Source organism: Lepidochelys kempii, chromosome 11 (assembly GCF_965140285.1).
Source record: "Lepidochelys kempii isolate rLepKem1 chromosome 11, rLepKem1.hap1, whole genome shotgun sequence".
NCBI lineage: Eukaryota > Metazoa > Chordata > Testudines > Cheloniidae > Lepidochelys > Lepidochelys kempii.
In genome coordinates, this window is record NC_136390.1 from 81,190,969 (window position 1) to 81,259,874 (window position 68,906).

The following is a 68,906-nucleotide window of genomic DNA, read 5'->3' on the forward strand; positions in this document are numbered from 1 at the left end:
TCACGGATTCTCAGCCTCCCTGACTGACACCAGCTGAGCCTCAGGGCCCTAGTGTTTAAGCACTTTGGGCCACACTTTCAATGGTATTTAGGTGTCTGGTGGGAACCTCCAAAGCACCTAACTCCTATGGACTTGCCTAACCTGCTTCAGCCCTTTTGAAAATCCCATTCTCCAGGCTGTTTCCCTGCCATAGGTCTGGTGCTCTTGAACAGTCCCTGGGAGGAGCTCTTTAGTGTGGCAACCCCTTAAGGTCACACTTTTTCCAGTTTTCAGAGTAACAGCCGTGTTAGTCTGTATTCGTAAAAAGAAAAGGGGTACTTGTGGCACCTTAGAGACTAACCAATTTATTTGAGGATGAGCTTTCGTGAGCTACAGCTCACTTCATCAGATGCATACCGTGGAAACTGCAGCAGACTTTATATACACACAGAGAATATGAAACAATACCTCCTCCCACCCCACTGTCCTGCTGGTAATAGCTTATCTAAAGTGATCATCAAGTTGGGCCATTTCCAGCACAAATCCAGGTTCTCTCACCCCCTCCCCCCCCTCCCAAAAACCACACACACAAACTCACTCTCCTGCTGGTAATAGCTCATCCAAACTGACCACTCTCCAAGTTTAAATCCAAGTTAAACCAGAACATCTGGGGGGGAGGGGGATAGGAAAAAACTAGGGGAAATAGGCTACCTTGCATAATGACTTAGCCACTCCCAGTCTCTATTTAAGCCTAAATTAATAGTATCCAATTTGCAAATGAATTCCAATTCAGCAGTTTCTCGCTGGAGTCTGGATTTGAAGTTTTTTTGTTTTAAGATAGCGACCTTCATGTCTGTGATTGCGTGACCAGAGAGATTGAAGTGTTCTCCGACTGGTTTATGAATGTTATAATTCTTGACATCTGATTTGTGTCCATATATTCTTTTATGTAGAGGCTGTCCAGTTTGACCAATGTACATGGCAGAGGGGCCTTGCTGGCACATGATGGCATAGATCACATTGGTGGATGTGCAGGTGAACGAGCCTCTGATAGTGTGGCTGATGTGATTAGGCCGTGGGATGGTGTCCCCTGAATAGATATGTGGGCACAGTTGGCAACGGGCTTTGTTGCAAGGATAGGTTCCTGGGTTAGTGGTTCTGTTGTGTGGTATGTGGTTGTTGGTGAGTATTTGCTTCAGGTTGGGGGGCTGTCTGTAGGCAAGGACTGGCCTGTCTCCCAAGATTTGTGAGAGTGTTGGGTCATCCTTTAGGATAGGTTGTAGATCCTTAATAATGCGTTGGAGGGGTTTTAGTTGGGGGCTGAAGGTGACGGCTGGTGGCGTTCTGTTATTTTCTTTGTTCGGCCTGTCCTGTAATAGGTGACTTTTGGGTGCTCTTCTGGCTCTGTCAATCTGTTTCTTCACTTCCGCAGGTGGGTATTGTAGTTGTAAGAAGGCTTGATAGAGATCTTGTTGGTGTTTGTCTCTGTCTGAGGGGTTGGAGCAAATGCGGTTGTATCGCAGAGCTTGGCTGTGGACGATGGATCGTGTGGTGTGGTCAGGGTGAAAGCTGGAGGCATGCAGGTAGGAATAGCGGTCAGTAGGTTTCCAGTATAGGGTGGTGTTTATGTGACCATCGTTTATTAGCACAGTAGTGTCCAGGAAGTGGATCTTAATCGCGTCTCTGCTAAGGCTGCGTCTACACTCCCCCTTGTGTCGGTAGAACTTATGTGGCTCAGGGGTGTGAATAAGCCACCCCCCGAGTGACACAAGTTACACAGACCTAAGCGCCAGTGTGGACAGTGCTATGGTGCTGGGAGAGCTTCTCCTGCCAACATGGCTACGGCTGCTCGTTGAGGGTGGAGAGCTCCTTCCCGTCGGCTTCCAGCCGCTCCAGTAGAGACTGCCACTGGGGGCCACGTCACTCACAGCTGTGAGGGCCGAGCGGTTAAGGCGTTGGACTCGAAATCCATTCAGGTTTCCCTGTGCAGGTTCAAATCCTGCTCACAGCGAGGCCTGTGTTTTAGCCACACTTGCTCACCAGGGCAATACATCTCCACCGGCCCTGAGACGCTCTCCATACACTCCCCACCCCAGGTAAACCCTGTTCTGCTCCTTTCATGGGGATGCCTGGGATGGTGCCTCACGCTGTGTCCCTGCGGTCTCAGCTCCCGAGGCCTCTGCCCCTCACCCAGCGCCCCCCGGCTCAGCCCCACCCCTGGGTGCTGCTCCTCTCCAGAGCGTGGAAGGAGCTGAGCATGGGCAGCCCGTATCAGAGGCCAGGGGAGCCTGAGCCTCCCCCAAAAGGCCGTCCATGCGGGGCGGAAACACTGGGGATGTGGGGCGGGTCTCCCATCCGGAGGCCCGTGGGCCCATGGTCATCTTTCGAGTGCTGGAAGCGAAGCTCCAGAGAAGTGGGGGCCCCGCCTGCACCCCGCTCCCCTCTGCCTCTTAGCCCGATGCCCTGCTCTTGCTCTGCCTCTTCCCATCCCCCCTCCGCCTCCTCCCCCAAAACCTGCACCCCAACCCCCCTCGGCCTTTTCCCCCGCGGCCCCGTCTTCTCGTGCCTCTTCCTGTCCTGCTCCACCTCCTTCCCCAAGGACCCCCCTGCCCCCCGCTCACCAGAGACAGAGAAAAGGGACGGGTGCCTGGCCCCATGGCCCCCCGGTAGCCCCCCTTCGGGGAAAGGGGCAGAGAGGAGCAAGCAGGGGGTGAGTGGAGTCCTGGGGGAAGAGGCGGAGAGGAGCGAGGGGAAGGTAGGGGGACCTCGGGGGCCAGAGGAGTGAACAGTGGGGGGGCGGGGCCTCGGGGGAAGAGGATGACCGGGGGCGGGGCCGCTGTGGCAGGGCCATGCTCTAGGCCCCGGTGGCCCCCCAACTTCTCGGGGTCATCTGAAACCCAGGATGAAGGTGACACAGGGCCTGGTTCCTGTTTGGGCTAAGATTCCATAACACCTCTCCCTTCCTGGCAGTGTGAAGGGGCTGGACAGGGGCATAAAGCCCTCCAGACACGGCCGGAGACAGGGAAAGGGCCGTCAATGCGGAAGAGAATCAGGCCCAGAGTTAGACAAGGGGTGCAGAGAATATTCTGGATTCTGGTTATTGCACTTTGCCCTTGCTCGAAATGCTTCCTGTATTTTCTCCATTTCACTCCCTGACTCTCGATCTCTGCCCCTTTCCCCGTTTCGTCCCCAGAATTAGCACGTTCAGCCAGTTAATCGCAGCAATCCCGCCATAAGACAGCAGCCTGAAATCTCAGCTCTCCCCCGCCCCTCGCACGAGACCTGCTGCCAGCTGAACTGGAGAAAGAATGGGGAACGTCTCTGGCAGAGGGTGTGAAACAGACACCCGGAAAAGGTGAGCTTTCACAGGGACTGCTGGGCACGCATGGACTGTGGCTGGGGAGGGGGCTGCCAGACCTCCCTCAGCTGACCAGACAGCAAGTGTGAAAAATCGGGACGGGGGGTGGGAGGTAATCGGAGCCTATATAAGAAAAAGACCCAAAAATCGGGACTGTCCCTCTAAAATCGGGACACCTGGCCACCCTAGACCTCCCCCACAGACTGCCACTGAGTGAGTGGGGGGCAGTTGCACAGACCTGCAGGGACCACACGGATTGTGAGGTTTGCTCCCCTCCTGTCTCCAGTGGGGCTGAGGTTTCTTCCTGAGCCTGCTGAGCCCTGTGGCCCTTCCCAGCCACGCCCGTGGGAGCAGAAAACACCGAGAGACCAGGCCGGGGAGGTCATATGGTTTATTGGACCCGGTTCTGTTGGGGAGAGTGTAGCCAGACAGCCAGCCCCCCCCTGCTCAGACCAGCATTGCTGGAAACACAGGAGGAAGCCGGAACAGGGCACTTAACATATATTCCAGCACAGCCTTTGAAGCTGTGAAAGCACAGGTGTGCTGCTACAATGTGCCTCTGGGAACAGATACAAGGATTAAGCTCACAGTAGGCAGAGGCCCTGTGACAGACATGGCTCTTAGCCCCTACTAAATAGCGTGATGCACTCACACCAACATCCTAGGTGGGAAAATATTTACCCTGATAAAAGAAATGTCCAGTAGTCGACACTTATTGTTTCTCTCCCTTGCAAGTGTAAACTACTCTTGCGAAAGCTGGCGTCACCCCGACAGACCAGCCTCAATTTGGCATAAGAAAGGAGAAAGAGAATAAAGGAGTACAGAGGTATAAGTAGGGGACCTACAGCACCCTGATTTTTGAGTGCTTTTCACTATCTATCTGCTGGTCAGATAAGTGACAGCCTCCCAAGGCTTCTGCAGCTAAGAGGGTCCCTACGCCTTGTCCCTTATTCATCTTTCCACGGAATTGAGTGACCGATCCTGGCTTGGCACCGCTGGAATCGAGAGATGCAAGGAGGGTAAGAAGCACCCACACCTGATCTCCTATCTTTAGTGTACACATATTTTGAAATAGAGCTCTATACTTTGTTTTCTTTCTTTGGGATTGTGGCTTCAGTTTTGTAACTTGTTTGTGTGTGTAACATCTCTACATTTAAATAAGTAGGCACTAGCAATTTTGTAACCACATGATTAGAATGTAGCTTAATAAAATTGGTAACCATTTATGCATAAGCCTGACTTGTTTTCTCTGGTTTACTGTAAAGCAGCCAACACAATTAAAGAACCTCAGCCGTTTTGGCTCTAAAGCCTGGCCATTAGGTGAGAGTACTAAGAGCCTAGCGTTGAGTTGTGCCGCCTCCACGGGGCAAACTCTTGGGGCACCTGTCAGTCAATCCTGGCTGCCCGCTGCGAAGGAGCTCTGAGCTCTAGCAGTTAAAGTCACGGGTGGTTAGGACCTTGGGGCATCCGTCAGCCTAGCCCGGGCTGCCCGCCGCGAAGGGACAGTGCGTCCTAGCAGTTAAAGTCACGGATGGTATAAACGGGCATAGCTGGCACCTCACCAAACATCCTTGGCCGTCGGCTAACAGAGAGAGACAGGGCCTGAGGACGAGATCTGCGGAGCTCGAAGGCTTGTCTCTCCCCAGCAGAAGTTGGAGAATGAAAGAGATCCCCTCCCTGCCTTGTCTCTCTAATCTCCTGGCACCGACCTTGCAAACAGAGAACTCTGAGGCAGTTCAGTGCTTCCCACCGAGCCCCAGGAGCCCGTATATAACACGGACGTTGCACTCATTCAAACAGTGCCTAGCGCAGCTGGGGGACAGGCTTCTAGCTGCTGCCAGCCACAGCCCCTTCTGTGTCCCAAACCGGGGGCGACTGCGCCTACCGGCCAGACCCCTCTGTTCCAGAACGGAGGTGCCCTTTGGTCTCTCAGCCCGGCGCTCTCACACAACCACAGCAGCTCCAGTCACCAGGTCCCCTCTTGGCGCAGTGGGAGGGGGCAGCAGGACAGAGCAGGCAGGCCTCCGAGGGGGAACTGTACTCCGGGAAGCCGTGACTCTGTCAAGGATTTAGGTGTCATACCGGGCAAGCCACTCAACATCCGCTCCCGGTGCGATGCTGTGGGGAACAGGGCCAAAGCCATTGGTGATGACGGGGGGATTTTCTTGGTTTTTCAGTGGTTTGCATGCTGTGTGTGGGACTCAGTTTCCCTGGGTGCTGTTTGTTTAACGAGGTGGCACTGGTGGGAGAGGTAGTTTGTTGTTACAGAGGACCAGCGGTGATCTCTCCTGTCAGTTGGGCCCTCAGGCAAAGGCCTGGAGAACGGATACCCCAGCGACTGGTGAGCGGGAGGCCCAGCTTGGAAGTCACAGCCAGGTCGGGCCAGTAGTAGGACAATGGGCGGAGGAGAGAAGACCCGGTGACTGCTTCCAGCCAGGGGGAAAGAAAAGAGGGAGGAGAGGAGAGGCTGAGATAGAGGAGACCCAGGCAGCCTGTTCACCTGGGACAGAAGACAAAGGACACAGGCTTGTGGGAAGGCGATATCGGACGCTTAGCTGGAAGGAGGGGGCTTCTGGACTGGGGAGAGAAAACAGCCAGAGCCCACACGGGTGCAGGAGAGACCTAGATGGACTGTGCAGAGGGAGATTAGGCCTGAGGCCCTGAGAGTTTCCTGTGCTGTGTTCAGATGCTCAGTAAACCCCTCTCTTTTACGCTGTCTGAGAGTCACGGCAGTCTCGGGATCGGGGTTGCTTTCTTCCCTCTGGGAGTAGAGGCCCCAGGGGTCCAGAGTGAGGGGACTCCCTGAGGGGGCCCACGGCAGACAGGCATGCTCAAGCCTGAGAGAAGAGGTGTTCCAGGAGGCGGAAGGGCCTACGGCTTAACCCTTGAGAGAGTGGATCTCCGAGAAGGGCTGTCACACTGAAGGGGGTTCCTCCCAAGGACTGTACGAGGCTGAGAGAGAGCACAAGTCCTGTGAGTCCGTGACGCCATCCATGGATAGATAAAGAGAGGATGGAAAGGGAGGTGATTCAGCAGTGGGGAGACTGACACTGGAATACTGCATCCCATTCTGGTGTCCACATTTCAAAAATAACGTTAAAAAAACTGGAGAGGGTGCAGAAAAGAGCCATATTTGAGGGATGGAGAAGACTTATAAGAAGGCATTGAAAAACTCAGTCTGTTTAGTTTTTAAAAAGATGGAGAGGTGAGCTGATGGCAGCCTGCAAGTGCCTTCGCTGAGAGAAAACACCAAGTATTCAAAGGGCTCTTTAGTCTTGCAAAGAAAGGCAGAACAAGAACCAATGGCTGGAAGCAGAAATCAGAAAAATTCTCCTTAGAACAAGGCAGAGATTTGTAAGAGGGAGGGCAACTCATCACTGGAACAAACTGGCAAGAGAAGTGATGGATTCTCCATCTCTTGATGTCTTCCAGTGAAGACTAGATGCCTTTCGGGAAAGTGCTTTCATCAAAAAGCAGCTCTTGTGACACACGGGAGGGCTGGGAGATGCAGGGCATCATATTAGATGCTCCAATGGTCCCTTCTGGCCTTAAGTCGACTAATTTATGAAAAACTGGTGGTTTATTGTATAGCCGGCTCCATCCCCCGACTCACCAGTCATTGAGTGCGGAGATCCGGGGGCAACAACTCCAAGCTCCAAGAGGCTGGGCAGGGGCAGGACATCAGCTGGGAGGGGAGGGGTGGGGGGGCAGTGACATCACAAAGGCCTTTTGCAGGACCTCAGCCCATTGGGCAAAGGTGGTGGGGAGGGGGTGACCTCACAGAGAGACCCCGACATCAGCGGGGCAGGGCCGAGGGGCAGGGCCAGGGCAGTCGCTGAGACCCCCCCGGCTTTGCTGCCGCACGTCTCCTTCTCCCGGTCTCCCCTCGAGGACGGGGAGAGAATTAGGATTCACGTCGTAGCATGAGGAGGAGCCTCTGTGGAGTTTTCTCCTTTCCGACCCCTGGTTGTGCCAGAAAACGAACGTCCCTTGGACAAGGTCGGAGGCTGCGAGAGGTTTGGAACCTGTTGGGTCTGATGCACCTGCTGCAGGCAGGATTCTCGGCACAGAAAACACTGGCTGAAGGGGGCAGAATGTGATTTCCTACCGAGCGCTTTGACGCTTGGAATCACTGGGGACCTTGGGGCTTATCCTTTTTGGTTTCCCTTTTCCTCTTTCCTCCCTCCTTTCTCCTCTTCTCTTGCTTCTTTTTCCCCTGTTTCCCTCTCTCTCCCAAGGAGGGGTGTCTGTGGAGGGTGGGCAAGGGGGGGTTGCTCTCATCGCGGGAGGTCCTCACAAAGAGGTGGGTCTGGATCTGAGAGCGATCCGCTCTGATGGTGACCTGGCCGTCCTGTGGGACCTCTGGTGAGACCTCTCAGCCGCCCGCCCCTCAGAGTCTCAGGGCTGGTTGGCCGAGCGGGGGGCTATCGACAGCGAGGAGACTCAGGTCCTTTTGGTCTCGTTTCAAATCAGGCAAATAAGTCACAATCAATGCAACGTATGGGATTAATCTTGCTGCTTCAGGGGCGGAAGGAGGCAGGGTCTTGGGGGAAGGGGTGGAGCGGGGCGGGGTCTGGGGCGGAGTGGGGGGTTGCCCCGAGCCCGCACCCCCCTCGGGACGGCCTTGGCAGCAGTATTAGTCCCACCCCGCGGCAGGGCCGGGCTGGAACCAGGTACGGCCGGGGCAGAGCAGGGCAGGGCAGGGGGTGGGGGAAAGCTGGGCGGGCGGGAGCCGGGGGAGGTACCTCTCTCCAAGCCAGACCTCGTAACCTGAGATCCAGAGAGGCAGGGGGGGCTCAGGACACACCCCTCCATCGGCCTTTCCCGTTGGTTGGCGTCGGTGTGGAGATGTCTCGCACACTGGGTTTTGTGGGTCCTACTTTCAGGCACCTCCTTCTTCCTGTAAGCGGGGGAATAGTCCCGCTCTTGTAGGGAACTGTCCTGGCTTCTGCATGACCCCGGTGAAGTGGGCTAGCGAAAGGATCTGAGTCCTCGCTCCCACTCCCTTTACCCAGTGGCCTCCCTGCCCTGGAGGACTCCCCTTCCACTCTCCTGTCTGGCAGAGTCCTCATAACCCCGAGAAGGCTGGACCCAGGATTCCTAGGGGGCTCGACCCCCAACCCTGCGGTGGTCAGCTCGGACAGGGGCTCGGGTGTCCCCACTCCGGGGTACTCTCTCTGCACTGGGCATTTCTCTGACCCACTGACCATTCCATACAATTTAAAGCAAATGCAAGTTATTTAATCAACAATTAATTTAAAAAAGAATAAGGGAAAATGGGAAAGGTGAAAGGAAACACATCACCCCGCTCTGTGGCAGGGAACATCACAAACAGGGTCTCTGGAACGTCAGGGCAGTTCACAGTCTGCTCCTTGTGAGTCCCAGGCCCCTTCTCCGGCCCTGGCCGTGCTGCGGGGATGCTGCTGGTCGGACACTCGCTCTGGTGGTGGCCACACGCTCTCAGGCTCGAAGTGGCAGGACCCTTCTTCCCAGTGTGGCCCCCGCCCTGTTGGGGTTATGATCCAAGCCTGGCCTGCAGAGCCCCTTGGCTGAGGTGTCTCCCTGTGCGGGGCCCGCTGCCCAGGGTCCCCCTCGCTCTCCCCAGCTGCTCACCGCACCCAGCTCCGGACTGCTCCAGCCCCAGCCCCAGCCCCACCACTCGGTCTCTGCACGGCTGCTGCTCTGCCCCCAGCTCCCTGGGCTGCTTCTCTGGCCCCTCTGGCTCTGGTTGCTCCCACGACAGGTCTGCTCTCTCTGGGCTGCTTTACTGGTCCCTCTGGATCGGCACAGCTCCGCTCCCCAGCTCAGCTCGGGCCCCTGCTTTCTCCTTAGCTCGGCCCCACTCTGTCCGTCTGACCCAGGCAAATCCAGCTCACACGGAGGACGGGACCCCCCTGGTCTCCTGACTCCCTCATTAGCCTTCTCGCCCTGTCATTCAGGCTGACCTGGAGCGTTGGCCTCTCCCCATTGTTCCTGGGGACTATCAGTCTCAGGGTCCTGGTTTCCCATCGACCCTTCCCCTTTTAGTACTGGGAGCGAGCCAACCAAAACACCCCCACTGACTGTTAGTAAGGGGGCAACAGTCCCCTTACATTTAGGCTGTAGCTGGGCGGGGGGTTGAGGATTGGCGGCATCTCAGTATCAGATTTAGGGAGCTAAAGTGAAAGTAGCAGCCAAGCCCAGCTCAGTATTTTTGTGGAGCTAGCCCCTGGTGCTTAACCTGTTTGGAACAGCCCCCTAGGCCCCCATCTGTGTGGTCAGGTGCCCAATCCCAGACCTACATTATTTTAAACAGATGCTTTTGAAAAACGTACCAAAAGTCTAACGGGCTCTAAAAATCAGCTGAATACATTCCGGGCCTACAAGCGCTAAAATACTTTCATCAAAACAGTGTCTTGTGCTTTGAACGGCATCACGACATGGCAGGGGCTGACAGTCAGTGCTAAATGTGTGAAGACCCATTTTTCATGATTCTTGCTAAAGCCAGTCAGCAAATGTCGTCTAGGAGTAAGTGCTGTAATTATGGGGAAGAAAAATCTGCATTTTTCACATGTAACAGAAGTAGAATAACTGCATTCAAAAATAAAACGATGGAAAACTTGAAAGCCCACAAGCCCTCTCAGTCCTACTGCTTGTTCAGCCAATCGCTCAGACAAACAGGGGTTTGTTGACATTTGCAGGAGCTAATGTTGCCCACTTCTCGTTGACAGGGTCACCTAAAAGGGAGACCAGGCATTCACAGGGCACTGTTGTAGCTGGCATCGCAGGATATTGAGAGCCCAGATGTGCTGAAGAATCATACGTCCCTTCGCGTTTCAGGCACCGTTCCAGAGGTCATGCGTCCATGTTGAGGACAGATTGAGATGTCACCAGCGGAAGGTTCATTTTCTTGTTCGATGGTTGGGATCTTGTCGTTTCCACATTGGCGTGTTGCTCTTTTCAGACTTCAGAAAGCACGTGCCACACCTCATCCCGCTCAAATTTTGGAGTCCAATTTCAGGCTGTTAACACTTGGGTCAAGTCCTGTGGCTGTCTTTAGAAATCTCACATTGGTCCTTCTTCGCCTTTTGTCAGATCTGCAGAGAAAGTGTTCTTAAAACGAACACCACGTGTTGGGTCATCCTCCGAGATGGCTAGGAGATGAAATCTGTGGCAGAGTGCAGGTAAAAGAGAGCAGGAGAAGACAATTCTCCCCCAAGGAGCTGAGTCACCGATTTAATTCACACATTACTTTTTTTTAACGAGTATCATCAGCATGGAAGCATGTCCTCTGGACTGGTGGCAAAAGCATGCAGGGGCATACGAATGTTTAGCATGCCTGGCACATAACTACCATGCAATGCTGGCTGCAAAAGTGCCATGCGAACGCCTCTTCTCAACGTCCGGTGGCCTTGTAAGCGCGAAACGTTGACACTGTTTTCCTTTTGGGTGCAGTTCTGGAACAAAACAAAAAATCTACATTTGTAAGTTGCACTTTCACGGCCAAGAGCTTGCACTGCTGCACTTTTATGAGGGGAACTGAAAAATGCTCTTTTGAAAAATGCGGTTCTCCCTGCCCCAGCCCAGAGCCTGCACCCCCACCCTCTTCCCACACCCCCTCTCCTGCACCCAAACTCCCTCCTACACCCCCACCCCTTCCCCCAGCCCAGAGCCTACAACCAAACTCCGTTCCACAGCCTGCAGCCCCTCCCTCCGCAGCCCCTCCCATCCCCAAACTCCCGTCCAGAGCCTGCACCCCTCCACCCATCCTGCACCCCCACCCTGTGCCCCAGCCCGGAGCCTGCACCCAGCACCCAAACTCCATCCCAGAGCCTGCATCCCAGACTCCATCCTAGAGTGGTGAATAGGACAGATTACTAACTCATCACGGTGGGTTTCAGCCCCCTAGGATCACCTGTCAGGATTTTTCCTTCCTTTAAAGAGGGCAGAACCCAAACCCCATTCAGAAGATGCGGGAAATCTTACAGTAAAGTCTTCCCACATAGTCCCCTCTGTAATCCCATCTGTCAGAGCTTGCCTTAGCACACGAAAATAAGGCCACAGAGTGGTAACCACACAAACAAGACTTTATTTACGATGGGGGAAAGGACTAGGACAGGCTAGAGAAGGGGTGGAGTAACAAAACTTTAACTCTGGAAATGCTCCACTCTCACAAACAATTACACCCACGAGGAAATGTTGATGAGCTTTCTACCTTCTCTTGCAGGGAGAGAGCGATGGACAGCTTCTGCTCTCTTGACATTGGACGTCAGGGACAGACTTCGATGATGGACACAGGACCGGGTGAGTAGACCTAACTAAAAACCCTCCCTATCCCTCTTTGCGTCGTCTCTGCCTGGATGTTAGACCCTATCTACGCGGATTCAATCCATGCGTGGGAGTGTGCTTCCCAACCCAAATGAATATAGCCAATGGCAAAAGGTCACCAGATTCTTTTGCCAAGTCCAAGATGGCCACCTAATAGATAACACAAAACGTACATGCCTTTCTTCCCTTCTTTTACGAAAATTTGGCAGGGGCAAACACCATTTTACACACCCAGAGAATGCATTTGACCAATCAGGGGACGTTGCGGGGCAGGGTGACCCATCCAGAAGGGGGTTGTGTCTCCCCTCTGAGAACTCCTCCCTCTGTCCTCTACAACTGAAGTGGACGTCAGCTCTGTAGGACCACCCCGAGAGGGGATTTGACCAAATAGGGGAAGTGCCATAGTGGAGTGAGCTGCCCGCAACAGGATCCTGTGGTCCCTAAAAAGTCCTCACACCGCCCTTTACCAATTGGCGAGGGTTTCTCTCCCACCTTAGGCCATCTCAGAAGGTAAACGTGTACCAATCCAGAACAGGTTTAGCCCGAAGGCCTAGGCCACGATTTCTGCAAAAGACATCCTTGGAACGAGACGGGCTCTTCCACGCAGTGTTGTGTTGAGACTTCCAGGAGGATGCTGCCAGCCACGCAAACATGGAGCTCCAGAGATCGGCGGCTTCTGGCCTAGACCTTCGGGCACTGCCTATTCTGATCGGTACGTTACCCTTCTGGGATGGCCTATGGGGTGTGTGAAACCCTGACCGATTAGTAGAGGACAGTGGGGGGATTTCATGGAGCGGTGATGGGCCCCTCTTGCGGGCAGGTCACCCCACCACAGCACTTACCTGATTTGGTGAAATCCCCTCTCTGGCTGGTCCTAAGGGGCTGAGGCTCACCCCAACTGGGAAGAGTTCTCGGAGGGGTCACGTGACCCACTTCCGGATGGGTCACTCTGCCCCAGAACTTTCCCCCATTGGTCAAATCCATTCCTGAGGCACATGGATGGAGATAAAACACCCCCATATTGGTAGAGGAGTGGCAGGAGCTCTTAGAGAGGTCACATGCTACTCCTTGCTTCTACTCATATTTGCATCCTGATCCCGAAAGTCTTATATCATGGTGTGGGTCTTATGGTGACAGATGGGCGATGCCTTAGGGGTGAAGGGGCGAGGTCCCATGGGTGAAACTAAATAACTGTCCTTAGCCTCAGGGTGGTTTGGCCTTATGGCCAGAGCCAAAATGGCAGCCCTCCCACTCAGGGCTGTGTGGCCCAACGCCCAGAGTCCGTGCGGCTGCCCGCTCCGTCGGGGCTGTGTGGCCCAACGACCAGAGTCCGTGCGGCCGCCCGCTCCGTCGGGGCTGTGTGGCCCAACGACCAGAGTCCGTGCGGCCGCCCACTCCGTCGGGGCTGTGTGGCCCAACGACCAGAGTCCGTGTGGCCGCCCTCTCCATCTGGGGCTGTGTGGTCCAATGGCCAGAGTCCGTGCGGCTGTCCTCTCCATCCAGGGCTGTGTGGCCCAACAACCAGAGTCCGTGCGGCCGTCCTCTCCGTCGGGGCTGTGTGGCCCAACGACCAGAGTCCGTGCGGCCGCCCTCTCCGTCGGGGCTGTGTGGCCCAACGACCAGAGTCCGTGCGGCCGTCCTCTCCGTCGGGGCTGTGTGGCCCAATGCCCAGAGTCCGTGCGGCCGCCCTCTCCGTCGGGGCTGTGTGGCCCAACGACCAGAGTCCGTGCGGCCGCCCTCTCCGTCGGGGCTGTGTGGCCCAACAACCAGAGTCCGTGCGGCTGTCCTCTCCATCCAGGGCTGTGTGGCCCAACGGCCAGAGTCCGTGCGGCCGCCCTCTCCGTCGGGGCTGTGTGGCCCAACGGCCAGAGTCCGTGCGGCCATACTCTCCGTCGGGGCTGTGTGGCCCAACAACCAGAGTCCGTGCGGCCGCCCTCTCCGTCGGGGCTGTGTGGCCCAACGACCAGAGTCCGTGCGGCCGTCCTCTCCGTCGGGGCTGTGTGGCCCAATGCCCAGAGTCCGTGCGGCCGCCCTCTCCGTCGGGGCTGTGTGGCCCAACAACCAGAGTCCGTGCGGCCATACTCTCCGTCGGGCCTGTGTGGTCCAACGACCAGAGTCCGTGCGGCTGCCCTCTCCGTCGGGGCTGTGTGGCCCAACGACCAGTGTTCGTGCGGCCGCCCTCTCCGTCGGGGCTGTGTGGCCCAAAGACCAGAGTCCGTGCGGCTGCCCTCTCCGTCGGGGCTGTGTGGCCCAACGACCAGAGTCAATGGCTGTGCAGTCTAGTGGCGCAATGGGGACGTGGGCAGCCACCCGAGGATGAATGGCAGCCAGGGCAGGGGGACCCAGACTCTCCTTACTCCCCCTTGCCCTAGCCCAGGGCCTTGTCCGTGGCCAATGTGTTTGCCGTTGAGTCAGTGGGGATCCAACCAGAACATGCTGACGTCACTCAGCATGACAATGGCTCGTTCACCCAGGTTACTTCAGAGGAGAAGTCTCTCGGCCACGGGCTGGGGGTCTCTGGGCTCCCGGCGTGGGAAACTCCCAGACACTCCGATCTCCCTTGCACGTCTGCAGGCACCCGGGGGTGCGGCTGGGTCTCGGCGCCTCGGGGCTTCAGCTGCTTCTGGACTGGAGCCTCCAAGGTGCATCCTCCATTTTCGGTGCTCTGCCTAGCGTGAGCTGAGCTGCTCCCTTTCACACTGGTGCTCCAGTTGTAGCGTGTCCGGCAGGGCTGGGGAGGGGCTTGGCTTCCTCCGCCTAGACTGTGGGGTTACGTGGGGCTGGTACACCCCGGCACACGCTGCTCGGCCTCTTCTGTCTCCTCCTTCCCGTGCAACAGCTGCTTTGCCATCTCACAAGAGATGGGATCAGTGGTGGGCTCAGTTGGCTCCTGTTGGCCTCTAGATGTCTGGAAGAGGGAGAAAGGGCAGGAGCACAAATTAGAAAAACAAAACCTTCAAGCACGGTGGTTTTCCACTGCACAAAACCACCCCACTTTGCTAATGTTCATTTGCAGCTTCCCGGAGAGCTGGCATTTCTTAAAGAGAGCACCCAACCCCCGGCAACCGCTACTACCCTGGGGGCTGGCAATGGTTAAAGGGAGTCTGGGAGAATTTCTCCTCTCTCCGCCTGGCACTGATGAGTGAGGGAACCACATGCGAGAAGCTGTGTGAATGTCGGGCTCTGTGCGGTGGGGTGAGATGTCCTACATGGTGCCCAAAGGTGGGGTTGTGCTGACTCTGCAGTGACTTCATTCCAGGGAGAGAGATGTCAGAGATCAGCTCCAGGGTGCTGCCCTGTAACAGAGGGTGGCAATGGGGCAGAAGTGGGGCAATGGTGCACTCAGGAAAGGAGCAGGGCTAAGGGGGGCCCGAGCTGCAGCCCCTAAAGCCCCTGTGTGCTGCGTTCCAGCCGGGCCGGCTCTGCCTGGCTGGGGTGGGGGCGAGGCGGCTCCGCGCGCTGCTCTTCCTGTCCCCCCACAGCCACGTCGCCGCGATGAGCACTGCACCGGGAACCTCTGTCCCGGGGGCTGCTCTTGCCTGTCGGCTCTGCCCTCCCTCCGCGCGTTCCCCCGCAGCTCCCATGGGCCGGGAATTGTTAATCCGGCCCTGGCCCTACTCCCCAGCCTGTTCCAATCCTGCTCTTGACTCCTGACTCCAGCTCCAACCCTTGGCTCCCCTCGGCTCGACCTCCACCACTCTGAGCACGCGGCCCCAGCGCCCTTGCTCCAACCACTGGGCCCAGCCAGCCATGCTTTGGCTTCTGAACCCAGCGACATGGAGGAGTCGTTCACCGCACTGCTTTCCATGTGTATGGCCCTGCCCTGATCAGCGCTGGTTTTCATCCACCATGGTGCTGCCCAGTCACATGGCTTGATTAGATCCCTTTGAACTTCTTCAAAGTCTCCTCTAGGCTGATTAATCTGCATAATCTTGTGTCATCTGCCAATATCCACCTCGTTGTTCAGCCCCAGTTCCAAACATAAGAACATGAGAAAGGCCAGACTGGGTCAGAGCAAAGGTCCATCTAGCCCAGTATCCTGTCTTCCGACAGTGGCCACTGCCAGGTGCCCCAGAGGGAGTGAACAGACAGGAATCATCCAGTGCTCTATGCCCTGTCACCCATTCCTAGCTGCTGGCAAACAGAGGCTAGGGACACCAAAAAGTTGATAAGCGCCTGGTGTACGTACCAGAGCAGGACAAAGAGCTCTTCTGTGTCGGTCCCGGTTCCCTAGTCAAATGCAGAACCCGACACGAGATTTACAAGCTTCTGCAACCATTTATAATGTCTGTTGAGGATGTACCACGTGGTCCTGTCAGATTTCAAAGGCACTTCCTGAAAAGCTGAAACCAAGAGGAAACGGGTTGAAAAGCCTCTGGTGCTGATGTGCCTGGTGCCTAGGAAATCTCCACTCCCGATGGCCATCGCCCCCTGCTATTAGCTCCCCAAGAGTCTAAGGGCACAAGAACAAGAACTCCGCTCCTCCCAAAATAGCCCTGCACAGAGAGGAGACCCCATTCTTGTCACTTCCCCCTCCGCCGGCCTACACCCGTACACACACCCCTACACACAGATGGTTGGGGGCACTTGTTCTTTCGATGGAACAGGAAAGTGACAGCCGCAGCGACATTAAACCATCCAACATTTAGGCCGAGATCCACAAAGGGATTTAGGCTCCTAATGTCTACTGAAATCTTTTGTGGCCCTGTGCCTTCATTCCTCAAGAGGTCACAGGGAGAAGTGTTTCCCATGTGCCCTCATGGGATTTCCTATGAGCTGATGACCAATCTCGGAGGGAATCTCCCTGGCCTGCAATCACTCCATTACAGGGAGGGCAGGTGATGAGGGTAATTGTCATCATCATCATCATCATCCTTAATAACTACGGCTCTTTTCAATACTGTCAGGCCTTCCATTACAGACTTTCAGACCTTTATGAAGACACTTTCCCCACACAGCTTTAAGGCAACGTCTAGACTAGGAGCTAGAGATGGAATTCCCCTGCTCCCATACACATATTGTGGTAGCTCGATGACGCTCGCATGACCATCCTTCTTCCTTAAACGCTGTCCTTAGACAGAGAGGGACCTGTGTCCACATTCAAACCTGTGTTCGGGCCCTGTGCTGCACCCCTGTACTTCCCACAGAGGCACAAACACACAGAGATCTTTCCTTACCTTCATACAGGCGGAAGATGCCATCTTCATTCACTGTTTCAGACAACAAATCACAGTAATGGTGGATAGTATTTCCTAGACATACAATGAATACAATGGATCTCATTACTTTTCAAATCCTTCGCTGAAAACTGCTGAAGATGCAGCCATTTCCCCAAGACAGCCCTTCGGAAAATTAAATACATTCCTTACATCTGTTCACAAAGCACATTAGATAAAGCATCAGATGCCCAGCAGTTACTGAGAAGCTGATTTCTAAAGGAGACTGAATTCACATCAAACCAGCATGATGTGAATTCAATCTCCCCTAGGTGCAGCCAAAGAGCTGCTGTGGGCAGGGGAAGTTGGTGCAGTCAATACAGCTAAGTTGCTCCCTTCATCTTGGAATTCATGTTAATTCTCTCTCTCTCACACACACACACACACACACCCCCCGTTTTAGGATTCTGGTGCTGTCGGAGGGAACAGAGCAGCTGTCTAGAAAAGGGCTTTGAAGGAAACATTTAAGAAAGCTGAAGTGAATTTGCTCTGCTTACCAATGAACAAGGCTGCAGAGTGTCGTATTGTTGTCTGTGAGCTTTCCAGGTAGTCTAGGGCCTGGAACAGGAATTTGGGGATGTGGCTCTCGTTGTTCTGCATCTGGAAAGAAAGAAGGAAGAAATGCACAATATACAAATGGCATATTCTCCCCACAGCGAATAGTCCAGGAAAGCCAAAGCATATAGCCAGGCCATGGCAACCGCCAATACGAACCCATACACCAGAGCAGCACCTCTCTGAAGTCACTGTTGTGTTCTCCAGAACCTCCGCTTTCATTTGAAAAGACAAAAGTTTGGAGGTCTGACAGTTGTGGAGGAAACTGTCAACAATGGGAACGGATTGTAACTCCTGCAGAAATGAACCAGCAGAGAGCCTGGAACAGAGTCTTGCAACCCGACCGAAGCGGATGGGTCCTCAGGCTGTGGGGTTAGAAAGGTCTCTCTCAAGTCCCCATTCACCCCTCTCAAGGCACAAGGAATTCACCTACCAGGCACTTCCCGACACTCTTCAAGAGCTGTGAGGAGCCATCCCAGGCCATGCTGCGGAACAGCGTCTTCAAATGAGCCCAGCCGAGAAACACTGCGCAGCGGAAGAGCGTCAGTTTACATCGCTGCAAGAGAAGGGGAGACCAAGAGGGTTCTCACTGAGAGAGGGATAGTGTGGGGGACACTGGACCTTCTCCACCCCTTGTGCTGTGTGCTGTGAGGATGGATGAGGCACGAGGCTCCAGCAGGGAGTGAAGCCGGGAGAAGACTCTGCTTGGGCAAGGGGCTCTGGTGATGACTGGAGTGGGGGCCCCAGGGGATTCTGGCTCTTTGCTCTGAAGGAAATAATGTCCGTGGCACTTACCAGTGTCACACTCTCCTCCTGGTCTGCAAGATGCAGCAGCAGCGGGAGCAAGCAGTGGATGATTTCCTGCTGCACGAGGGCTTTGTCCGGGTCCTGCACCCTGCTCACCACGTTGCCAAGCAGTGAAATGGCAGCTGAGCGCACACTGCCCCTCTCCTGGCAATGACACACGGGGGGTGGGGACGCCCGGTTAAAGCCAGGCAGTATCAGAGCAGAACGCGACAGAGTCATAATCCGCCCGCTGCTCCGGTTCCCCCGTGTGAACTGACTTGGGTGGGGGGAGCAGGGCGGGCACCAGGCCAGCGCCATAGACATCTTGTGCAGGGCCTGAGACCCTGGGCAGGACAGCGCAGCCCCAGGGTGTCCCAGAGGCAGTTTCTGTCTGGAGAGCCTAGAATCCTAGATAGGGAATTGGTTAAAGGGGAGACTACAACGGGTCGTACTGAAAGGTGAACTGTCAGGTTGGAGGGAGATTACCAGGGGAGTTCCTCAAGGATCAGTTTTGGGACCAATCTTATTTAATCTTTTTATTACTGACCTGGGCACAAAAAGTGGGAGTGTGCTAATAAAGTTTGCAGATGATACAAAGCTGGGAGGTATTGCTAATTTAGAGAAGGACAGGGATACCCTACAGGAGGATCTGGATGACCTTGTAAACTGGAGTAATAGGAATAGGATGAAATTTAATAGTGAGAAGTGTAAGGTCATGCATTTAGGGATTAATAACAAGAATTTTAGTTATAAGCTAGGGACGCATCAACTAGAAGTAACGGAGGAGGAAAAGGACCTTGGAGTATTGGTTGATCATAGGATGACTATGAGCTGCCAATGTGATATGGCTGTGAAAAAAGCTAATGTGGTCTTGGGATGCATCAGGAGAGGTATTTCCAGTAGGGATAAGGAGGTTTTAGTACCGTTATATAAGGCACTGGTGAGACCTCACCTGGAATACTGTGTGCAGTTCTGGTCTCCCATGTTTAAGAAGGATGAATTCAAACTGGAACAGGTACAGAGAAGGGCTACTAGGATGATCCGAGGAATGGAAAACTTGTCTTATGAAAGGAGACTCAGGGAGCTTGGCTTGTTTAGCCTAACTAAAAGAAGGTTGAGGGGAGATATGATTGCTCTCTATAAATATATCAGAGGGATAAATACCAGAGAGGGAGAGGAATTATTTAAACTCAGTACCAATGTGGACACAAGAACAAATGGATATAAACTGGCCACTAGGAAATTTAGATTAGAAATTAGACGAAGGTTTCTAACCATCAGAGGAGTGAAGTTTTGGAATAGCCTTCCGAGGGAAGTAGTGGGGGCAAAAGATCTATCTTGCTTTAAGATTAAACTCGATAAGTTTATGGAGGAGATGGTATGATGGGATAACATGGTTTTGGTAATTAAATATTCATGGTAAATAGGCCCAATGGCCTGTGATGGGTTTTTAGATGGGGTAAGATCCAAGTTACCCGGGAAAGAATTTTCTGTAGTATCTGGCTGATGAATCTTGCCCATATGCTCAGGGTTTAGCTGATCGCCATATTTGGGGTCGGGAAGGAATTTTCCTCCAGGGCAGATTGGAAGGCCCTGGAGGTTTTTCGCCTTCCTCTGTAGCATGGGGCACGGGTCACTTGCTGGAGGATTCTCTGCTCCTTGAGGTCTTCAAACTACAATTTGAGGACTTCAATAGCACAGATATAGGTGTGAGGTCTTTTTTAGGAGTGGTGGGTGAAATTCTGTGGCCTGCATTGTGCAGGAGGTCAGACTAGATGATCAAAATGGTCCCTTCTGACCTAAATATCTATGAATCTATGAATCCCAGAACCCGAGAAGATTTGGGGAGAGGGAGGGAAGTCTGCTGGAGACTGGTCTGGGGAAGGGGAGAAGCCGCTGCTGGAGCCTTGCAGGGATTCGCTGCTACAAAACACAGCATTTCTTTTGCTCTTCGGTGCCCCCGAGAGCTGGGCCATTCCCGACCCACCTCTTTCCTGCTGAGAATCTCCACCTCTTTGGGGGCCTGTGTTCTCCAGACAGCTGGGTATCTGCCCAGGGCCAGGCCCCCTCTCCCCCAGGCCAGGCTGCAGCAGGGGCTGGGAGCATGGCGCTGAGACTGAGCTTTGGCGAGAAGAGCTCTGACAGAGAGGTGGCTAAGCAGGACATTCCCCACCCATGGCGGGGGAGCTCCTTGGAGGCTCCATGGCAGGCCTGAGGGGCGGGAGCCAAGGAGATGGGGAGAGAGAGACAAGGGCATCAGAGACAGGTGGAGGGGGGGGAACGGGCTTCTCCTGGGGTTCCAAGCCTTACGTCATCAATGAAGGGGCGAAGGCTGACTGCAATGTCCTGGGAGATGGAGCCAAGCCCCTCCCTCTTGAGGAGGTAGATGATGTCTTGAGCTTTGTGCATGGCCTCCTTGACACACCCTCCATCCCGGTCACAAAACCTGGCAACGGTTCCTGGCAGCTGGGCCTGTAACCATCTCACCTGCAGGAATGAAGAAGGCAACTCATTACTTTCCGGGGTGACAGCCTGGAGCACGTGCTGCACCACTCCCGCCTAGGAGAAACCACGGATGGCAGAGCCCCCCAACGGGGCAGAAAGTCGTTCTCCTGTCACTCTGTGCCAGCTGCTCACTGTAACCTTTGTCGTTGCTCACCCCACCTCCCCCATTGCATCCCATCTGCAATCAGGGCTCCACTCTTGGGAGCAGGGAGCACGTCATGCCTTGATTTGCTCAGGAATGCACCTCCACCATTTGAGGGCTGTGTGTTAAACAACAAGGTTTATGTGGGGATCTGGCTCTCGTTTCCGAGCTATTTGAGAGACATCGGCGTCCTTGGTCCCCTGGGCAATCCACGCCTCTTACCTTTTCTGGCTGGAACACAATACTGCCAAGGCCTCGCAGACTGAGCTTACATATGACGGGATTTGTGTCCTTGGTCCATTCCATGAGCTGCGCCCGGAGCTCTGATTTTGTCAGCACTGTGTCAATGGAAGGACTCTGGAGAAACTGCAAAGAGGCAAATCAACATCAGGTTGAGGAACAGAGGTCTTCCTGTGGGGTCTCTTCCCTGGACAGTCGTCTTTACCAAAGGGCCACTTACTCCCACCCAAAGTCTCTGGTGCGTAGGGAGCCAGTTGCTGCTGTTTCAGTTGGTTCATTCCCAAAAGTTGGACCCATGCACAGCTCACAAATCAGCCCCCAGGGAAAGGGGCATCTCCAGGCCTCATTGAGCGCCATGCAGAGACCCCTGGGACAGAAGAAAAGCAGAACCTCAGGAAAAGGTGAGGAGAGAAGCATGGTCTTGGGGCACTGGAGAAACCTCTCCTCTTGTCCCATAATCCCATCGAGGCACATCCAGCCAGGAGCAATCTCACCCTGTCTCTCCCTCCCTCTCTTTGCCATGCCCCACAACCATCCTTGTGCAGAGAGGAGCTAGCTGGCGGTAAGGCTGCTGAGCTGCTGACAATGTGCCCCAGAGCTTACTGGCCTGAGCTGCTCTCCAGAAAGCCCCCTTGTGCCTATCAACTAATGTATCTCACCTCAATACAGAAAGCCATGGCAATTGTTCTCTGCTCCTCCTCCCTCTCACTCTGGACGATGGTGATTGCCTCTCTGAAAACTGCAGGGAGCTGAGGGTTCTCACACTCGATCATGGCTCTGGAACATGGAACAGAAAGTCCCTTGTGATTTTCAAGGGGGAGAGAGAGTTCCTCTCCAGTTGCTGGGCTGAGCTGGCAGCCTGGAACAGAGAAATATTTCACACGGAAATCCCATTCCCAAGAGAGACCCAGTGAGGAGGAAACTTTGGGCTCCTACCTTGCAATCAGGCCAACACCCTGTGAGTAGTAATATCGGGAGGCTATCGTGTCCCAACCCTGCTGAAACTGGATGATGGCAAATTCCTTCCAGTAGCCGGGCATGGAGAAAAGAGTCTTCACAGCCTCCACTGATGTGCTAAAGAGAAAAACCAGTCTCAGGCAACGAGATCAGCCCCAGGCATGGAAAATCTGCACAAGCCCTGGGAAACACAGCATGGTCAGCAGTAGCTAGCCTCCCCGAGGATAGATCCAGTGTGATATCATGGTGCTTCCCTGCCCAATGGGCCCTGTCTACACTGCAGTTTCGTTGAGTTTCTAACCAATTAGTGACAATGTAGCTTCTTAAGATGATTGGTGTCATCACTCCCTATGGCTGAATACTTGACTCTTTACTGTGACAGGTAACAGGACTCAAGCTGGCATGTGGGGTCGGGTCCTCAGTTGGTGTAAGCGAGCAAAGCGATGTCAGTTTACACCACCTGAGGTGTCTTCCAGCGCTCTGGTTTTCCCGTGTAGATGGAAGCCCCTCACTGTGCCCACAGAACCAGATGAACTGGTCCCTCTTCCTCCTGCCTGCCTGTGAGGCTGAGATCCTGCAGGGCCTGGCCCCATGTGCTGACGGTGTGGCTCTGTCTGCGTTCGGGGACGGAGGCCCCCAGATTTGCTCAGCAGACAGTGATGAAAGCACTGACCCTTTGGCGGGTGGCACAGGTGGATGGATGCACAAACATGGCTGCTGCCTGAGTGTGTGGGGAAAGCAGCTGGCCTGTGGACGGCGTCACATGAGCGAGTGTGACTCACAAGAACACACAGCTCTCAACCCTTTTCCCTCAAGAGAGAGCTGCACCCAACTGAGCCTGGGCCAACGACAGCACCCGAACCACCGATGGCCATGAACGGACCCCAGGTGTTTAGCAGAACAAATCTGTTCTTCCTTTTCCTTTCAGTCATTACCTTAGGAGACTGAGGCAGCTGGATCCCTCCTCGGGGCTGGATGTCTCGCTGGCCATGTAGGTCCCTGGCAAGTGCAGATCCATCACAAACTGCACTTGCCTGACGCAGAGGATGAGCAGCTGGGGATACATTTCCAGGATGGCTTCTCGGTATCCCCAAAGGAAAAGGACCTCGTAAATGGTCTTCATGGCCTGGAGGGGGGAAAGAATTTCACTCAACTATCCCAATCTGCCCCCTGCCCCCATTGCCATTTGCGACTGTCCTTTTGTCATGTCTCATTTCCTCTCCAGCATGTTACAAAAGAGGATTGGCTCCTGAGAGGGGAGGAGACATTTGGAAGCTCCTAAACCTTCCCCCATTGCTGGAACGGAAGCAGGATGGAACCCTATGGAAAGATCAGAAGAGTCTGGGTGACGTTATTCCCCGTTATTTCTCTTAATGGTGCAGACCCTGCGCTTTGGCTTTCCAGCCGTGACTGGAGGGGCTGAAATCATCCTGAGGAGATGCGTTCTCATAGGCCCAGTGTTTGTGGCCCAGTCAAACGTACTGGACATCTCAAGATCCCATGCTGGGAAGGTTTCTAGCCACAGTTTACAAAGCCAGAAACCTGGATACTTCCAATAGACGCCCAAACTGCACCTGCTCACTAAAGGGCCATCTAAAGCAGAAGACGACGGAGCCAGGGTACCAACAGAGAAACCACTTAAGATCTGTAACTTTTACCTGGGGGAAACTTTATTTACACCTCTTTGGTTTGATTGGAAGTGGCCAGGACACACGAAGGTCTGATCTACACGACAGAGTTAGGTCAACACAAGGCCACTTACCCAGCATCACCCTAACTATGGAATTTCCTTCCCATTGGCAGAACTGCCCCTGGGGGCCAAGTTCATAACTCCACGTCCACAAGGGGCAGAGAGTCCAAGTCAATGCAGTTCGGTCGATGCAGTGTCAGCGTGGACACCGCATCGTTTATGTCAACTGACCCTCAGGAGCCTTCCCGCAATGCCCCACCCTGACCGAGGAATCGCGACAAGCGCTTCTGGTGAGGACGTGCGCTGCTGGCACCAGGGCTGGCTCCAGCTTTTTGGCGGCCCCAAGCGGAGAAGAGAAAGAAAAGAAAAACCCGATTGAGCTGCCCCCGAAGTGGCGCTGAAGAGGAAGAGAGGGAATGAAGGACCCGCTGCCGAATTACCGCCAAAGACCCGGACGTGCCGCCCCAACTTTCTATTGGCTGCCCCAGGTCCCTGCTTCCTTTGCTGGCACCCGGAGCCGGCCCTGGCTGACACAAGCAGCAAAGTGCAGCCCCACCCAAGGGATGGGCTTGCTGTGGCGGCTGTGAGCCGAGGGAGGTTAGGTCAGCTGAGCTGTGTAGTGGAGCTGTGGCCTGAAGCTCAGAAGGGGCGAAGCTCACACACAGACACACACACACACACACACACAAAGATGCACCATCCTCCCTGCCGTGGTGCGTTCGCAAAGTGACATCTCAAATCTCACTTACAGCCAGGGACACATAGCCGCTCTTCTCCTCCCGGCGTCTCTGCTGGAGCTTGTCCAGCAGCTGCCGCAGCACCTCCCTGGTGAGCTGGGGTTCTTCACCCAAGGCCTTCCACAGCTCAAGGGCACATCTGCAGAGTCCGAAACAGAAGTCAGACCTTCCCTGCCTGGCCACCTCTCGCCCTCCCCAGGGAGAGGCTTGCAATGTAGGCAGGAAAGGCATCTCTCAGTGGAAACACCGATTGGTGTGGGGAGGCTGAGGCTGGGCAAGTCCCTTCAGAGAATGTTGTATTTATTCAACGCTGAGGCTGAGGCTCGGCAAGAAATTCAATTTCTTTCATGCTGCTCTTCAATTTGCTCTCCCATGTGACACAGATTTGTCTCTGGGTAGTGCAGAACAGCATTGCAGAAGATGCCGAGGAAAGCCGGAGTTGTGACCTCTGGCTAGGGTCCAAGTTGGGTTTCACGGCCCCTCGGGACATGGGGATTGTGTTCTCAACACCTCAGATGGATGACTCTGCAAAGTGACCAGCACTAACCAGCAGGACTCAGAGTTTACACCATATTGAGATGAAAAGAGGCACTCACCCCTCTCAGAGCTATTACTGCCGGCTGTCTGCAGACTCAGGCAGGCTGCGCTGCATTTACGCTCTGGTCATGTGTGGATGATTTTTTGTCTTTTTTGCAACAATAAGCCCTGGAAATTTCTGTCTTCAGAGATTTACCTCTGCTGCACAGCTCCAGAAGAATGAGTGTATTTTTTGACCTATTCCTCAGCCATGGAATAACTAGGGATCTGACGACAGGTAACAATCCTGCCCTGGTCTGCAGAGGATAGACAGATGGGGCTCATGGGCCATTTCCGTCTCTGCCTTCTCTCATGCACTAAGGAGCAGCCAGACTTCATGAGCGAGGGATGTTGAGTGAGCCCCAAAGTCATTTATTGGCCCTGTACTGGATCTGAGAGGAATCCATAGAAATCCCATAGAAATCAGGACAATGCTGGAATTCTCCAGAAAACTGGCACGTCTCCATCCCGGGGAGTGCAGGAGGAGGGGTTGGCTCCTCAGCGGCTGGGTTTGGCCATCTCCTCTTTGTAAGCATGGACAGCTCTCCGCACAGCAGGAAACTCCCTCCAACTGTGTGAGCCCCACGGACCCTTCCCGGCCTGTGGCCTGTCAGTGGGAGCAGGAAGAGAAATAACAGACTGAGGTGATAACAGAGCAGCTTCCTACCTGTGCGATGACAGCGTGTGAGCCACACAGGTCAGAACCACGACCTGGGGGTGGGAGCGAGCCAGCAAGGCCGTGGCCCTCAGCGCTGCTTTTCTGGCTCTGGGATCACACACGTTGTCGAGCCAGATTAAGATCCCTCCCACGACGTCTCCAACCTGAAAGAATGCCAGGAAGTTGAGGGATGGATTAATCAAAGAGTGGCCTCCTCCCAGAGAACCCCTCCTGGCAGCCCTGCAAGCCGCCTCTGACCTCAGTTTCCCATCTTGGCTCCTCCCTAATCTGAAGAAAGAGGCTTTGACAAGTCCAGGAACCCCAGTCTTCCGCAGGTCTGGTTGAGCACCTTAAAGCTCAGAAACACACACAAAGGCCTTCCCCAAAACCTTACAGTGGGCACAGCCGAAACTCCCCTGATGTCCCAGGGTCTTCCCTGCCATGGCAAACTGCTCTCAGCCCTGCTCTCAAAGGCTTCCCTGCAGGAGCCTTTCCTCAGTCTCTGCAGCTTCCTGTTGCTCTTTCTAGCACAATCAGTTCCTCCAGACCAGGGGTCTCAACCTAGTTTCCATTGTGGGCCACATCCAATCCTACCTGTTTGGCCCTGAGGATGTCCCATGGGGCGCAGCTCTGTGCTGATTGGGCCGCAGGCTGAGAACCACTGCTCCAGACCCCAGAGCCCATCCTAGAGATGGCAGGCCGGGCTAGTTGGATGGGGCGAGCCAGCTCCAGGCCCCAGCCCTAAGGAGAACCTCTGTGCTGCGGGATTGTAAAACCTGCCATAACAAATCTTAAAGCCGGCTCTCTACCCTCGGGCTCAGGCTCTGGCACCAAGAACAGCAGTGTAGACGTGGTGACTTGGGCTGGAGCCCAGGCTCTGAAGCTCCCCTCCTCCCTGGGCTTCAGAGATCAAGGTCCAGCCCACGCCCAGAAGAGTCTGCATTCCTGTTTTGGTCCCACAGTGCCAGCCCTGGGAGCCCAAGTCCATAGGGCCAGGAGGCTTTCAGGCTCCTGCTGCAGAGTTTGCAGCACAGGCTAGACAGACCCTAAAGGGACAAGGCCCCCCCGAGGGCTCTTCCATGAGGAATTGGTCATGGCTCTTGCCTCTCTCGAACAAGGAGCAGGAGTTACAGCCCTGGGTGGGGGATTCTGGTGACCTGTTCTGCTAGCGGGGTGGGAAACGGGATCAGAGCTTGGGAGAGACAGAGAGAGACGTGCAAAGCCAAATTCTTCCTGATACTTCAGCTGGAAAACAAGGCCCTGCAGCATGTCTGAGGAAACCATGTCTGCTCCTGGAGCCTAATGTGGAGGCTCGTCAGCAGACTAGGTGAGTGCTGCCTTGCCAGGGCTGGGGCTGTCACTCACCTTCAGTGTGGCTGGGCGTCCTCAGGGAAGTGTCAGAGCTCCTTCGGGCAGAGAACACTTCAAAACCTGACGCCGCGGATCCCCGCGGCCAAGCGCTGAATGGCAAGGGGCTGAGCCAACCTTCAAAGCACCATGCCAGTGTGTCCCAGGAACGGTTTCCTAGGAGAGGCGATTCTCCCGTCCCCCACTCTGCCCAGCACCCCCTTGCCCCACTGCGGGCGTCTCTTACTCTCTCCATCTTGTCTCCGTGGAGAGATACGATGGCCCTCAGCTCTTCCTCTGCGGCTCTAAATCTCTGCAGGGTGGGTGTTGTCAGACCCTGCACGGCTGTCATCAGCAGGGCGTGGAGCAGGTCTGAGGAAGGGTGCTCCTCGAGGGTCTGCAATGAACAGGGACAAAGCCTGTGGGGACTGAGTTTTTCCCTCGGGCAGCTGCCCTGGAACAGTCTGTCCCCGGGGGAGGCTGCCAGCGCCGAGGGAGCCTGGAGACTCCGGCTGAGCCCATTTCTTAAAAAGCCTCCCCAGGTGCCAAGGTTTCCTCAGCCTTTCGTCCACACTCTGTCCCCCTCTCCTGAGAAGAGACGGGAGGTTCTCGGGCAGTGCGGGGACCCCAAGGGCCACCCCATTTCCTCCCTCTCTAGCCCCTCCTCCCAGGATGCCCAGCTTTTGCTGAGAAAGCCTCAATGTCCTGCAAAGCCCATTCGAGTTGCTCCTTGAGTGTCGCCGAGGGGTCACTGGAGAACCTGCCCCATGTCCCATCCCACCCCGAGCGCCTGAGGAGATTGGCTCAGCAACTCTGGCAGCCCACAGTGTCTGCGAGGAAAGGAGTGAGAATAGGGCCCAAAGGGAAACGCCCTCTTCCTTCCCCACCCCGCAGCGTGAGGCGCTGCCAGAAAACAGGCAGGAATCGCCGGCAGGAGAGAAAGTAGCTGAGACTGAAGGAGCGAGTCTGCCTGGCTGAGGAGAATCCCAAACCGTGGGCCTCCGGGGCCAGAGCCCTGTGGGTCAGAACTCACTGGGCACAATGTTACTCCTGGGGGCCCGGTTCCAGGGTCACCTCACCCCAGGGCCTGGGGTGCTGGAGGCCTTTGCCCTGGTGTCCCAGGGCAGCCCCTGGGGATTGCTGCGGCTGGCCTGCGTGGCGCTGGATTAGCACCGTCTGTCCTGGATGCCCGCAGCTGAGGACGCAGCAGAGCACACCGGAGTGGCCGACTCGCCTCCACACTCCAGCCCCCCGGCACCTCAGGAGCTCCCAGAATTGCAGACTTTTGTACGTGCTGCAGGGTGCTCTGTCCCTGACAGCAAGAGTCACAAGGGCGTCGAGGTGCCTTTGTGACTCGGACGGAGCCCAGATGTCAGCAGGCGGGATCGAACCTGGGATCTCAATGCAGGAGCCCCTGCCACAGGAGCTAAAACCCATGCGGCTGTTAGCTCAGGCTGGAGAGCAGACTCATCGGTTCTGTCTCGAAGTGGTCCTGGTGCCACGAGATGGGCCAGAACCCCACAGCCAGGAGATATGCGGGTCACCCCGACAAGGGCAGGGATGGGCCTGGTCTGACTTTCAGCCGTGCCTGTGGGCCATGGGAAGTGCCTCAGAATCAGGCACCTGAGCCAGGCACGTCTGCCAATCCCACGAAGCACCCCTGGGCTTCTTGAGGTGCCTAAACCCCCTTGTCAAACTGGGCCTCCTTCGACAACCCAGAGAAACTTGTAAAGACTGGCTGGAGTTGATCACACTTCAAGAGTGTTCCTTTTCAGCCCCCTGAGCAAGGGGCAGGTCGTTCTCCTGTCAGAGATCCCAGCTCCGGGAGATATGAACACACACAGCAAGGGGTGCTTTCCATGAGCACAGCCACACAGCGTCATTACCATCGTCCTGGGGGCGATGCTCGTTAATGAGGAGACGGGAGCGTGCTCTTCTTCCTGCTGTTCTGGGCTCCCTTTTTCCCACTTCTCCTTCGTCTCCGACGGCTCCTTCTTCGTCCCTGCAGCAGAAAGAAACATTCTTAACGTTAAAAGAAAAGGAGGACTTGTGGCACCTTAGAGACTAACCAATTTATTGGTGCCACAAGTACTCCTTTTCTTTTTGCGAATAGAGACTAACACGGCTGTTACTCTGAAACCATTCTTAACGTTTTGCTTTTCCATGTCTTCTCCCTGGTTTACAGAGGGTGGAAGCTGGGCACAGAGCCCTGAAGCGAATTGCCCCGGCTGAGACTGAAGGTTGTTGGCAGAGCTGAGCAGAGAACTCCGATCTCCTGACTCTTAGCCGGGGGCTTTTACCAAAGAAGACTTCTTCTTACCTCGGGGCCGGTTTCTTTTCTTTTCTACTCTTCCTCTCCCCTTGCCCACCTTTCCCGTCAGTGACGGGCAACAGGCCTCGTTTTGCATTTAACCCCCCAAGAAGGAATGACTCAGCTCTGGTACGGAATCATGTTTTGCTAAAGGGGGAGATGGGAAAAGGGAATGGGGGTAAGAAAATTGGAATCATGTTTGGCTAAGGGTAGGAATGGGAACAGGGACACAGGTGTAAGGCTCTGTGGTGTCAGAGTTGGGAAGGAGGATACTAAGGAAGGAAACTGGAATCATGCTTGCTGGAAGTTCACCCCAATAAACATCGAATTGTTTGCACCTTTGGACTTCGGGTATTGTTGCTCTCTGTTCATGTGAGAAGGACCAGGGAAGTAAGTGGGTGAAGGAATAAGCCCCCTAACATCCAGGAGAAAAGAAATGATTTCCTCCAACGTCCAGCCTCTCTGTTCCCCTTACAGCCTGGAGCAATGTTAATACTCCCCACCCCACAGGGCCAGAACCCAAGAGGGGGTGACCTGACATTGTCAGCTCTCCCCACCTCAGCGATGGACCTCTGCCACCCTCTCCAAGAGGATCCGGCACTAAATGGATTCCAGAGTCTGAGGTACCCATCACTGTCCCATGAGACGGCCCTGATGTGGAAGTGTAAGGGGACTGTTGGCCACTTACTCAAACTCAGTGGGGTTTTTGGTTGGCTAGGTCCCAGTCCCAAAAGGAAGGGGAAGGATGGATGGGAAACCAGGACTCTGATACTGACAGTCCTCAGGGGCCATGGGGAGAGGCCAACGCTCCAGGTCAGCCTGATTGACAGGGCGGGCAGGCTAATGACGGAGTCAGGGGGTCAGAAAGGTCCCCGTCCTCCGCGTGAGCTGGAATTGCCTGGCTCAGGCAGCGTGGGGCCGAGCTAAGGAGAGAGCAGGGGCCCGAGCTGAGCTGGGGAGCAGAGGCGGGCCAGCCAGCGGGGCAGAGAGACAGCCCAGGGAGAGCAGACCCTGGGCTGGGAGCAGGGCTGCAGCCACAGAGCCAGCGGGGCCGGAGAAGCAGCCCCGGGGGCTGGAGGCAGAGCAGCAGCATCCGTGCTGAGGCAGGGTGGAGCCGGAGCTCGAACAGTGGGGCTGGGGCTGGGGCTGGAGCAGTCTGGAGCTGGGTGCGGAGAGCAACGGGGGCCAGCCAAGGGGGGACCCTGGCAAAGGGCCCAGCGCAGAGAGACACCCCCAGTCGAGGGTCCTTGCAGGCCAGACTGGGAGGGGGATCTGAACCCGGGGGGAAGGAGGGACCCACTCCCCAAAGCCCGGAGGGGTGTGGTCACCACCAGAGCAAGTGTCCGACCCGCTGCATCCCTGCGGCACAGCCAGGGCCGGAGAAGGGGCCTGGGACCTACAAGGAACCAACTGTGAACGGCCCTGACGTTCCAGAGACATGGTTTGTGACGTTCCCTGCCACAGAGCGGGGTGATGTGTTTTCCTTTCATCTTTCCCATTTTTCCTTTTTCTTTTTTAAATTAATTGCTGTTTAAATAAACTGTATTTCCTTTAAATCGTATGTAATGATCAGTGGGTCAGGGAAGCGCCCAGTGCAGAGAGAGCACCCCGGAGTCGGGACTCCCGAGCCCCTGTCCTAGGTGGCCACAGCAAGGTTGGGGGTCGAGCCCCCCAGGAATCCTGGGCCCAGCCTTGTTGGGGTTACGAGGACTCTGCCAGACAGGAGAGTGGAAGGGGAGTCCTCCAGGGCAGGGAGGCCTCTGGGGAAAGGAAGTGGGAGCGAGGACTCAGATCCTTCCTCTAGCCCATTTCACCGGAGAAGTGCAGAAGCCAGGAAAGTTCCCCACAATAGCGGGACCGTTCCCCCGCTTCCATAAGGCTTGTAGACTGACTGGTGAGAGTATTCCTCACATGCTCCTTGCTAACCATGTGGTTTGTATCCTCACCTGTAAGATCCAGTTCAACTTGGTCTTGCTTCTCCTGCAGCTTCTCCTCCTCTGACGCCACCTGGTTCTTGGCTGCTTTCTTCTTCTTCTTCTTCTTCTTCTTCTTCTTCTCCTTCTTCAGGGAAAAGCACGTCCACCTTCTTGGAGAGGAAACTGTTCTCTCCTCGTCGCTATCTGCCATTGAGTTGTCAGACTGGCTACAGACACAGAGTCTTTTCATGCCTGATAGGATCTTCCACGAGCATTTGCTTCTCGTGGGCTTCTCTGGCAAGGCCTGTTCTTGCTGGCTGATGGCAGAGCATGCCTCCATGGCTGCCGGTTGGACGAACACCGTGTGCACATGGCTCTCTCTGTGCTCCCGAGAGGTGAGTCTTTGAAAAAAGGAACGAAGCCTGGAATAGAAAGACGGAGGAAATGGGTTTTTCTGTCCTACTCTAAAGGAAGGGAATTAGTCTGCCCAGGATTCCCAGATCCAAGAGAGTGGTCTTTTGAAGCCATCTGCTCCTCTAATAGTCAGGAGTGGTTCATACAACAAAAGAATATAAGCAACAAAAGACTGGCCACACTGGGTCAAACGAAAGGTTCATCTAGCCCTGTATCCTGTCTTCCGACAGTGGCCAGTGCCAGGTGCCCCAGAGGGAATGAACAGAGAATCATCAAGTGATCCATTCCTGTTGCTCACTCCTGGCTTCTGGCAAACAGAGGCTAGGAACACCATCCCTTCCCATCTTGGCTAACAGCGATTGATGGACCGATCCTCCATGAATTTATCTAGTTCATTTTTGAATCCTTTGTTTCTTTGAAATTTGCTGCCCCTTATTAACAAAGGCTTCAATGGGGGCACTTCGATTTGAACCAAGGACCACTTAATGTGCAGTCAAACACTCTATCGCTGAGCTCTACCCCCATGACTAGACCCAGCCCCAGGTGAAGACACTTGGGACCATGGTGAAAGAGGAATTCTTCTGGGAAAGCTCCAGGGCCCGTGTTATGCAGGAGGTCAGACTAGATGATCAGGGCTGGCCTTAGAGCCTTTGAAACTGTGAATTTATGAACCTCAAGTTGCCTTTAACGGCTAGGATGAAAATTGCTGCTCCTGTCCAAGAGGAGATGCTTTGAGGTTTCCTTGGGGAGAGGCACCAGGATCCCTGTTCCACCTTTGTCACAGTCTTTCTTGGACACAGCACATCACAGCTTCTCCCCTTTTGCTCTATAACAACAAACCTCCACGCACCAGATCTGTAATCCCGTCCTAGCCCAGTCACTGGCTCCAGTTCCTAGTCTGACTCTCACCCCATGGAGCTCACGCCTCCTCTGCCAATGGACAGACATGGAAACAGCCAAGGTCAATTTCTGTTTTCTTTGCTCATTGCTGGGGCCTAGTTGCAAAAATGCTTCATTATTAACCCCACTCCTTTGCGCACAGAATGTTGGGACTCTGGGAACAGACAGGGCCAAGCCGAAAACCAAGACACCTCTGTTCCCAGAGAAGCCAGGAAAAGGAAAAAAGATTCTCATCTAGAAGGCTTGAGGGTCTGGAAGGATGGATTAGCAGCTGCAAATATGTTGACTTATTCTCAACTATTCCAAAATCTGGACTGTATTAGCAGGGGGAAAATAACCAATAAACTTTAAGTGAAGAATTTCCCATACGATTTATAACGTCCAATCAGAACAATAGGCCACCCAAACAATGACAAAGAAATCACAGCGAGACCCATGACAAATTTAGGCTGCAGTTTATTTAACCCCTTTTCTGGAAAGGAATTGCAGGGGGGATTTAACACGTCTATTTTATGTAGCCCAATGGGGGAATAGTAGAATTTGTAGAGAGTTTTGAAGTCTCTCTCCATGAGATTATTTCTGAGAGAACTACCAAGATGGCAGCCAGGGGATGGGAGTGGAGCTGGGTCACTTTCAATAGCTTCAGATTTATTTCTTCAGCATATTTGAGCTTATTTATGTGCCTTTCAATCATGTAAATTCTGAGACCGATCTTGTCTCAATACACATACATTAGACAATCATGACATGAGACAGATGGTTTCTATTCACTACTTGAAGGCAAGGAGTGCATTAGGGGCAACTCCGAGGGAAATACTATTGATGGAGCTATCAGTCTAAATTCTACACCAGTTTTTTATCTTCCCTTTAGGTTATAGCCATGGAAATTCACCCATGCTAGTCTGCTGAAAGATAAAAGCATCGAAATCTGCCTCCAAAGACCGTGACAGGCTGAAGCAGACGGAGAAGGGAGAGATGCCCACATTCAAATCAAAACGGAACGCTGAGACCTGACTGTTGCAACGCTGGCCCCCACCCGTCCCTGCACCGGGGAGGGGGGGCCAAGCTGAGCCTGAGAAGAGCCAGAATTGACCAATGGACATTGCCAAAGAGCCCCAGTAACACGCCAGCAGCCCCCCATCCACCACCCCTTCCAGCCCCCAGCACCTCCCGCCCAGCGGCAGCCCCCCCTGTCAGCGCCTCAACTCCATATGGCCTCAAAGCCATAACTCACCCAGAGATGTGATTTTATTAAATGGTTCGGAGGCTCAGAAACACGTAGAAAATGTTCCAAGGCCCTGAGCTAGTGAAAGTGCCAATCACCCAGAGAGCAGTGGGAGCGGGTCCAAGATGTAGCAAAGAGGGTTTCCTGCAGGGAGAAGGGAAGCAGGGAGATTGCAGCTCTTTGGGACAGAGACTGTCTGTTTGTTCTGTATGTATGCAGCACCTGGCACAATGGGGCCTGATACCTGAGTAGGGCCTGGACACAGTGCTAATAAAGCAAGGGCATTTGTTGAATTACTGAAGTGCCCTGAGTCCCCTGAGTGGAAAGGTGGCAGGTGAAGCGGGGCAAACCCTAGACAGATGGGATCTGCCCAGCCTGGGGCAGCATGTGCGGGAAGGGGGAGGGGAAAGGCCATTGGGAGTGTTTCCACAGAAGCCAAGAAATCAGGGCACCAGCCCTAGCATGGCTGAGTGAGGCTGTTTCCTGGGATAGATCTCCACAGACAGCATTCGTGGGCAGGCTGGGAGGGATGGCCTGGATTCACTTTGGAGTGGATCCAGTGTAAATGAGACTAGACTTGTCCCAGAAGGGCCCAGATACAACAGTGACAGACACTGTGGGTGGAGCCTGTGAATAAATAAATGAGGTGCATTATAAAACAGTAGTAAAATAATCCCCCTGCTCTGTGACCCCAAGTCTGACCTTGTACCTGTCAATGGGGCATCATCACTGAATGGGGGAGCTGTTAATGAGGCCCCACAGGGATTGGCTGTAGCCCCCTCACGTCTCAACTTTTTAGTTAACGATCTGGAAGGAAGTATAAAATCACTGTGGCTAACACAGCTTGGAGGAGTGGTAAATAATGCTGATGATGGGGCCGTTGTATGGAGCAGCCTGGAGAGTTTGGTAAACTGGGATTAGTAAAACAAATGCAGCCAAAAGCGAGGCCCTATAGCTGGGAATGGAGACGGGTGGCCGCACCTAGAGCCTCGGGAACGGTAGCCTGGAAAGCAGTGACTAGGAGAAGGATTTACGTGTCACAGAGGACAAAGAGCTGAACACCGATTCCCATTGCTAATGTGATCCTCGGACGTAGAAACAGGGGAGCAGCGTTGGCTTCTTTGTGTATGTAATTAAATCACCTCTTCATTTCTTTAAGTAGCTGGTTGCTTGTTTGGGGGCTTTTCTGGGGGCGCGGCTTCTGCTTTGGTTTTGGTTTTGTTTAAATTTCCCGCCGGTGAGGGTGATTGGCTCCTGGTTGTGCAATCGACTCAAAAAAAAAGATTTCAAGGGCTGCTGGCTAGTTCCTCTGCTCAGGAAAGTGCAGCTGGACCATGGCTGCCGGGGACCTAGCTGGGAGCTTGCAGGACGAAGTGACTTGCTCCATCTGCCTGGAGTATTTCACAGACCCGGTGACCATTGAGTGTGGGCAGAACTTCTGCCGGGCCTGCCTCAGCCAGTGCTGGGGGGAGCCGGAGCCAAACTTCTCCTGCCCCCAGTGCAGAGAAAGCGCCCTGCAGAGAGACCTGCGTCCCCACGGGCAGCTGGGGAACCTGGCGGAGCTAGTGAAATGCCTGAGGCTGCAGGCGGGGCCAGAGCCCGAGGGGCAGAGAGTGGGTGACAGGCACCAGGAGGCTCTGAAACTCTCCTGCGAGGAGGATCAAACCCCCCTTTGCTTGGTGTGTGACTGATCCTGGGCGCACCGCACTCGCACGGTGGTTCCCATGGAGGAGGCTGCCCAGGAGCACAGGGTAGGGAACAGTTATCTGCATGGTTGGAGTTACAGGGGCAGCTTCTCTGCAGCTACAGAGCCCCCCCGTGTGTCTGACCAGCCCTGGGTTAGAGCCAGGGAGCTGCGTAATAATGGGATTGTTGTGCAGTGGGAATTTTTCATAATAGTTTGGATGAATATTGTGTGTGCCTCAGTATCCCCTATGTGGTGCATGTTTAACACCGACAGACCCCCGTTGTCGTCAGCTGGGATCAAAGAGGGGGACCTGTGGAGCTTAATGGACGAGCCTCTACTGCGTGAGCTAAAAGACCTGTTCTCCTGTCCAAGACTGTAGGAGGTTCACACATCTTTAGTTGGTCTAGGTGCTGCTGAAGGGGGACAGAGTGCCACACCAAGCAGGCATGGGTTACACATGGTTAAGGCTATGAGTTTTTCACAGAGGTTGCAGAAGTCACGGAATCCGTGACTTCCAGAGACCTCTGTGACTTCAGCTCGTAGCTCCAAGCGAGCCCCCACAGCTGCCCAGCCACTGTGAGAGGTGTGGGGACCCCGCAGCTGAACTCCCCGTGGACAGGTCACGGGCTTCTGTGAATTTTTCTTTATTGCCCGTGACCTGCCGTGACTTTTACTAAAAATATCCCTGACAAAATCTTAGCCTTACCCATGGTTAAGTAGGTGAGGGGAGGGGGGAAAGGTGTTACTTGTAGAGACCCAGAGATACAGGCATTAGGGACAGCTGGCTGCCTGGGGCCCCATGCCCATGGAGTGTCCCAGAAGACAATGGCCATTCCAATTGTCTGGACATTTGGCACCAAACAATAAATGACCATGGACGGCCCACCCTCCATGGGAAGCCAGCCAAGTGTGCCCAGCTGGAGGACAAAGGACTAGGCTGGGGTTCTAAGTGTGGGCAGCTGGAGGCAGGAGAGGAGCTTGTGGGCTCGGACGACAGAGGGGACAGAGGGCTCTGGGACTGACCCAGATGGACCTTTCCGTTCTCTGTCTTCACTAAGCACTGTCTGCGTTGTGTTCCAGACATGTCAAAAAACAGGGAGAGTCAATTATTTTTTATAAAGGTCCAAATTTCTTGGTCAAGGCATAGTCAAGGTCCAGATTTCAGAGAAAATAATAAAAAATGATAACAATCTTGATCATAATAAAATAATAAAAAGATTTCAGGATCTGCTGGAAAGCAGCTGGTGGTCCAGACTTGGCCCACGGTCTGCCTGTTGACTGCCCCTGTAATAACCCCCCCTGCTTTTACAGTGCAGGTTGAGAGTCACTCCAGGGTAAGGAAGTGGGGGTACATGGCTCCCTGGGGGCCTGCAAGTCTCCCTTGGGTGTCCAACTCAGGTGGACTTGCTGATGTGAAGCAGGGGTGTTGAAGGCTCTGAGATTCAGAGTCAGGAGGCGGTGAAGCCAAGTGACTTTCCTCATTGGAAAAAGTGTGACCTTAAGGGGGTTACCACACTAAAGAGCTCCTCCCAGGGACTGTTCAAGAGCACCAGACCTATGGCAGGGAAACAGCCTGGAGATGATGGTGCTGGGCCGGAGCGGGCCAGGCCCAGCAGCTCTGCCGGGGAGCTACCTTGGAGCTGAGGTCACTTTTTCAGAGGGTTGGAGAAGGGGGACCTGCTCCCACAGCCTCACTCTGCTCAGTGACGATGTTATCGCTGGGCCCAAACCAGTGACCCCAAACCAGCCCCCAGAGCCATTGTTTGTTTGCAGGAGCAAATCCTGACCCGCCTGCAGCATCTGTGGGAGGAGACAGAAGAGCTCCTGGGCCTGAAATCCGACTGGGACAAGGAGAGGGAGAGGCTCCTGGTAGGTGCCCTGCCCTGCCCGGCCACTTTGCACAGGGGTGTCAGCAACAGCAGCAGGGGGTCTCTGCGCTGCTTGGGGTCTGGGTCATTCAGAAGGTTAAAGGGTTTCCAGGGTCGCTACAGGGAGACAGGTCAGGGCCATTTTAACCAGTGCAGGGCAGACTCTGCTCTCAGGTACCTGGTGTACATCAGGAGTGAGCCCACCGAAGTCAGTGGGGTCAGGTCAGACTCCTCTGGGACCCTGCTGTTAGTTCCCACTGGGGTCAATGGGTTTACACCAGGGTAGCTGGGAGCAGCCTCTGGCTCTGTCTCTCTAGCACGGGGGAGGGGGAAAGGGGGGGCGGAGGGAGAGGCCAGTAAAACACTGAATAGGCACAGATGTGGCAGGGGTCGGGCGGAGCAGGGGGAGACTTTTGCTGATCCCAGGGTTCGAGTGTCAGACGTCCCAGTGATGCCATTGGGCAGTTTGGGAAGCACCATTTGCCACGGCCTGGTCTGCACTTCACTCTGGTGCTGGGACAGTGGTGGGGACGGGCTGGGGGCTGGTGATTTTGGGTCACGTTTTTATACTAGCAAAAGCTCTCGTGTAGCCACGGTTACTCTGGCAAAGAGATGGAATGAAACGCTCTGGGGAGCCCGGACAAGGCTTTGTACCATTTCCCAAGACACCCGCTCTCCCCGGGTCCCTGCCCTGCCCCTGCGTCTCTCTGTGCACCCCAGAGGCAGACGGAAGTGGAGCGGCCGCTGGTGGTGTCCAAGTGCGAGGGGCTGCACCAGTTTCTGGCCGAACAGGAGCGCCTCCTCCTGGCCCGGCTGGGAGAGCTGGGCGAGGAGATTGGGAGGAGGAGGGAGGACAATGCCACCCACCTGGGTGAGGAGATTTCCCGGCTCAGCGCCCTGATCACGGAGCTGGAGGGGAAGCGTCAGCAGCCGGTGCTGGAATTGCTGCAGGTGAGACAGTGTCGGATGCACCCAGAGCCCAGTGCAGGGAGGGGACGGCCCCTGAGTCACTCGGGCTGACAGGGTAACTCAGTGCAGGGCGCACGGCGCATTCACTCGGTGGAGTGCTTCCACAGGACCAAGGCAAGCGTCGACTTCCGGAGCGTTGCACTGTGGGTAGCTACCCCACAGTTCCCGCAGTCTCCGCTGCCCATTGGAATTCTGGGTTGAGATCCCAATGCCTGATGGGGCTAAAACATTGTCGCGGGTGGTTCTGGGCACATATCGTCAGGCCTCCGTTCCCTCCCTCCCTCCCTCCGTGAAAGGAAGGGCAGACAATGGTTTTGCGCCTTTTTTCATGAGTTACCTGTGCAGACGCCATACCACGGCAAGGCTGGAGCCGCTCAGCTCACCGTCACCCTATGTCTCCTGGGTGCTGGCAGACGTGGTACTGCATTGCTACACAGCAGCAGCAACCCATTGCCTTGTGGCAGCGGACGGTGCAATAGGACTGGTAGCCGTCATCGTCATGTCCGAGGTGCTCCTGGTGGCCTGTGTGAGGTCGATCAGGAGCGCCTGGGCAGACATGGGCGCAGGGACTAAATTTGGAGTGACTTGATCCGGTCATTCTCTTTAGTCCTGCAGTCAGTCCTATAGAACCATCTTATGGTGAGCAGGCAAGCGATACGGATTGCTAGCAGTCCTATTGCATCATCTTCTGCCGGGCAGGCAAGCGATGAGGATGGCATGCAGTCCTATTGTACCATCTTCTGCCAAACAGCCATGAGAAGTGGATGGCATGCAGTCCTTCTGCACCATCTGCTGTCAGCCAAAGATGTAAAAGATAGATGGAGTGGATCAAAACAAGAAATAAACCAGATTTGTTTTATACTCATTTGCAAACACCCCCCCCCCACCCCGTCTAGGGGACTCATTCCTCTAGGTCACACTGCAGTCACTCACAGAGAAGGTGCAGCAAGGTAAATCTAGCCATGTATCAATCAGAGGCCAGACTAACCTCCTTGTTCCAATAAGAACAATAACTTAGGTGCACCATTTCTTATTGGAACCCTCCGTGAAGTCCTGCCTGAAATACTCCTTCATGTAAAGCCACCCCCTTTGTTGATTTTAGCTCCCTGAAGCCAACCCTGTAAGCCGTGTCCTCAGTCGCCCCTCCCTCCGTCAGAGCAACAGCAAACAATCATGCATCTGAGTTGAGAGTGCTGTCCAGAGCAGTCACAATGGAGCACTCTGGGATAGCTCCCGGAGGCCAATACCGTCGAATTGTGTCCACAGTACCCCAAATTCAACCCAGCAAGGCTGATTTAAGCGCTAATCCACTTGTCAGGGGTGGAGTAAGGAAATCAATTTTAAGAGCCCTTTAAGTCGAAATAAAGGGCTTCATCGTGTGGACAGGTGCAGGTTTACATCGATTTAAAGCTGCTAAATTCGACCTAAAGTCCTAGTGTTGACCAGGGCTCAGAGCCCAGGAAGCAGACCCAGCATCCCGACCGTGGGACGGTCTCACCCTCTGGATCCAGCCCCCCTCCATCCCCATAGCCCTGGGGCTGCTGCCGCTGTGTCTGTGTGACCCACCCTGGGAAGGGGAGTGCCCCACAGCTCTGGGCTGGAGAACCCTCCCTGGGACCAGGCTGGCTTGGGGGATCATTAATGGGGCTGAGAGCCTGTCACCCCGAGGGCCCAGCTGGGACCTGGCCCCAGCTCTGACATGGCGCAAAGCCTGTCCCGTGTGAGGGGGGCCCAAGGGCTTGTGGGGAAAGAGCTGAGTGTCCCAGCCCAGGCCCTCGTGGGGCAGTGTCCCGGTCCCAGAACCCCCACCCCACGGGGAGTGACCAGGCCCCTTGGAGGCTGAGAGGAGAAGCTGAGAAGAAGCTGGGCCTGGAGAATGAGCCCCTCTCTCATCCCCGGGAGAAGCCCCTCCAGGCCCTTGTGGGGAACGTGGGGCTGGGCCAGGTGTGAGGGGAGCTGGCCCTGCCTGGGCTGGGTTTTCTCTCTGGATGGAGAGAGGCCCCCAGTCTCCAGGCCGGCCCCGGCAGATCATGCAGGCAGTAAATTCCCTGGGCAGCAGAGGTCACGGCCCCGTTAGCCCTGCCTGTGGCCCAGCTCCCACCCACTCCCCATCTGGCTCTGGGGGGCAGGAACTTAGAGCAAAGGAATGGGAGGAATAAACACGCTCATGTCTCTGCAGGGATGAGAAGGCCATGTCTCCGCATCCGGTGCCTGAGTCCCGAGCTGGAAAAGAGAATCCTGGATTTCCCTCGAGAGAACAATCTCCAGGAGGCTGTGACGGGATTCCTGGGTAAGGGGCGCTGCTGGGGGCAGGGGGAGGGATTTGGCCCAGCAGGTTGGGTTATTATCAGTTCCTGTGTGCCCCTATTACTCGTGGATCAGAGCTTCATTCAGAGCACTGTGACTGCCCAGCCCAGAGGGGCCCAGATCCTGGGAGAGCCCTTGGGGTCCCAGCTTCCCTGGCTGCTCAGAGCAGAGCCCAAAGGGGAAGATTTCAGGAGAGCAGATAATTCATAATCATGAATCTGTGCGCCCAGTGCTGTCTCCTGCTCTCTCCCTGGCTATCTGAGCGCAGGGGCGGGTGCTCTTGGTTAACAGGAGACGTTATCACGGATTCTCAGCCTCCCTGACTGACACCAGCTGAGCCTCAGGGCCCTAGTGTTTAAGCACTTTGGGCCACACTTTCAATGGTATTTAGGTGTCTGGTGGGAACCTCCAAAGCACCTAACTCCTATGGACTTGCCTAACCTGCTTCAGCCCTTTTGAAAATCCCATTCTCCAGGCTGTTTCCCTGCCATAGGTCTGGTGCTCTTGAACAGTCCCTGGGAGGAGCTCTTTAGTGTGGCAACCCCTTAAGGTCACACTTTTTCCAGTTTTCAGAGTAACAGCCGTGTTAGTCTGTATTCGTAAAAAGAAAAGGAGGACTTGTGGCACCTTAGAGACTAACCAATTTATTTGAGGATGAGCTTTCGTGAGCTACAGCTCACTTCATCGGATGCATACCGTGGAAACTGCAGAAGACATTATATACACAGAGATCATGAAACAATACCCCCTCCCACCCCACTGTCCTGCTGGTAATAGCTTATCTAAAGTGATCATCAAGTTGGGCCATTTCCAGCACAAATCCAGGTTTTCTCACATCCCTCCCACCCCCATACACACACAAACTCACTCTCCTGCTGGTAATAGCTCATCCAAACTGACCACTCTCCAAGTTTAAATCCAAGTTAAACCAGAACATCTGGGGGGGGGGGATAGGAAAAAACTAGGGGAAATAGGCTACCTTGCATAATGACTTAGCCACTCCCAGTCTCTATTTAAGCCTAAATTAATAGTATCCAATTTGCAAATGAATTCCAATTCAGCAGTTTATCGCTGGAGTCTGGATTTGAAGTTTTTTTGTTTTAAGATAGCGACCTTCATGTCTGTGATTGCGTGACCAGAGAGATTGAAGTGTTCTCCGACTGGTTTATGAATGTTATAATTCTTGACATCTGATTTGTGTCCATATATTCTTTTATGTAGAGGCTGTCCAGTTTGACCAATGTACATGGCAGAGGGGCCTTGCTGGCACATGATGGCATAGATCACATTGGTGGATGTGCAGGTGAACGAGCCTCTGATAGTGTGGCTGATGTGATTAGGCCGTGGGATGGTGTCCCCTGAATAGATATGTGGGCACAGTTGGCAACGGGCTTTGTTGCAAGGATAGGTTCCTGGGTTAGTGGTTCTGTTGTGTGGTATGTGGTTGTTGGTGAGTATTTGCTTCAGGTTGGGGGGCTGTCTGTAGGCAAGGACTGGCCTGTCTCCCAAGATTTGTGAGAGTGTTGGGTCATCCTTTAGGATAGGTTGTAGATCCTTAATAATGCATTGGAGGGGTTTTAGTTGGGGGCTGAAGGTGACGGCTGGTGGCGTTCTGTTATTTTCTTTGTTCGGCCTGTCCTGTAATAGGTGACTTTTGGGTGCTCTTCTGGCTCTGTCAATCTGTTTCTTCACTTCCGCAGGTGGGTATTGTAGTTGTAAGAAGGCTTGATAGAGATCTTGTTGGTGTTTGTCTCTGTCTGAGGGGTTGGAGCAAATGCGGTTGTATCGCAGAGCTTGGCTGTGGACGATGGATCGTGTGGTGTGGTCAGGGTGAAAGCTGGAGGCATGCAGGTAGGAATAGCGGTCAGTAGGTTTCCAGTATAGGGTGGTGTTTATGTGACCATCGTTTATTAGCACAGTAGTGTCCAGGAAGTGGATCTTAATCGCGTCTCTGCTAAGGCTGCGTCTACACTCCCCCTTGTGTCGGTAGAACGTATGTGGCTCAGGGGTGTGAATAAGCCACCCCCCGAGTGACACAAGTTACACGGACCTAAGCGCCGGTGTGGACAGTGCTATGGTGCTGGGAGAGCTTCTCCTGCCAACATGGCTACGGCTGCTCGTTGAGGGTGGAGAGCTCCCTCCCGTCGGCTTCCAGCCGCTCCAGTAGAGACTGCCACTGGAGGCCACGTCACTCACAGCTGTGAGGGCCGAGCGGTTAAGGCGTTGGACTCGAAATCCATTCAGGTTTCCCTGTGCAGGTTCAAATCCTGCTCACAGCGAGGCCTGTGTTTTAGCCACACTTGCTCACCAGGGCAATACATCTCCACCGGCCCTGAGACGCTCTCCATACACTCCCCACCCCAGGTAAACCCTGTTCTGCTCCTTTCATGGGGATGCCTGGGATGGTGCCTCACGCTGTGTCCCTGCGGTCTCAGCTCCCGAGGCCTCTGCCCCTCACCCAGCGCCTCCCGGCTCAGCCCCACCCCTGGGTGCTGCTCCTCTCCAGAGCGTGGAAGGAGCTGAGCATGGGCAGCCCGTATCAGAGGCCAGGGGAGCCTGAGCCTTCCCCAAAAGGCCGTCCATGCGGGGCGGAAACACTGGGGATGTGGGGCGGGTCTCCCATCCGGAGGCCCGTGGGCCCATGGTCATCTTTCGAGTGCTGGAAGCGAAGCTCCAGAGAAGTGGGGGCCCCGCCTGCACCCCGCTCCCCTCTGCCTCTTAGCCCGATGCCCTGCTCTTGCTCTGCCTCTTCCCATCCCCCCTCCGCCTCCTCCCCCAAAACCTGCACCCCAACCCCCCTCGGCCTTTTCCCCCGCGGCCCCGTCTTCTCGTGCCTCTTCCTGTCCTGCTCCACCTCCTTCCCCAAGGACCCCCCTGCCCCCCGCTCACCAGAGACAGAGAAAAGGGACGGGTGCCTGGCCCCATGGCCCCCCGGTAGCCCCCCTTCGGGGAAAGGGGCGGAGAGGAGCAAGCAGGGGGTGAGTGGAGTCCTGGGGGAAGAGGCGGAGAGGAGCGAGGGGCAGGTAGGGGGACCTCGGGGGCCAGAGGAGTGAACAGTGGGGGGGCGGGGCCTCGGGGGAAGAGGATGACCGGGGGCGGGGCCGCTGTGGCAGGGCCATGCTCTAGGCCCCGGTGGCCCCCCAACTTCTCGGGGTCATCTGAAACCCAGGATGAAGGTGACACAGGGCCTGGTTCCTGTTTGGGCTAAGATTCCATAACACCTCTCCCTTCCTGGCAGTGTGAAGGGGCTGCACAGGGGCATAAAGCCCTCCAGACACGGCCGGAGACAGGGAAAGGGCCGTCAATGCGGAAGAGAATCAGGCCCAGAGTTAGACAAGGGGTGCAGAGAATATTCTGGATTCTGGTTATTGCACTTTGCCCTTGCTCGAAATGCTTCCTGTATTTTCTCCATTTCACTCCCTGACTCTCGATCTCTGCCCCTTTCCCCGTTTCGTCCTCAGAATTAGCACATTCAGCCAGTTAATCGCAGCAATCCCGCCATAAGACGGCAGCCTGAAATCTCAGCTCTCCCCCGCCCCTCGCACGAGACCTGCTGCCAGCTGAACTGGAGAAAAAATGGGGAACGTCTCTGGCAGAGGGTGTGAAACAGACACCCAGAAAAGGTGAGCTTTCACAGGGACTGCTGGGCACGCATGGACTGTGGCTGGGGAGGGGGCTGCCAGACCTCCCGCAGGTGACCAGACAGCAAGTGTGAAAAATCGGGACGGGGGTGGGAGGTAATCGGAGCCTATATAAGAAAAAGACCCAAAAATCGGGACTGTCCCTCTAAAATCGGGACACCTGGCCACCCTAGACCTCCCCCACAGACTGCCACTGAGTGAGTGGGGGGCAGTTGCACAGACCTGCAGGGACCACACGGATTGTGAGGTTTGCTCCCCTCCTGTCTCCAGTGGGGCTGAGGTTTCTCCCTGAGCCTGCTGAGCCCTGTGGCCCTTCCCAGCCACGCCCGTGGGAGCAGAAAACACTGAGAGACCAGGCCGGGGAGGTCATATGGTTTATTGGACCCGGTTCTGTTGGGGAGAGTGTAGCCAGACAGCCAGCCCCCCCCTGCTCAGACCAGCATTGCTGGAAACACAGGAGGAAGCCGGAACAGGGCACTTAACATATATTCCAGCACAGCCTTTGAAGCTGTGAAAGCACAGGTGTGCTGCTACAATGTGCCTCTGGGAACAGATACAAGGATTAAGCTCACAGTAGGCAGAGGCCCTGTGACAGACATGGCTCTTAGCCCCTACTAAATAGCGTGATGCACTCACACCAACATCCTAGGTGGGAAAATATTTACCCTGATAAAAGAAATGTCCAGTAGTCGACACTTATTGTTTCTCTCCCTTGCAAGTGTAAACTACTCTTGCGAAAGCTGGCGTCACCCCGACAGACCAGCCTCAATTTGGCATAAGAAAGGAGAAAGAGAATAAAGGAGTACAGAGGTATAAGTAGGGGACCTACAGCACCCTGATTTTTGAGTGCTTTTCACTATCTATCTGCTGGTCAGATAAGTGACAGCCTCCCAAGGCTTCTGCAGCTAAGAGAGTCCCTACGCCTTGTCCCTTATTCATCTTTCCGCGGAATTGAGTGACCGATCCTGGCTTGGCACCGCTGGAATCGAGAGATGCAAGGAGGGTAAGAAGCACCCACACCTGATCTCCTATCTTTAGTGTACACATATTTTGAAATAGAGCTCTATACTTTGTTTTCTTTCTTTGGGATTGTGGCTTCAGTTTTGTAACTTGTTTGTGTGTGTAACATCTCTACATTTAAATAAGTAGGCACTAGCAATTTTGTAACCACATGATTAGAATGTAGCTTAATAAATTTGGTAACCATTTATGCATAAGCCTGACTTGTTTTCTCTGGTTTACTGTAAAGCAGCCAACACAATTAAAGAACCTCAGCCGTTTTGGCTCTAAAGCCTGGCCATTAGGTGAGAGTACTAAGAGCCTAGCGTTGAGTTGTGCCGCCTCCACGGGGCAAACTCTTGGGGCACCTGTCAGTCAATCCTGGCTGCCCGCTGCGAAGGAGCTCTGAGCTCTAGCAGTTAAAGTCACGGGTGTGGAGAGGCTCTTAGTGCTGCCATTGGGGCACCTGTCAGTCAGTATTGACTGCCCGCTGCGAAGGAGCTCTGAGCTCTAGCAGTTAAAGTCACGGGTGGTTAGGACCTTGGGGCATCCGTCAGCCTAGCCCGGGCTGCCCGCCGCGAAGGGACAGTGCGTCCTAGCAGTTAAAGTCACGGATGGTATAAACGGGCATAGCTGGCACCTCACCAAACATCCTTGGCCGTCGGCTAACAGAGAGAGACAGGGCCTGAGGACGAGATCTGCGGAGCTCGAAGGCTTGTCTCTCCCCAGCAGAAGTTGGAGAATGAAAGAGATCCCCTCCCTGCCTTGTCTCTCTAATCTCCTGGCACCGACCTTGCAAACAGAGAACTCTGAGGCAGTTCAGTGCTTCCCACCGAGCCCCAGGAGCCCGTATGTAACACGGACGTTGCACTCATTCAAACAGTGCCTAGCGCAGCTGGGGGACGGGCTTCAAGCTGCTGCCAGCCGCAGCCCCTTCTGTGCCCCAAACCGGGGGCGACTGCGCCTACCGGCCAGACCCCTCTGTTCCAGAATGGAGGTGCCCTTTGGTCTCTCAGCCCGGCGCTCTCACACAACCACAGCAGCTCCAGTCACCAGGTCCCCTCTTGGCGCAGTGGGAGGGGGCAGCAGGAGAGAGCAGGCAGGCCTCCGAGGGGGAACTGTACTCCGGGAAGCCGTGACTCTGTCAAGGATTTAGGTGTCATACCGGGCAAGCCACTCAACATCCGCTCCCGGTGCGATGCTGTGGGGAACAGGGCCAAAGCCATCAGTGATGACGGGGGGATTTTCTTGGTTTTTCAGTGGTTTGCATGCTGTGTGTGGGACTCAGTTTCCCTGGGTGCTGTTTGTTTAACGAGGTGGCACTGGTGGGAGAGGTAGTTTGTTGTTACAGAGGACCAGCGGTGATCTCTCCTGTCAGTTGGGCCCTCAGGCAAAGGCCTGGAGAACGGATACCCCAGCGACTGGTGAGCGGGAGGCCCAGCTTGGAAGTCACAGCCAGGTCGGGCCAGTAGTAGGACAATGGGCTGAGGAGAGAAGACCCGGTGACTGCTTCCAGCCAGGGGGAAAGAAAAGAGGGAGGAGAGGAGAGGCTGAGATAGAGGAGACCCAGGCAGCCTGTTCACTTGGGACAGAAGACAAAGGACACAGGCTTGTGGGAAGGCGATATCGGACGCTTAGCTGGAAGGAGGGGGCTTCTGGACTGGGGAGAGAAAACAGCCAGAGCCCACACGGGTGCAGGAGAGACCTAGATGGACTGTGCAGAGGGAGGTTAGGCCTGAGGCCCTGAGAGTTTCCTGTGCTGTGTTCAGATGCTCAGTAAACCCCTCTCTTTTACGCTGGCTGAGAGTCACGGCAGTCTCGGGATCGGGGTTGCTTTCTTCCCTCTGGGAGTAGAGGCCCCAGGGGTCCAGAGTGAGGGGACTCCCTGAGGGGGCCCACGGCAGACAGGCATGCTCAAGCCTGAGAGAAGAGGTGTTCCAGGAGGCGGAAGGGCCTACGGCTTAACCCTTGAGAGAGTGGATCTCCAAGAAGGGCTGTCACACTGAAGGGGGTTCCTCCCAAGGACTGTACGAGGCTGAGAGAGAGCACAAGTCCTGTGAGTCCGTGATGCCATCCATGGATAGATAAAGAGAGGATGGAAAGGGAGGTGATTCAGCAGTGGGGAGACTGACACTGGAATACTGCATCCCATTCTGGTGTCCACATTTCAAAAATAACGTTAAAAAAACTGGAGAGGGTGCAGAAAAGAGCCATATTTGAGGGATGGAGAAGACTTATAAGAAGGCATTGAAAAACTCAGTCTGTTTAGTTTTTAAAAAGATGGAGAGGTGAGCTGATGGCAGCCTGCAAGTGCCTTCGCTGAGAGAAAACACCAAGTATTCAAAGGGCTCTTTAGTCTTGCAAAGAAAGGCAGAACAAGAACCAATGGCTGGAAGCAGAAATCAGAAAAATTCTCCTTAGAACAAGGCAGAGATTTGTAAGAGGGAGGGCGACTCATCACTGGAACAAACTGGCAAGAGAAGTGATGGATTCTCCATCTCTTGATGTCTTCCAGTGAAGACTAGATGCCTTTCGGGAAAGTGCTTTCATCAAAAAGCAGCTCTTGTGACACACGGGAGGGCTGGGAGATGCAGGGCAGCATATTAGATGCTCCAATGGTCCCTTCTGGCCTTAAGTCGACTAATTTATGAAAAACTGGTGGTTTATTGTATAGCCGGCTCCATCCCCCGACTCACCAGTCATTGAGTGCGGAGATCCGGGGGCAACAACTCCAAGCTCAAAGAGGCTGGGCAGGGGCAGGACATCAGCTGGGAGGGGAGGGGTGGGGGGGCAGTGACATCACAAAGGCCTTTTGCAGGACCTCAGCCCATTGGGCAAAGGTGGTGGGGAGGGGGTGACCTCACAGAGAGACCCCGACATCAGCGGGGCAGGGCCGAGGGGCAGGGCCAGGGCAGTCGCTGAGACCCCCCCGGCTTTGCTGCCGCACGTCTCCTTCTCCCGGTCTCCCCTCGAGGACGGGGAGAGAATTAGGATTCACGTCGTAGCATGAGGAGGAGCCTCTGTGGAGTTTTCTCCTTTCCGACCCCTGGTTGTGCCAGAAAACGAACGTCCCTTGGACAAGGTCGGAGGCTGCGAGAGGTTTGGAACCTGTTGGGTCTGATGCACCTGCTGCAGGCAGGATTCTCGGCACAGAAAACACTGGCTGAAGGGGGCAGAATGTGATTTCCTACCGAGCGCTTTGACGCTTGGAATCACTGGGGACCTTGGGGCTTATCCTTTTGGGTTTCCCTTTTCCTCTTTCCTCCCTCCTTTCTCCTCTTCTCTTGCTTCTTTTTCCCCTGTTTCCCTCTCTCTCCCAAGGAGGGGTGTCTGTGGAGGGTGGGCAAGGGGGGGTTGCTCTCATCGCGGGAGGTCCTCACAAAGAGGTGGGTCTGGATCTGAGAGCGATCCGCTCTGATGGTGACCTGGCCGTCCTGTGGGACCTCTGGTGAGACCTCTCAGCCGCCCGCCCCTCAGAGTCTCAGGGCTGGTTGGCCGAGCGGGGGGCTATCGACAGCGAGGAGACTCAGGTCCTTTTGGTCTCGTTTCAAATCAGGCAAATAAGTCACAATCAATGCAACGTATGGGATTAATCTTGCTGCTTCAGGGGCGGAAGGAGGCAGGGTCTTGGGGGAAGGGGTGGAGCGGGGCGGGGTCTGGGGAGGAGTGGGGGTTGCCCCGAGCCCGCACCCCCCTCTGGGCAGCCTTGGCAGCAGTATTGGTCCCACCCCGCGGCAGGGCTGGGCTGGAACCAGGTACGGCCGGGGCAGGGCAGGGCAGGGGGTGGGGGAAAGCTGGGCGGGCGGGAGCCGGGGGAGGTACCTCTCTCCAAGCCAGACCTCGTAACCTGAGATCCAGAGAGGCAGGGGGGGCTCAGGACACACCCCTCCATCGGCCTTTCCCGTTGGTTGGCGTCGGTGTGGAGATGTCTCGCACACTGGGTTTTGTGGGTCCTACTTTCAGGCACCTCCTTCTTCCTGTAAGCGGGGGAATAGTCCCGCTCTTGTAGGGAACTGTCCTGGCTTCTGCATGACCCCGGTGAAGTGGGCTAGCGAAAGGATCTGAGTCCTCGCTCCCACTCCCTTTACCCAGTGGCCTCCCTGCCCTGGAGGACTCCCCTTCCACTCTCCTGTCTGGCAGAGTCCTCATAACCCCGAGAAGGCTGGACCCAGGATTCCTAGGGGGCTCGACCCCCAACCCTGCGGTGGTCAGCTCGGACAGGGGCTCGGGTGTCCCCACTCCGGGGTACTCTCTCTGCACTGGGCATTTCTCTGACCCACTGACCATTCCATACAATTTAAAGCAAATGCAAGTTATTTAATCAACAATTAATTTAAAAAAGAATAAGGGAAAATGGGAAAGGTGAAAGGAAACACATCACCCCGCTCTGTGGCAGGGAACATCACAAACAGGGTCTCTGGAACGTCAGGGCAGTTCACAGTCTGCTCCTTGTGAGTCCCAGGCCCCTTCTCCGGCCCTGGCCGTGCTGCGGGGATGCTGCTGGTCGGACACTCGCTCTGGTGGTGGCCACACGCTCTCAGGCTCGAAGTGGCAGGACCCTTCTTCCCAGTGTGGCCCCCGCCCTGTCGGGGTTACGATCCAAGCCTGGCCTGCAGAGCCCCTTGGCTGAGGCGTCTCCCTGTGCGGGGCCCGCTGCCCAGGGTCCCCCTCGCTCTCCCCAGCTGCTCACCGCACCCAGCTCCGGACTGCTCCAGCCCCAGCCCCAGCCCCACCACTCGGTCTCTGCACGGCTGCTGCTCTGCCCCCGCTCCCTGGGCTGCTTCTCTGGCCCCTCTGGCTCTGGTTGCTCCCACGACAGGTCTGCTCTCTCTGGGCTGCTTTACTGGTCCCTCTGGATCGGCACAGCTCCACTCCCCAGCTCAGCTCGGGCCCCTGCTTTCTCCTTAGCTCGGCCCCACTCTGTCTGTCTGACCCAGGCAAATCCAGCTCTCACAGAGGACGGGACCCCCCTGGCCTCCTGACTCCCTCATTAGCCTTCTCGCCCTGACATTCAGGCTGACCTGGAGCGTTGGCCTCTCCCCATTGTTCCTGGGGACTATCAGTCTCAGGGTCCTGGTTTCCCATCGACCCTTCCCCTTTTAGTACTGGGAGCGAGCCAACCAAAACACCCCCACTACTGTTAGTAAGGGGGCAACAGTCCCCTTACATTTAGGCTGTAGCTGTGGGGGGGGTTGAGAATCGGCAGCATCTCAGTGTCAGATTTAGGGAGCTAAAGTGAAAGTAGCAGCCAAGCCCAGCTCAGTATTTTTGTGGAGCTAGCCCCTGGTGCCTAACCTGTTTGGAACAGCCCCCTAGGCCCCCATCTGTGTGGTCAGGTGCCCGATCCCAGACCTACATTATTTTAAACAGATGCTTTTGAAAAACGTACCAAAAGTCTAACGGGCTCTAAAAATCAGCTGAATGCATTCCGGGCCTACAAGCGCTAAAATACTTTCATCAAAACAGTGTCTTGTGCTTTGAACGGCATCACGACATGGCAGGGGCTGACAGTCAGTGCTAAATGTGTGAAGACCCATTTTTCATGATTCTTGCTAAAGCCAGTCAGCAAATGTCGTCTAGGAGTAAGTGCTGTAATTATGGGGAAGAAAAATCTGCATTTTTCACACGTAACAGAATGGAATAACTGCATTCAAAAATAAAACGATGGAAAACTTGAAAGGCCACAAGCCCTCTCAGTCCTACTGCTTGTTCAGCCAATCGCTCAGACAAACAGGGGTTTGTTGACATTTGCAGGAGCTAATGTTGCCCACTTCTCGTTGACAGGGTCACCTAAAAGGGAGACCAGGCATTCACAGGGCACTGTTGTAGCTGGCATCGCAGGATATTGAGAGCCCAGATGTGCTGAAGAATCATACGTCCCTTCGCGTTTCAGGCACCGTTCCAGAGGTCATGCGTCCATGTTGAGGACAGATTGAGATGTCACCAGCGGAAGGTTCATTTTCTTGTTCGATGGTTGGGATCTTGTCGTTTCCACATTGGCGTGTTGCTCTTTTCAGACTTCAGAAAGCATGCGCCACACCTCATCCCGCTCAAATTTTGGAGTCCAATTTCAGGCTGTTAACACTTGGGTCAAGTCCTGTGGCTGTCTTTAGAAATCTCACATTGGTCCTTCTTCGCCTTTTGTCAGATCTGCAGTGAAAGTGTTCTTAAAACGAACACCACGTGTTGGGTCATCCTCCGAGATGGCTAGGAGATGAAATCTGTGGCAGAGTGCAGGTAAAAGAGAGCAGGAGAAGACAATTCTCCCCCAAGGAGCTGAGTCACCGATTTAATTCACACATTACTTTTTTTTAACGAGTATCATCAGCATGGAAGCATGTCCTCTGGACTGGTGGCAAAAGCATGCAGGGGCATACGAATGTTTAGCATGCCTGGCACATAACTACCATGCAATGCTGGCTGCAAAAGTGCCATGCGAACGCCTCTTCTCAACGTCCGGTGGCCTTGTAGGCGCGAAACGTTGACACTGTTTTCCTTTTGGGTGCAGTTCTGAACAAAACAAAAAATCTACATTTGTAAGTTGCACTTTCACGGCCAAGAGCTTGCACTGCTGCACTTTTATGAGGGGAACTGAAAAATGCTCTTTTGAAAAATGCGGTTCTCCCTGCCCCAGCCCAGAGCCTGCACCCCCACCCTCTTCCCACACCCCCTCTCCTGCACCCAAACTCCCTCCTACACCCCCACCCCTTCCCCCAGCCCAGAGCCTACAACCAAACTCCGTTCCACAGCCTGCAGCCCCTCCCTCCGCAGCCCCTCCCATCCCCAAACTCCCTTCCAGAGCCTGCACCCCTCCACCCATCCTGCACCCCCACCCTGTGCCCCAGCCCGGAGCCTGCACCCAGCACCCAAACTCCATCCCAGAGCCTGCATCCCAGACTCCATCCTAGAGTGGTGAATAGGACAGATTACTAACTCATCACGGTGGGTTTCAGCCCCCTAGGATCACCTGTCAGGATTTTTCCTTCCTTTAAAGAGGGCAGAACCCAAACCCCATTCAGAAGATGCGGGAAATCTTACAGTAAAGTCTTCTCACATAGTCCCCTCTGTAATCCCATCTGTCAGAGCTTGCCTTAGCACACGAAAATAAGGCCACAGAGTGGTAACCACACAAACAAGACTTTATTTACGATGGGGGAAAGGACTAGGACAGGCTAGAGAAGGGGTGGAGTAACAAAACTTTAACTCTGGAAATGCTCCACTCTCACAAACAATTACACCCAGGAGGAAATGTTGATGTGCTTTCTACCTTCTCTTGCAGGGAGAGAGCGATGGACAGCTTCTGCTCTCTTGACATTGGACATCAGGGACAGACTTCGATGATGGACACAGGACCGGGTGAGTAGACCTAACTAAAAACCCTCCCTATCCCTCTTTGCGTCGTCTCTGCCTGGATGTTAGACCCTATCTACGCGGATTCAATCCGTGCGTGGGAGTGTGCTTCCCAACCCAAATGAATATAGCCAATGGCAAAAGGTCACCAGATTCTTTTGCCAAGTCCAAGATGGCCACCTAATAGATAACACAAAACGTACATGCCTTTCTTCCCTTCTTTTACGAAAATTTGGCAGGGGCAAACACCATTTTACACACCCAGAGAATGCATTTGACCAATCAGGGGACGTTGCGGGGCAGGGTGACCCATCCAGAAGGGGGTTGTGTCTCCCCTCTGAGAACTCCTCCCTCTGTCCTCTATAACTGAAGTGGACGTCAGCTCTGTAGGAGCACCCCGAGAGGGGATTTGACCAAATAGGGGAAGTGCCATAGTGGAGTGAGCTGCCCGCAACAGGATCCTGTGGTCCCTAAAAAGTCCTCACACCGCCCTTTACCAATTGGCGAGGGTTTCTCTCCCACCTTAGGCCATCTCAGAAGGTAAACGTGTACCAATCCAGAACAGGTTTAGCCCGCAGGCCTAGGCCACGATTTCTGCAAAAGACATCCTTGGAACGAGACGGGCTCTTCCACGCAGTGTTGTGTTGAGACTTCCAGGAGGATGCTGCCAGCCACGCAAACATGGAGCTCCAGAGATCGGCGGCTTCTGGCCTAGACCTTCGGGCACTGCCTATTCTGATCGGTACGTTACCCTTCTGGGATGGCCTATGGGGTGTGTGAAACCCTGACCGATTAGTAGAGGACAGTGGGGGGATTTCATGGAGCGGTGATGGGCCCCTCTTGCGGGCAGGTCACCCCACCACAGCACTTACCTGATTTGGTGAAATCCCCTCTCTGGCTGGTCCTAAGGGGCTGAGGCTCACCCCAACTGGGAAGAGTTCTCGGAGGGGTCACGTGACCCACTTCCGGATGGGTCACTCTGCCCCAGAACTTTCCCCCATTGGTCAAATCCATTCCTGAGGCACATGGATGGAGATAAAACACCCCCATATTGGTAGAGGAGTGGCAGGAGCTCTTAGAGAGGTCACATGCTACTCCTTGCTTCTACTCATATTTGCATCCTGATCCCGAAAGTCTTATATCATGGTGTGGGTCTTATGGTGACAGATGGGCGATGCCTTAGGGGTGAAGGGGCGAGGTCCCATGGGTGAAACTAAATAACTGTCCTTAGCCTCAGGGTGGTTTGGCCTTATGGCCAGAGCCAAAATGGCAGCCCTCCCACTCAGGGCTGTGTGGCCCAACGCCCAGAGTCCGTGCGGCCGCCCGCTCCGTCGGGGCTGTGTGGCCCAACGACCAGAGTCCGTGCGGCCGCCCGCTCCGTCGGGGCTGTGTGGCCCAACGACCAGAGTCCGTGTGGCCGCCCTCTCCATCTGGGGCTGTGTGGTCCAATGGCCAGAGTCCGTGCGGCTGTCCTCTCCATCCAGGGCTGTGTGGCCCAACAACCAGAGTCCGTGCGGCCGTCCTCTCCGTCGGGGCTGTGTGGCCCAACAACCAGAGTCCGTGCGGCTGTCCTCTCCATCCAGGGCTGTGTGGCCCAACGGCCAGAGTCCGTGCGGCCGCCCTCTCCGTCGGGGCTGTGTGGCCCAACGGCCAGAGTCCGTGCGGCCATACTCTCCGTCGGGGCTGTGTGGCCCAACAACCAGAGTCCGTGCGGCCGCCCTCTCCGTCGGGGCTGTGTGGCCCAACGACCAGAGTCCGTGCGGCCGTCCTCTCCGTCGGGGCTGTGTGGCCCAATGCCCAGAGTCCGTGCGGCCGCCCTCTCCGTCGGGGCTGTGTGGCCCAACGACCAGAGTTCGTGCGGCCGCCCTCTCTGTCGGGGCTGTGTGGCCCAACGACCAGAGTCCGTGTGGCTGTCCTCTCCGTCGGGGCTGTGTGGCCCAACGACCAGAGTCAACGGCTGTGCAGTCTAGTGGCGCAATGGGGACGTGGGCAGCCACCCGAGGATGAATGGCAGCCAGGGCAGGGGGACCCAGACTCTCCTTACTCCCCCTTGCCCTAGCCCAGGGCCTTGTCCGTGGCCAATGTGTTTGCCGTTGAGTCAGTGGGGATCCAACCAGAACATGCTGACGTCACTCAGCATGACAATGGCTCGTTCACCCAGGTTACTTCAGAGGAGAAGTCTCTCGGCCACGGGCTGGGGGTCTCTGGGCTCCCGGCGTGGGAAACTCCCAGACACTCCGATCTCCCTTGCACGTCTGCAGGCACCCGGGGGTGCGGCTGGGTCTCGGCGCCTTGGGGCTTCAGCTGCTTCTGGACTGGAGCCTCCAAGGTGCATCCTCCATTTTCGGTGCTCTGCCTAGCGTGAGCTGAGCTGCTCCTTTTCACACTGGTGCTCCAGTTGTAGCGTGTCCGGCAGGGCTGGGGAGGGGCTTGGCTTCCTCCGCCTAGACTGTGGGGTTACGTGGGGCTGGTACACCCCGGCACACGCTGCTCGGCCTCTTCTGTCTCCTCCTTCCCGTGCAACAGCTGCTTTGCCATCTCACAAGAGATGGGATCAGTGGTGGGCTCAGTTGGCTCCTGTTGGCCTCTAGATGTCTGGAAGAGGGAGAAAGGGCAGGAGCACAAATTAGAAAAACAAAACCTTCAAGCACGGTGGTTTTCCACTGCACAAAACCACCCCACTTTGCTAATGTTCATTTGCAGCTTCCCGGAGAGCTGGCATTTCTTAAAGAGAGCACCCAACCCCCGGCAACCGCTACTACCCTGGGGGCTGGCAATGGTTAAAGGGAGTCTGGGAGAATTTCTCCTCTCTCCGCCTGGCACTGATGAGTGAGGGAACCACATGCGAGAAGCTGTGTGAATGTCGGGCTCTGTGCGGTGGGGTGAGATGTCCTACATGGTGCCCAAAGGTGGGGTTGTGCTGACTCTGCAGTGACTTCATTCCAGGGAGAGAGATGTCAGAGATCAGCTCCAGGGTGCTGCCCTGTAACAGAGGGTGGCAATGGGGCAGAAGTGGGGCAATGGTGCACTCAGGAAAGGAGCAGGGCTAAGGGGGGCCCGAGCTGCAGCCCCTAAAGCCCCTGTGTGCTGCGTTCCAGCCGGGCCGGCTCTGCCTGGCTGGGGTGGGGGCGAGGCGGCTCCGCGCGCTGCTCTTCCTGTCCCCCCACAGCCACGTCGCCGCGATGAGCACTGCACCGGGAACCTCTGTCCCGGGGGCTGCTCTTGCCTGTCGGCTCTGCCCTCCCTCCGCGCGTTCCCCCGCAGCTCCCATGGGCCGGGAATTGTTAATCCGGCCCTGGCCCTACTCCCCAGCCTGTTCCAATCCTGCTCTTGACTCCTGACTCCAGCTCCAACCCTTGGCTCCCCTCGGCTCGACCTCCACCACTCTGAGCACGCGGCCCCAGCGCCCTTGCTCCAACCACTGGGCCCAGCCAGCCGTGCTTTGGCTTCTGAACCCAGCGACATGGAGGAGTCGTTCACCGCACTGCTTTCCATGTGTATGGCCCTGCCCTGATCAGCGCTGGTTTTCATCCACCATGGTGCTGCCCAGTCACATGGCTTGATTAGATCCCTTTGAACTTCTTCAAAGTCTCCTCTAGGCTGATTAATCTGCATAATCTTGTGTCATCTGCCAATATCCACCTCGTTGTTCAGCCCCAGTTCCAAACATAAGAACATGAGAAAGGCCAGACTGGGTCAGAGCAAAGGTCCATCTAGCCCAGTATCCTGTCTTCCGACAGTGGCCACTGCCAGGTGCCCCAGAGGGAGTGAACAGACAGGAATCCTCCAGTGCTCTATGCCCTGTCACCCATTCCTAGCTGCTGGCAAACAGAGGCTAGGGACACCAAAAAGTTGATAAGCGTCTGCTGTACGTACCATAGCAGGACAAAGAGCTCTTCTGTGTCGGTCCCGGTTCCCTAGTCAAATGCAGAACCCGACACGAGATTTACAAGCTTCTGCAACCATTTATAATGTCTGTTGAGGATGTACCACGTGGTCCTGTCAGATTTCAAAGGCACTTCCTGAAAAGCTGAAACCAAGAGGAAACGGGTTGAAAAGCCTCTGGTGCTGATGTGCCTGGTGCCTAGGAAATCTCCACTCCCGATGGCCATCGCCCCCTGCTATTAGCTCCCCAAGAGTCTAAGGGCACAAGAACAACAACTCCGCTCCTCCCAAAATAGCCCTGCACAGAGAGGAGACCCCGTTCTTGTCACTTCCCCCTCCGCCGGCCTACACCCGTACACACACCCCTACACACAGATGGTTGGGGGCACTTGTTCTTTCGATGGAACAGGAAAGTGACAGCCGCAGCGACATTAAACCATCCAACATTTGGGCCGAGATCCACAAAGGGATTTAGGCTCCTAATGTCTACTGAAATCTTTTGTGGCCCTGTGCCTTCATTCCTCAAGAGGTCACAGGGAGAAGTGTTTCCCATGCTCCCTCATGGGATTTCCTATGAGCTGATGACCAATCTCGGAGGGAATCTCCCTGGCCTGCAATCACTCCATTACAGGGAGGGCAGGTGATGAGGGTAATTGTCATCATCATCATCATCCTTAATAACTACGGCTCTTTTCAATACTGTCAGGCCTTCCATTACAGACTTTCAGACCTTTATGAAGACACTTTCCCCACACAGCTTTAAGGCAACGTCTAGACTAGGAGCTAGAGATGGAATTCCCCTGCTCCCATACACATATTGTGGTAGCTCGATGACGCTCGCATGACCATCCTTCTTCCTTAAATGCTGTTCTCAGACAGAGAGGGACCTGTGTCCACATTCAAACCTGTGTTCGGGCCCTGTGCTGCACCCCTGTACTTCCCACAGAGGCACAAACACACAGAGATCTTTCCTTACCTTCATACAGGCGGAAGATGCCATCTTCATTCACTGTTTCAGACAACAAATCACAGTAATGGTGGATAGTATTTCCTAGACATACAATGAATACAATGGATCTCATTACTTTTCAAATCCTTCGCTGAAAACTGCTGAAGATGCAGCCATTTCCCCAAGACAGCCCTTCGGAAAATTAAATACATTCCTTACATCTGTTCACAAAGCACATTAGATAAAGCATCAGATGCCCAGCAGGTACTGAGAAGCTGATTTCTAAAGGAGACTGAATTCACATCAAACCAGCATGATGTGAATTCAATCTCCCCTAGGTGCAGCCAAAGAGCTGTTGTGGGCAGGGGAAGTTGGTGCAGTCAATACAGCTAAGTTGCTCCCTTCATCTTGGAATACATGTTAATTCTCTCTCTCTCTCTCACACACACACACCGTTTTAGGATTCTGGTGCTGTCGGAGGGAACAGAGCAGCTGTCTAGAAAAGGGCTTTGAAGGAAACATTTAAGAAAGCTGAAGTGAATTTGCTCTGCTTACCAATGAACAAGGCTGCAGAGTGTCGTATTGTTGTCTGTGAGCTTTCCAGGTAGTCTAGGGCCTGGAACAGGAATTTGGGGATGTGGCTCTCGTTGTTCTGCATCTGGAAAGAAAGAAGGAAGAAATGCACAATATACAAATGGCATATTCTCCCCACAGCGAATAGTCCAGGAAAGCCAAAGCATATAGCCAGGGCATGGCAACCGCCAATACGAACCCATACACCAGAGCAGCACCTCTCTGAAGTCACTGTTGTGTTCTCCAGAACCTCCGCTTTCATTTGAAAAGACAAAAGTTTGGAGGTCTGACAGTTGTGGAGGAAACTGTCAACAATGGGAACGGATTGTAACTCCTGCAGAAATGAACCAGCAGAGAGCCTGGAACAGAGTCTTGCAACCCGACCGAAGCGGATGGGTCCTCAGGCTGTGGGGTTAGAAAGGTCTCTCTCAAGTCCCCATTCACCCCTCTCAAGGCACAAGGAATTCACCTACCAGGCACTTCCCGACACTCTTCAAGAGCTGTGAGGAGCCATCCCAGGCCATGCTGCGGAACAGCGTCTTCAAATGAGCCCAGCCGAGAAACACTGCGCAGCGGAAGAGCGTCAGTTTACATCGCTGCAAGAGAAGGGGAGACCAAGAGGCTTCTCACTGAGAGAGGGATAGTGTGGGGGACACTGGACCTTCTCCACCCCTTGTGCTGTGTGCTGTGAGGATGGATGAGGCACGAGGCTCCAGCAGGGAGTGAAGCCGGGAGAAGACTCTGCTTGGGCAAGGGGCTCTGGTGATGACTGGAGTGGGGGCCCCAGGGGATTCTGGCTCTTTGCTCTGAAGGAAATAATGTCCGTGGCACTTACCAGTGTCACACTCTCCTCCTGGTCTGCAAGATGCAGCAGCAGCGGGAGCAAGCAGTGGATGATTTCCTGCTGCACGAGGGCTTTGTCCGGGTCCTGCACCCTGCTCACCACGTTGCCAAGCAGTGAAATGGCAGCTGAGCGCACACTGCCCCTCTCCTGGCAATGACACACGGGGGGTGGGGACGCCCGGTTAAAGCCAGGCAGTATCAGAGCAGAACGCGACAGAGTCATAATCCGCCCGCTGCTCCGGTTCCCCCGTGTGAACTGACTTGGGTGGGGGGAGCAGGGCGGACACCAGGCCAGCGCCATAGACATCTTGTGCAGGGCCTGAGACCCTGGGCAGGACAGCGCAGCCCCAGGGTGTCCCAGAGGCAGTTTCTGTCTGGAGAGCCTAGAATCCTAGATAGGGAATTGGTTAAAGGGGAGACTACAACGGGTCGTACTGAAAGGTGAACTGTCAAGTTGGAGGGAGATTACCAGTGGAGTTCCTCAAGGATCAGTTTTGGGACCAATCTTATTTAATCTTTTTATTACTGACCTGGGCACAAAAAGTGGGAGTGTGCTAATAAAGTTTGCAGATGATACAAAGCTGGGAGGTATTGCTAATTTAGAGAAGGACAGGGATACCCTACAGGAGGATCTGGATGACCTTGTAAACTGGAGTAATAGGAATAGGATGAAATTTAATAGTGAGAAGTGTAAGGTCATGCATTTAGGGATTAATAACAAGAATTTTAGTTATAAGCTAGGGACGCATCAACTAGAAGTAACGGAGGAGGAAAAGGACCTTGGAGTATTGGTTGATCATAGGATGACTATGAGCTGCCAATGTGATATGGCTGTGAAAAAAGCTAATGTGGTCTTGGGATGCATCAGGAGAGGTATTTCCAGTAGGGATAAGGAGGTTTTAGTACCGTTATATAAGGCACTGGTGAGACCTCACCTGGAATACTGTGTGCAGTTCTGGTCTCCCATGTTTAAGAAGGATGAATTCAAACTGGAACAGGTACAGAGAAGGGCTACTAGGATGATCCGAGGAATGGAAAACTTGTCTTATGAAAGGAGACTCAGGGAGCTTGGCTTGTTTAGCCTAACTAAAAGAAGGTTGAGGGGAGATATGATTGCTCTCTATAAATATATCAGAGGGATAAATACCAGAGAGGGAGAGGAATTATTTAAACTCAGTACCAATGTGGACACAAGAACAAATGGATATAAACTGGCCACTAGGAAATTTAGATTAGAAATTAGACGAAGGTTTCTAACCATCAGAGGAGTGAAGTTTTGGAATAGCCTTCCGAGGGAAGTAGTGGGGGCAAAAGATCTATCTTGCTTTAAGATTAAACTCGATAAGTTTATGGAGGAGATGGTATGATGGGATAACATGGTTTTGGTAATTAAATATTCATGGTAAATAGGCCCAATGGCCTGTGATGGGTTTTTAGATGGGGTAAGATCCAAGTTACCCGGGAAAGAATTTTCTGTAGTATCTGGCTGATGAATCTTGCCCATATGCTCAGGGTTTAGCTGATCGCCATATTTGGGGTCGGGAAGGAATTTTCCTCCAGGGCAGATTGGAAGGCCCTGGAGGTTTTTCGCCTTCCTCTGTAGCATGGGGCACAGGTCACTTGCTGGAGGATTCTCTGCTCCTTGAGGTCTTCAAACTACAATTTGAGGACTTCAATAGCACAGATATAGGTGTGAGGTCTTTTTTAGGAGTGGTGGGTGAAATTCTGTGGCCTGCATTGTGCAGGAGGTCAGACTAGATGATCAAAATGGTCCCTTCTGACCTAAATATCTATGAATCTATGAATCCCAGAACCCGAGAAGATTTGGGGAGAGGGAGGGAAGTCTGCTGGAGACTGGTCTGGGGAAGGGGAGAAGCCGCTGCTGGAGCCTTGCAGGGATTCGCTGCTACAAAACACAGCATTTCTTTTGCTCTTCGGTGCCCCCGAGAGCTGGGCCATTCCCGACCCACCTCTTTCCTGCTGAGAATCTCCACCTCTTTGGGGGCCTGTGTTCTCCAGACAGCTGGGTATCTGCCCAGGGCCAGGCCCCCTCTCCCCCAGGCCAGGCTGCAGCAGGGGCTGGGAGCATGGCGCTGAGACTGAGCTTTGGCGAGAAGAGCTCTGACAGAGAGGTGGCTAAGCAGGACATTCCCCACCCATGGCGGGGGAGCTCCTTGGAGGCTCCATGGCAGGCCTGAGGGGCGGGAGCCAAGGAGATGGGGAGAGAGAGACAAGGGCATCAGAGACAGCTGGAGGGGGGGAACGGGCTTCTCCTGGGGTTCCAAGCCTTACGTCATCAATGAAGGGGCGAAGGCTGACTGCAATGTCCTGGGAGATGGAGCCAAGCCCCTCCCTCTTGAGGAGGTAGATGATGTCTTGAGCTTTGTGCATGGCCTCCTTGACACACCCTCCATCCCGGTCACAAAACCTGGCAACGGTTCCTGGCAGCTGGGCCTGTAACCATCTCACCTGCAGGAATGAAGAAGGCAACTCATTACTTTCCGGGGTGACAGCCTGGAGCACGTGCTGCACCACTCCCGCCTAGGAGAAACCACGGATGGCAGAGCCCCCCAACGGGGCAGAAAGTCGTTCTCCTGTCACTCTGTGCCAGCTGCTCACTGTAACCTTTGTCGTTGCTCACCCCACCTCCCCCATTGCATCCCATCTGCAATCAGGGCTCCACTCATGGGAGCAGGGAGCACGTCATGCCTTGATTTGCTCAGGAAAGCACCTCCACCATTTGAGGGCTGTGTGTTAAACAACAAGGTTTATGTGGGGATCTGGCTCTCGTTTCCGAGCTATTTGAGAGACATCGGCGTCCTTGGTCCCCTGGGCAATCCACGCCTCTTACCTTTTCTGGCTGGAACACAATACTGCCAAGGCCTCGCAGACTGAGCTTACATATGACGGGATTTGTGTCCTTGGTCCATTCCATGAGCTGCGCCCGGAGCTCTGATTTTGTCAGCACTGTGTCAATGGAAGGACTCTGGAGAAACTGGAAAGAGGCAAATCAACATCAGGTTGAGGAACAGAGGTCTTCCTGTGGGGTCTCTTCCCTGGACAGTCGTCTTTACCAAAGGGCCACTTACTCCCACCCAAAGTCTCTGGTGCGTAGGGAGCCAGTTGCTGCTGTTTCAGTTGGTTCATTCCCAAAAGTTGGACCCATGCACAGCTCACAAATCAGCCCCCAGGGAAAGGGGCATCTCCAGGCCTCATTGAGCGCCATGCAGAGACCCCTGGGACAGAAGAAAAGCAGAACCTCAGGAAAAGGTGAGGAGAGAAGCATGGTCTTGGGGCACTGGAGAAACCTCTCCTCTTGTCCCATAATCCCATCGAGGCACATCCAGCCAGGAGCAATCTCACCCTGTCTCTCCCTCCCTCTCTTTGCCATGCCCCACAACCATCCTTGTGCAGAGAGGAGCTAGCTGGCGGTAAGGCTGCTGAGCTGCTGACAATGTGCCCCAGAGCTTACTGGCCTGAGCTCCTCTCCAGAAAGCCCCCTTGTGCCTATCAACTAATGTATCTCACCTCAATACAGAAAGCCATGGCAATTGTTCTCTGCTTCTCCTCCCTCTCACTCTGGACGATGGTGATTGCCTCTCTGAAAACTGCAGGGAGCTGAGGGTTCTCACACTCGATCATGGCTCTGGAACATGGAACAGAAAGTCCCTTGTGATTTTCAAGGGGGAGAGAGAGTTCCTCTCCAGTTGCTGGGCTGAGCTGGCAGCCTGGAACAGAGAAATATTTCACACGGAAATCCCATTCCCAAGAGAGACCCAGTGAGGAGGAAACTTTGGGCTCCTACCTTGCAATCAGGCCAACACCCTGTGAGTAGTAATATCGGGAGGCTATCGTGTCCCAACCCTGCTGAAACTGGATGATGGCAAATTCCTTCCAGTAGCCGGGCATGGAGAAAAGAGTCTTCACAGCCTCCACTGACGTGCTAAAGAGAAAAACCAGTCTCAGGCAACGAGATCAGCCCCAGGCATGGAAAATCTGCACAAGCCCTGGGAAACACAGCATGGTCAGCAGTAGCTAGCCTCCCCGAGGATAGATCCAGTGTGATATCATGGTGCTTCCCTGCCCAATGGGCCCTGTCTACACTGCAGTTTCGTTGAGTTTCTAACCAATTAGTGACAATGTAGCTTCTTAAGATGATTGGTGTCATCACTCCCTATGGCTGAATACTTGACTCTTTACTGTGACAGGTAACAGGACTCAAGCTGGCATGTGGGGTCGGGTCCTCAGTTGGTGTAAGCGAGCAAAGCGATGTCAGTTTACACCACCTGAGGTGTCTTCCGGCGCTCTGGTTTTCCCGTGTAGATGGAAGCCCCTCACTGTGCCCACAGAACCAGATGAACTGGTCCCTCTTCCTCCTGCCTGCCTGTGAGGCTGAGATCCTGCAGGGTCTGGCCCCATGTGCTGACGGTGTGGCTCTGTCTGCGTTCGGGGACGGAGGCCCCCAGATTTGCTCAGCAGACAGTGATGAAAGCACTGACCCTTTGGCGGGTGGCACAGGTGGATGGATGCACAAACATGGCTGCTGCCTGAGTGTGTGGGGAAAGCAGCTGGCCTGTGGACGGCGTCAGATGAGCGAGTGTGACTCACAAGAACACACGGCTCTCAACCCTTTTCCTCAAGAGAGAGCTGCACCCAACTGAGCCTGGGCCAACGACAGCACCCGAACCACCGATGGCCATGAACGGACCCCAGGTGTTTAGCAGAACAAATCTGTTCTTCCTTTTCCTTTCAGTCATTACCTTAGGAGACTGAGGCAGCTGGATCCCTCCTCGGGGCTGGATGTCTCGCTGGCCATGTAGGTCCCTGGCAAGCGCAGATCCATCACAAACTGCACTTGCCTGACACAGAGGATGAGCAGCTGGGGATACATTTCCAGGATGGCTTCTCGGTATCCCCAAAGGAAAAGGACCTCGTAAATGGTCTTCATGGCCTGGAGGGGGGAAAGAATTTCACTCAACTATCCCAATCTGCCCCCTGCCCCCATTGCCATTTGCGACTGTCCTTTTGTCATGTCTCATTTCCTCTCCAGCATGTTACAAAAGAGGATTGGCTCCTGAGAGGGGAGGAGACATTTGGAAGCTCCTAAACCTTCCCCCATTGCTGGAACGGAAGCAGGATGGAACCCTATGGAAAGATCAGAAGAGTCTGGGTGACGTTATTCCCCGTTATTTCTCTTAATGGTGCAGACCCTGCGCTTTGGCTTTCCAGCCGTGACTGGACGGGCTGAAATCATCCTGAGGAGATGCGTTCTCATAGGCCCAGTGTTTCTGGCCCAGTCAAACGTACTGGACATCTCAAGATCCCATGCTGGGAAGGTTTCTAGCCACAGTTTACAAAGCCAGAAACCTGGATACTTCCAATAGACGCCCAAACTGCACCTGCTCACTAAAGGGCCATCTAAAGCAGAAGACGACGGAGCCAGGGTACCAACAGAGAAACCACTTAAGATCTGTAACTTTTACCTGGGGGAAACTTTATTTACACCTCTTTGGTTTGATTGGAAGTGGCCAGGACACACGAAGGTCTGATCTACACGACAGAGTTAGGTCAACACAAGGCCACTTACCCAGCATCACCCTAACTATGGAATTTCCTTCCCATTGGCAGAACTGCCCCTGGGGGCCAAGTTCATAACTCCACGTCCACAAGGGGCAGAGAGTCCAAGTCAATGCAGTTCGGTCGATGCAGTGTCAGCGTGGACACCGCGTCGTTTATGTCAACTGACCCTCAGGAGCCTTCCCGCAATGCCCCACCCTGACCGAGGAATCGCGACAAGCGCTTCTGGTGAGGACGTGCGCTGCTGGCACCAGGGCTGGCTCCAGCTTTTTGGCGGCCCCAAGCGGAGAAGAGAAAGAAAAGAAAAACCCGATTGAGCTGCCCCCGAAGTGGCGCTGAAGAGGAAGAGAGGGAATGAAGGACCCGCTGCCGAATTACCGCCAAAGACCCGGACGTGCCGCCCCAACTTTCTATTGGCTGCCCCAGGTCCCTGCTTCCTTTGCTGGCACCCGGAGCCGGCCCTGGCTGACACAAGCAGCAAAGTGCAGCCCCACCCAAGGGATGGGCTTGCTGTGGCGGCTGTGAGCCGAGGGAGGTTAGGTCAGCTGAGCTGTGTAGTGGAGCTGTGGCCTGAAGCTCAGAAGGGGCGAAGCTCACACACAGACACACACAGACACACACACACACACAAAGATGCACCATCCTCCCTGCGGTGGTGCGTTCGCAAAGTGACATCTCAAATCTCACTTACAGCCAGGGACACATAGCCGCTCTTCTCCTCCCGGCGTCTCTGCTGGAGCTTGTCCAGCAGCTGCCGCAGCACCTCCCTGGTGAGCTGGGGTTCTTCACCCAAGGCCTTCCACAGCTCAAGGGCACATCTGCAGAGTCCGAAACAGAAGTCAGACCTTCCCTGCCTGGCCACCTCTCGCCCTCCCCAGGGAGAGGCTTGCAATGTAGGCAGGAAAGGCATCTCTCAGTGGAAACACCGATTGGTGTGGGGAGGCTGAGGCTGGGCAAGTCCCTTCAGAGAATGTTGTATTTATTCAACGCTGAGGCTGAGGCTCGGCAAGAAATTCAATTTCTTTCATGCTGCTCTTCAATTTGCTCTCCCATGTGACACAGATTTGTCTCTGGGCAGTGCAGAACAGCATTGCAGAAGATGCCGAGGAAAGCCGGAGTTGTGACCTCTGGCTAGGGTCCAAGTTGGGTTTCACGGCCCCTCGGGACATGGGGATTGTGTTCTCAACACCTCAGATGGATGACTCTGCAAAGTGACCAGCACTAACCAGCAGGACTCAGAGTTTACACCATATTGAGATGAAAAGAGGCACTCACCCCTCTCAGAGCTATTACTGCCGGCTGTCTGCAGACTCAGGCAGGCTGCACTGCATTTACGCTCTGGTCATGTGTGGATGATTTTTTGTCTTTTTTGCAACAATAAGCCCTGGAAATTTCTGTCTTCAGAGATTTACCTCTGCTGCACAGCTCCAGAAGAATGAGTGTATTTTTTGACCTATTCCTCAGCCATGGAATAACTAGGGATCTGACGACAGGTAACAATCCTGCCCTGGTCTGCAGAGGATAGACAGATGGGGCTCATGGGCCATTTCCATCTCTGCCTTCTCTCATGCACTAAGGAGCAGCCAGACTTCATGAGCGAGGGATGTTGAGTGAGCCCCAAAGTCATTTATTGGCCCTGTACTGGATCTGAGAGGAAGTGGGTGACCCATAGAAATCAGGACAATGCTGGAATTCTCCAGAAAACTGGCACGTCTCCATCCCGGGGAGTGCAGGAGGAGGGGTTGGCTCCTCAGCGGCTGGGTTTGGCCATCTCCTCTTTGTAAGCATGGACAGCTCTCTGCACAGCAGGAAACTCGCTCCAACTGTGTGAGCCCCACGGACCCTTCCCGGCCTGTGGCCTGTCAGTGGGAGCAGGAAGAGAAATAACAGACTGAGGTGATAACAGAGCAGCTTCCTACCTGTGCGATGACAGCGTGTGAGCCACACAGGTCAGAACCACGACCTGGGGGTGGGAGCGAGCCAGCAAGGCCGTGGCCCTCAGCGCTGCTTTTCTGGCTCTGGGATCACACACGTTGTCGAGCCAGATTAAGATCCCTCCCACGACGTCTCCAACCTGAAAGAATGCCAGGAAGTTGAGGGATGGATTAATCAAAGAGTGGCCTCCTCCCAGAGAACCCCTCCTGGCAGCCCTGCAAGCTGCCTCTGACCTCAGTTTCCCATCTTGGCTCCTCCCTAATCTGAAGAAAGAGGCTTTGACAAGTCCAGGAACCCCAGTCTTCCGCAGGTCTGGTTTAGCACCTTAAAGCTCAGAAACACACACAAAAGCCTTCCCCAAAACCTAACAGGGGGCACAGCCGAAACTCCCCTGATGTCCCAGGGCCTTCCCTGCCATGGCAAACTGCTCTCAGCCCTGCTCTCAAAGGCTTCCCTGCAGGAGCCTTTCCTCAGTCTCTGCAGCTTCCTGTTGCTCTTTCTAGCACAATCAGTTCCTCCAGACCAGGGGTCTCAACCTAGTTTCCATTGTGGGCCACATCCAATCCTACCTGTTTGGCCCTGAGGATGTCCCATGGGGCGCAGCTCTGTGCTGATTGGGCCGCAGGCTGAGAACCACTGCTCCAGACCCCAGAGCCCATCCTAGAGATGGCAGGCCGGGCTAGTTGGATGGGGCGAGCCAGCTCCAGGCCCCAGCCCTAAGGAGACCCTTTGTGCTGCGGGATTGTAAAACCTGCCGTAACAAATCTTAAAGCCGGCTCTCTACCCTCGGGCTCAGGCTCTGGCACCAAGAACAGCAGTGTAGACGTGGTGACTTGGGCTGGAGCCCAGGCTCTGAAGCTCCCCTCCTCCCTGGGCTTCAGAGATCAAGGTCCAGCCCACACCCAGAAGAGTCTGCATTCCTGTTTTGGTCCCACAGTGCCAGCCCTGGGAGCCCAAGTCCATAGGGCCAGGAGGCTTTCAGGCTCCTGCTGCAGAGTTTGCAGCACAGGCTAGACAGACCCTAAAGGGACAAGGCCCCCCCGAGGGCTCTTCCATGAGGAATTGGTCATGGCTCTTGCCTCTCTCGAACAAGGAGCAGGAGTTACAGCCCTGGGTGGAGGATTCTGGTGACCTGTTCTGCTAGCGGGGTGGGAAACGGGATCAGAGCTTGGGAGAGACAGAGAGAGACGTGCAAAGCCAAATTCTTCCTGATACTTCAGCTGGAAAACAAGGCCCTGCAGCATGTCTGAGGAAACCATGTCTGCTCCTGGAGCCTAATGTGGAGGCTCGTCAGCAGACTAGGTGAGTGCTGCCTTGCCAGGGCTGGGGCTGTCACTCACCTTCAGTGTGGCTGGGCGTCCTCAGGGAAGTGTCAGAGCTCCTTCGGGCAGAGAACACTTCAAAACCTGACGCCGCGGATCCCCGCGGCCAAGCGCTGAATGGCAAGGGGCTGAGCCAACTTTCAAAGCACCATGCCAGTGTGTCCCAGGAACGGTTTCCTAGGAGAGGCGATTCTCCCGTCCCCCACTCTGCCCAGCATCCCCCTGCCCCACTGCAGGCGTCTCTTACTCTCTCCATCTTGTCTCCGTGGAGAGATACGATGGCCCTCAGCTCTTCCTCTGCGGCTCTAAATCTCTGCAGGGTGGGTGTTGTCAGACCCTGCACGGCTGTCATCAGCAGGGCGTGGAGCGGGTCTGAGGAAGGGTGCTCCTCGAGGGTCTGCAATGAACAGGGACAAAGCCTGTGGGGACTGAGTTTTTCCCTCGGGCAGCTGCCCTGGAACAGTCTGTCCCCGGGGGAGGCTGCCAGCGCCGAGGGAGCCTGGAGACTCTGGCTGAGCCCATTTCTTAAAAAGCCTCCCCAGGTGCCAAGGTTTCCTCAGCCTTTCGTCCACACTCTGTCCCCCTCTCCTGAGAAGAGACGGGAGGTTCTCGGGCAGTGCGGGGACCCCAAGGGCCACCCCATTTCCTCCCTCTCTAGCCCCTCCTCCCAGGATGCCCAGCTTTTGCTGAGAAAGCCTCAATGTCCTGCAAAGCCCATTCGAGTTGCTCCTTGAGTGTCGCCGAGGGGTCACTGGAGAACCTGCCCCATGTCCCATCCCACCCCGAGCGCCTGAGGAGATTGGCTCAGCAACTCTGGCAGCCCACAGTGTCTGCGAGGAAAGGAGTGAGAATAGGGCCCAAAGGGAAACGCCCTCTTCCTTCCCCACCCCGCAGCGTGAGGCGCTGCCAGAAAACAGGCAGGAATCGCCGGCAGGAGAGAAAGTAGCTGAGACTGAAGGAGCGAGTCTGCCTGGCTGAGGAGAACCCCAAACCGTGGGCCTCCGGGGCCAGGCTCCTGTGGGTCAGAACTCACTGGGCACAATGTTACTCCTGGGGGCCCGGTTCCAGGGTCACCTCACCCCAGGGCCTGGGGTGCTGGAGGCCTTTGCCTGGGTGTCTCAGGGCAGCCCCTGGGGATTGCTGCGGCTGGCCTGCGTGGCGCTGGATTAGCACCGTCTGTCC

At 54.8% G+C, this 68,906-nt stretch overlaps 2 protein-coding genes, 2 long non-coding RNA genes and 2 other non-coding genes across 6 annotated transcripts; 2 read left to right on the forward strand and 4 right to left on the reverse strand.

Moving 5' to 3' along the window:
- Positions 1–1,908: 1,908 nt before the first annotated feature.
- TRNAS-CGA (transfer RNA serine (anticodon CGA)) lies at positions 1,909–1,990 on the forward strand. Its single transcript has one exon. It is a non-coding gene; the product is annotated as a tRNA-Ser (tRNA).
- A 12,491-nt stretch (positions 1,991–14,481) lies between these two features.
- Positions 14,482–16,897, reverse strand: LOC144929144 (uncharacterized). Its single transcript, XR_013634456.1, has 3 exons — positions 16,822–16,897; positions 15,834–15,987; positions 14,482–14,552 (listed from the first exon to the last, which is right to left on the reverse strand). It is a non-coding gene; the product is annotated as an uncharacterized LOC144929144 (long non-coding RNA).
- Positions 16,898–17,183: 286 nt separating this feature from the next.
- On the reverse strand, positions 17,184–20,959 carry LOC144930944 (maestro heat-like repeat family member 5). The gene is made up of 5 exons (XM_078854723.1): positions 20,951–20,959; positions 18,211–18,366; positions 17,849–17,971; positions 17,358–17,460; positions 17,184–17,191 (listed from the first exon to the last, which is right to left on the reverse strand). Exons 1-5 carry the CDS (start codon positions 20,957–20,959, stop codon positions 17,184–17,186), a joined length of 399 nt encoding a protein of 132 aa, XP_078710849.1.
- Positions 20,960–42,847: 21,888 nt separating this feature from the next.
- On the forward strand, positions 42,848–42,929 carry TRNAS-CGA (transfer RNA serine (anticodon CGA)). Its single transcript has one exon. It is a non-coding gene; the product is annotated as a tRNA-Ser (tRNA).
- Positions 42,930–55,151: 12,222 nt separating this feature from the next.
- On the reverse strand, positions 55,152–57,577 carry LOC144929143 (uncharacterized). Its single transcript, XR_013634455.1, has 3 exons — positions 57,502–57,577; positions 56,517–56,670; positions 55,152–55,235 (listed from the first exon to the last, which is right to left on the reverse strand). It is a non-coding gene; the product is annotated as an uncharacterized LOC144929143 (long non-coding RNA).
- Positions 57,578–62,400: 4,823 nt separating this feature from the next.
- On the reverse strand, positions 62,401–63,781 carry LOC144930945 (maestro heat-like repeat family member 5). The gene is made up of 3 exons (XM_078854724.1): positions 63,651–63,781; positions 62,696–62,833; positions 62,401–62,536 (listed from the first exon to the last, which is right to left on the reverse strand). The coding sequence occupies exons 1-3, from the start codon at positions 63,779–63,781 to the stop codon at positions 62,401–62,403; spliced, it is 405 nt and encodes a 134-aa protein (XP_078710850.1).
- Positions 63,782–68,906: the final 5,125 nt, after the last annotated feature.

What these genes read in the sequence shown, in the direction of transcription:
- LOC144930944 (XM_078854723.1), bottom strand. An exon ending in AGGAGGAGAGTGTGACACTG is followed by an intron (nt 17,972 to 18,210) that starts GTAAGTGCCACG and finishes CTTCTCTTGCAG; the next exon opens with CGATGTAAACTGACGCTCTT. An exon ending in AGAGTGTCGGGAAGTGCCTG is followed by an intron (nt 17,461 to 17,848) that starts GTAGGTGAATTC and finishes CTTTCTTTCCAG; the next exon opens with ATGCAGAACAACGAGAGCCA.
- LOC144930945 (XM_078854724.1), bottom strand. Translation starts at nt 63,781, where the DNA reads ATGTATCCCCAGCTGCTCATCCTCTGTGTCAGGCAAGTGCAGTTTGTG. An exon ending in AGCTGCCTCAGTCTCCTAAG is followed by an intron (nt 62,834 to 63,650) that starts GTAATGACTGAA and finishes TTTTCTCTTTAG; the next exon opens with CACGTCAGTGGAGGCTGTGA. An exon ending in GGTGTTGGCCTGATTGCAAG is followed by an intron (nt 62,537 to 62,695) that starts GTAGGAGCCCAA and finishes TCCATGTTCCAG; the next exon opens with AGCCATGATCGAGTGTGAGA.